Here is a 72,089-nt window from a genome sequence, read left to right as displayed (position 1 = left end):
CAACACACAAATACAAATTACATTAACTAATTCAATCATAATCCCAACCAAAATATACATTCATACGTCACGCATGGGAATTTTAAGAAAATAGTCAACATAACAATGTTTATTACAACAACAACACACAACCCTACTAATAACATCTTAATCCACTTTCTTGACATCTTCATACGTTTTTCCAAGCTATAAATCTTGTTTCTTTGTCTAGCAATAATTCTATCCTTGTCATCCCCTCTGTCTTCAATGCACCATCTGAAGAAATTGCATCTCATGCTTACGCCACTCTTATTCTGTATTAAACAAAACGATAACCAAAAAATCAATACCAATGCCTTTTTTTCATAAACCAGAGTTTAATACATCTCACATTGTACTTTGCACACCCCCAAAATTGCCTCCCACCATTTTTGACAGTTGTTGTTGTTCTCAAAACTGCAAAGTCCTTGCAATTGCAAATGGGAGCAACAAAAGTTGTCTTACTCCCACCACCATGGCTAGAATTACATCGGTGTTGCTGGACTTCCATTTGATTACAGTTGCATGATGATACAGATGCAGACCTATAGGCACACATTCCCACCCCAAACGAAGCTACCAACTAACTCAAGCCATGAACGAATCACAAACGCTAATTACTCCTCCTCCACCAACAAATCTACAACACCGGACTCCACCACAAACGACCCTTCTTTTTGTCAACACTCTCGTTTCTGTGAAGCAACCACCATCCAATAACGATTACGCTCAAACTGAAACCCTAACCACCACTATTTAATAATCTCCGCCCATCCAACCTTATGCCCCCCAATCTGACGTGTCTTTTACTTCACAATCCACATAACCTCTTCTCTCTGTCACATAAGCAGAAGTTGACGCCGTTTGCTGTGACTTAACAGAAAGGACCATTTTGCATACATTTAAACAAACATAGAGACGAAATTGATTTTTTTAAAAACCACTATACTAAATTGAGTATTGCCCTAGAAAGTAGGGACAAATAAGGTAATTATACCTATTAAAATCAAGTCTTAATACACTCAACCACATATATAATTTAGCATATCATAATCCTAACTCAAAAACTAAATATTTATATTTATAAAAACATAATTATCATATGTTTTCAAAATATATTTTTTTCTTTAAAAAATAATAATTTTTTTTTCTCTAATTCTAACAATATTATAATAAAATTATGACAAAAAAAACACTCCCTTATATTCCATATCAATCTTAAAATACTCAATACACATGTTTTAAAAATGTTTTTTTTCCTACTCGGTTACTAATAGTCGAGGATTCGGTAATAAACGACTATACGAACAAAGGTAGAACTTGGTTGGTCAATTAGATTAGTTTGAAGTAATAAGCAGCTAATTGGAATTAGGGAATTATTGGACAAGAGTCAACATTATTAAAAAAGAAGACTCAATAGAAAGTTATAAATAGAGCAGTACTCTCATAAAAAAAAGATAATGACTTCTTTAGTTTTGAACTCATAAATATCCCAACACCCTGTTGACTTGAGCGTTTGAATGTTTTTACAATATCTCACCCTTCAAACACAATTATCGATTAAAAGGAAGAAGATTTAACATAATAACAATAATAAAAAATATTTGGTCTGAGATTGTAAGATTTTTCTCCTTTCATAAATTCATAATTCTTTCTCTATAAAAAAAACAATTTCCTTACCTTTATTTCCGGTATATGAACTATAAGTATACTACTGTTTATATTTATGTTGAACCTCTTCTTTCAATCTTTTAAAACATTCTGAAACTTCATTATTATTATTATTATTCCTCTTAATTATTATTATTATTATTATTATTATTATTATTATTATTATTATTATTATACTTCTTAATTGTCAATGACTAATTATGTTAATTTAATTTTTTTAATTGATATTAATATACTAAATTTATCCAGTGACCAACTTTATTCCTTATCTATAAGTATTATATTTTTAATTAAATAATTAATATTTAAATATATTTACTAAAACACAATTCACATATATCTCACAGTTAAAACTGAAATATCAAATTATATATACATATATATATATATATACAAAACTTATTTTAATATTTAACAATTATTTTGCATTAGGATAATAAGGATTGAAGAGTGGATAAGCTCTGTTTCTATAGACTGGTACTGACCATCTATTTAAGGCAATCAATTACCTATTTATGACCTTGTGTTTGATTGATGTAAGACAACATTGGATAGGAATGAAACAGTAAATATAAGAAAATAAAACAAAGATTGGATAAATAAAAAAATTGAGAAAGTGTAATTGTTTAATTGGTTAGGAAGAAATAGAAAAAAAATGTTTAATATCTTAATTTTTATACACAAAAAATGTGTACAAATGTTTTAAAATTGATATAGTTTAGTTGTAACTATTTTAAAAACCGTGAAAGTTGCTTGAGGATAACTGTTTCTGTTTTTTTGACTGTTAAAGAAAATGACATTTTATAGCATTTATCAAAATAACCAATTTTTTGCATTTTTCATGTGCTAACCCTCACGTCTCTATTAGATTGATTTTCTTTTTTGGTGTTTAGCCAACAAGAAGAAAATTATTTAAAATTAATTTAATTATTTACAAAGTAGTTTACTTTTTACTTTTTCTCTTTTTAAATAAATAACTCTTATTTTTACTTTATTTCTTTACGTACTTTTCCTTTTTTACATTTTCAATCTCATTGATCCGTTAACATTGTAATAATGTACAAATTAAAAATGCTTAATTGATTTTACACTAAAATATCATCAATTTTTTGTTGTTATCATCAAACTATTTTTTTTTTCAATCACCTAGAATAATAATAATAATAATAATAAATTACAATTATCATAATATAAATTAAAAAAAAATTGAATTTTTCTCGCAATATTTTTATCAAGTATTTAATTTTATGGTTTCGGTATCTCACAATAAATAGTAATCACTCGTTCTATTTTTTATGTCATTTAAGATTGTTTTTAAACTAAGAGATATAATGATATTTTTGAAAATAGTTATTAATTTTTGTTTTTGTTTTTATGGTAATAAAACTAAGTGAAAATAAAATAAAAAAGTAACCAATATCGAAAATTATAATGAAATAAAAAATAAAAGAATTTCCAAATGGAGTGATTTTTGAAAGAAATCTAAGGATAGTATTATTTGAAAATGGAGAGAGTAATCTAAACATTGAAAAGAGTAGCATGATTGTGCAGGTTTTTTTTGAACTTGTGTCTTCTTTTGCCACCCTCTATGAGACGTTTACTTGTGCTTCTGTGAAGTCTCTGTCACAATAACATGGTTAGAAAAAGACAGCACCCAAATGAATTTCCCTTCACATAAATAGATAATAGAGGAGATTGTGATGAAATGGTTAATAATTGGTTGCATTGTTTGAAGGTAACATAGAACAGTGATGGAATCTTGGGAAGCCATAATTGATGTTAGAAGAAACAAGTAAGAAGTCACAGTCAGAGATGGGAGCCCTGGTGGCACAAAAAGCTGCACTTGGCCGGTGGATTTATTTCTTAAAGATATGACATACAAATTTGTCCCTTTCTTTGATGTATATATGTCAACATACAAATTATTGTATGGGCCTCAAGTACCTAGCTAGTGCTTTTCTTAATATATTTATTTTATTATTTCAGATTTTAGAATATCATTTTATTAGTAATATCAATTTTATTATTTTTATATTTAACTTAAAATGACAATGTAATTAATAAGATGTTAAATAATATAATCAAATTACCATATTTTATAATAACATAATAATAAATAACTTACACATAAAAATGTTTTTTAACTAAATAACAATTTGTAAATTTTTAATTTAAACTTAATTTTGTATTTATTATGTTTATCTCCATGGAACCTCATACATCATTCCAATGTCCCATATTTTTCTAGCTCTTTCAAAAGGATGGACCTTTGAGTATTTTTTTCTTAGAGAGAGTTGCATGCTTGAGAGTTCATAGTAATTCAACAAGTCAATCTAAGTACACTTTGTATAACATTGGAGGCCTCATGACTAGATATGAGACTAAGAGAATGATGCAATTATTACAAGGTCTAATGGAGATAAAGCAACCTTAACGTGGTTTAAACTTCTAGTCGTGGGTTATTGTTTGGATCAAGTTTCTTTTATTTTCTTTACCTATTTTCAAAATGATTCATAAGTCGAATTTATATCAAGAGTCCAACATATATCCGCATTTTTTCTCACCAATTCATATCATTATGGCCAATACGGGCTCAATTGTCATTACCCACTACATCCTTCATGTTAATGAGGTATGTTTTGAAGAATGTGATAATTTATTATGTGGCCTCAATTCAAGTAGAACTTTGTGTCACAAAAGATAACGTTACTACAAGAGAAAAGAAATAATGAAAAAAATAAACTTACAAGAAATTAGAAGAAGATATTATAAACATTCTTGTAATTTCATGTAAATTAAAATAAAATAAAAATATTTTATTTCTTTAAGAATCAAAATTCAAGACACGATAACTTCGGGTTTTGTTTAGAAAATTAAGAGTATAAATAGAGTAGGGTCTAAACTCGTCCTATTCTTGTAAGGACCTTCTTTTGAAAAGGAATATGCATCAAGAAAATAAGACTTTCTATTTCCTAAAAGTTAGCTTATATATGTATCCACTCCTTTGTATCATAACTTGTAATTTGGGAATGAAGTGTAGTGGGATTTCCTGAGTTCATCAAGAAGTTAGTTTCCATTTTTGATGGAGAAGTGTCTTCATGATTTGTAGAATAGTTGGTGATTGGCGGAAGCTTCATGGAGTGAAAGCGAAACAAGGTCCTCCTAGGAGTTATGGTGACCTTGAAGGTGCATGAAAGGTAGGGATTGAGAGTGGTGAGGCCAACTTTCTTTGGTAAGGAGGAGATTTGAAGATCAATAGCCTAACCTAAGAGGTTTTTGGGCAACAAGTGAAATTGGCACAATTTGGCAGCAATTCACTGAGTATATTAATCTTGTAAAACCAAGAGCCAAGGCACTCCTTAAATAGTATTGGAGGCTGGTTTAAATACCAATTTGCATTTTTAACAAAATTACAAAAGAAATATTCAATGCTACTTTTGACAAGAATTTAAAAGTTATTCTACACTAGGAGCTATGGCGTCTTTGAGCATGTATAGGTAGGTCTCTTTGCCATCAGTGGCAGTGTTCCAATCCTCTTCAAGCTTCCTAGCCATGGCCCTAGTGATTGGCCGAATATGACATGGTGGTGGGCTCTCAATTGTAGTGGTGCTTGGGCCTCTTCCATCAATTTCTAAGAATTTTATCTTGAGTTTTCTTAAATCCAAGTAGTGATTTTTCTTTTGCACATATCTTTTTTGTGAGAGTGGTGTCTTTTTCATCTTCTATCACTTCCATATTTTGATTTAATGTTTGTTTTTATAATCAAACCTTCAAACTTGAACAATCTTTTGATTAATCTCGTGTTCAGTGGAGAGATTCTAAGAATTTGATGCTTTCTTGTTTTTCAGTTCTTCTTTCAAATTTTCAAGACATGTTCATGAACTTTCCATGATTTTCATTCATTTTCTTCTATTAGTATGGATTTTTCTTGATTTATTTTTAATGTTCTCCATAGAAAGCACCTTCTAATCAATTCAGTTTCATAAAAACATTATTTGTTTCTGTTTGTACCAATTTGAAAATTGATTATAAATAAGAACATCATGAATTACAACTATTTTAGTCATATTTGATAGATAAAACTCTTAATTCTCAAAGTTGAACCTTATCATTTGATATCTGCAGTGTATGGTTTCAAACATAATGTATTTGAATAAAAAAAACATGATAAACACAATGTGTGTGCGTGTGTGTTTCAGTCTTAAAGGTACAAGAACATTTAACAAGCTTTTAGGTGAAACTTGAAACAAGTGATAATGTGTATGAAAGTTGAAATCGGTCTTTAAAAATCTAACGCCAAAATTGTTAGTACTTTGGTATCTAAAGGATGTTCGTGAGAAATTTTGTTGTTGATTTTGGTCTCTAAATTTGTTGCAAAAATTTATGTTGATAATTCAATCACTAATCTGAGAATCAACCTTGCTTTATGTATTCAACTTTTCTTGGTTAATCTTGTGTTTGTTAAGTTTTTTCTACATAATTTCTATTATTACTTGATTTGGTTTTGGTTTTGGTTTCATTTTCGTTTGTAGATTAATCTTGAAATAAATTTATCAATAGACTCCAAACATAGGAATTAAGTGTTTGAACTTTGTTTAGATCAACTCTTATTTCTGTGTTTAATTTTTGGATCACAAAGGCACATAAAAAGTGAAAAAGGATCATAGATGAAACTAAATAGCATCGATCGAAAACCAAATGAATCAAAATCCTTTCTTAGACTTAATATTGATTGATATGATCATTCATTTGGAAAACCAATTCTAACATTGGTTGTTTTAATCTTATTTTCTTAGGCGATTTTGATTAGAAAGTTTTGTTAAGATGTTAGACGGTCTAGTACTTGCTAGAAAATGTAACTCCCATTAGACGGTTTCATGTTAAGAGAGTTTATCTGTTTTGATTATAACAAACACTATAAGATGTGTTAAGATTTCTAACAAAGCTCACTTATGTACATAATCCAGCGAAAACACATTAGACAGTCTACTAAGATTAAACATGTTAGACGGTCATGTAGTATTGAAACTGATAGACAATTTCTCAGTGTTAAGTTCATTAAACGGTCTTTGTGTTAAGAAAGGTAAAGTCAAAATATACAGCATTCTCTCATTAGACAGTCTAATTGCATAGACATGTTAAACAGTCTCAAAATACAAGGATCTGTTGGACGGTCTCGTTAGACATTTTCTGAGAACATAACACGCTAGATGACTCCAAGGCACAAGACAAGTCAAACAAAATAATGTTAATGAACATGTTACAGGGTCACTAGAACTTATACATGCTAGACGGTCATTTCGTCTTCTACACGTTAGATTGTCTAACATATTAAAATGTGTCTAAACTTGATTTTTGTGTTCTTAGAATACTTTTGACATTGCTTGAATATTTTCAAACCTCATTAGACAATATTAATTCATACAAATCAAAGTTTTCCATCAAAATAACTGGTTGATTAATTTTGGGAAGTTTATGTATGTCTTAACGAAAAATAAAGCACCCCGGAAACTATGAATCTTACTTGTTTTAATGATTTTTTAATGCAACATATTATATATATATATATATATATATTACAAAATGTTTCGAGTACTGATATGTGATTCAATCCTAGCTTGCATCTTTATTTGTGGATCTTCTTCTTCGTTTTTTTTATTTGAATATCTTCTATGGATGATGAACACTAGTGCGGAAGCATGAATAACTATAGAAATTTGGAAGAGATGAAAATTATGATGGTGAATCTAAGTAAGGTTAGGCCAACACTTAGTTTCTAAAGTGAGATTACGCCAACATTACTAGTTTCTAGAGTGAGGTTAGGCCAACACTACTAGGAGGAGTCTAGAAAATTTTATAGTAAGAAGACAACTTTGGAGAGAACTTTGAACAAGTACAAGTATCTCAATTGGACAGTATTTCATTACTCAAATCAAAGTTAAAAATCATGTACAAGAGACTCCTATTTATAAGAGAAAGTCCTTCAAAAGACAAGTATCACCACCTTATAGGTGCAAATTCTCTCCATTGAGAAAAAGACATGTGGAGCCTCATGCCTTCCTTGCCTACATTTCTATTTGCATCCCTCTTTACTAATTTACATTCTACTTTCTTTTCTATTTACATCATTCTTTGCTTTGGCCCAAAAGACAAGACCCAAAACTTCCTAACTACTCTATACAATTTTTACAAGGCTAAGAAGAAGAAAAATACTTTACAATCTCTTCAGTAAGTCTCGATCTTCATCTATCTTCTTAGTCAAAAGTTTCAATGTCGGATGGTTTTCATCAATATGTCTTAAAGATTAAAATGGACATAGTATTAGAAAGTTTTCATTTGAAGGTTGTCTATCTGGAAAGTTTTTGAAAAATAGAGACAGATTCAATCATTGTCTTAGAGCATCTTTCGAAAAATATATTGAGAAAATAAGTTTAGGTTAAAGTTTTTCTATTTCTCAACATTTAAATCTTGTACAAACTTTAAAATTATTTGAAAATATTTTTACAGTAGAAATTCTGAATTAGAAGTTTAAATTATTCTGAAAATTAACAGATTATGTTTCTATGATACTCATGCATTTATACGTTGATTATTATTGATTATGATATTTAAAATAATTCTAGAAAATATTTTCAGCACTTAATGACACATAGAAAGATCAGATCAAAAGTTTCCTCTTGAAGCGCCTAATGGTAAAAAGATGAAGTGTAGGACAAGATTCATGCAAATTTAAAGAAATACTTCAACGTTAAAATATCCACAAGTAAGGAAGGATTTCAAAGTGCAACAATGTGATATTAATTAATAAAGACACAAAGAAAACATTAAAGCTAAAGTTTCCTTATTAAGCATCTAATGGGAAAACAGTGATGCTTCATTACAAGAATTGCGTGAATGATTATTAAAGCAATATCTAGCTTCTATCAATGAAGATATACAAATAGAGAAAGGATTCAAATTATAACAAGTGATCAAGATGCATTAAAATAGGGGTGGCAAAGCGGGCCAGCCCACCCCGCATTGGCCCGCAAAAATGCGGGTTGGGTTGGCCCGCCCCGCAAAGTTATTGCGGGCTAGAATTCTCAACCCGCCCCGCATAAGAGCTGGCCCGCGGGTTTGTGGGCCAGCCCGCGTTTTTTTTTTAAATTAAATATTTTTTTTTTTTTTACATTTTGTTCTTAAAAACTTGTCAAATTTAAACCTATATATTTGTTACTATCAAACCTAAATCCTTTTTCTTCCTTTTCAAACATAATCAAACATCAAAACATTAAACATTAAGATAAATATCAAATATCACTATTCTTCCACTTCCAAAACATTAAAAATACCTAATTCCAAAACATTAAACTTAAACATAAACATTAATTAAAAAAACATTAAACATAAACATTATTGACGCGATTGTGTTGTGTTTCTTTCTTTAAAATTTTGTGAAAACCTAATTGCGTTGCCTTGCTGCTGCTAAGTGCCAATTTTTCTTTTTCTTGCGAGTTAGCGGGTCAGCCCGCCCCGCCCCGCCCCGCTGCTGGCCCGCGCGGGTTGCGGGCTAATGCGGGTTAGCGGGTTGAAAAGGTCAGTCCGCCCCGTGGTTTTTAGCAGCGGGCCGGCCCGCACAGTCCGCCCCGCTTTGCCATCCCTACATTAAAACTTCAATACCAAATTAGAGCGTCTAATATGAGAAAAATGATGAACAATACAACATTCTGGAAATTCAAGTACAGATTATTCAAAGGTTCAATGTTCAAGCTTATACCAATAAGGAAACATTTTAAAAGTTCAAATATGATTAAGACGCACAAATTGCATCAAAGCCAAAGTTTTCTTATAGAGACTCTACTGCATGAAGAAGAACAACCGTGTAGATTTGAACATATACTCAAGTTAAATGGGTTTAAAACATCAACGTTCACATTTCAAATTATCTCACACATTCAATACACATAAAGAATGATTCATATTAGAAGTTTCCATATAGAGCGTTTAACGACTATATGGTACAATGTAGAGTAAGAAATTTGAATGTACATCTTCAAAGTGCTATATAAAGACCTAGAGAACAAAGAATAGCAATACAAGAATGTTGAAAAGATTTCAAAGAGAAATAAAAGTTTGTTTGAAAGTTTTACTTTGTACTCTAGTGAATTAGTTTGTGAGTTAAACCTTTGTAAATCCTTCACACAATGAAGTATACAATGTGAGCTTGCATTGTTCTCTCTTTCGAGAGTGTTTTTCTCAATTCTTTGAGAGGTCTTGATATCAGGAGGAGACTAAGACTCGTGTCCTTCGAGAGCTGTATAATACTTGTCCTAGAGAGATGTTAAAATTCGGTGTACCTGGAGAGGTGTAAAATACTTGTCCTTGAGAGGTGTTAAAACTCGATTAGTGAAAAGTTCTTAAGTGGTTTTGCTTAAGGGGACTAGACGTACATAGTCCAAGTGGTAGGGTGAGCCAGTATAAATTTGTGCCTACTTCAATCTATCATTTACCTATTAGACGTTGTGTTTGTTTTGGTTTTTAGGTACTCGAATTGAGTTAAGGCTCCATTGAATCCCCTCCCCACTTTGGAGCCAGTTGTCCCCATATATTTTACCATAATTTAGTTGAGTAATTTTTTTTATATTTTATATCTTTTTTTCTTTGTCTATATTTTGTTACTCTTTTGTTATATATTCTTGCTTTACCTTTTTCAATTTGTCTTTCTTAAGCTCTCATACTTTTGCCTAAAAGTTGTCAAAATTTTCTTAGACTTCTTAGTGCATTTGGAAAATCAATTCATATTTCACTTGAATTGATTACCTGCATTAATGATTATTTTAATTGTTGAACTAACTTTCAGAATTTGAGTAAAAAAAGAGTGCATCTTATATTTTCTTTTGCCTCGTTAAGAGCTTGAGAGAATTTTGTGACAATTTGATATTTTAAAACACCGAAATCAAGAACAATATGAATTATATTTCTTTAACTTATTTTATTTTTCTAATCAAATTTCTTTTTTATTTTTGCTAATTTTTTCTATGAAGAAAACAATGTTTAGCCAAGATAATTCTCTAAGACATGCTGAACTCTATGCTAAAGTGGAATAGCTTATGAGAAAAATTTTCCAAACACAAACCATCTTGCATAGATACGAAGAAAGACAAAATAGAAGAAGGATAACTTCTTATGAAGATAGTGAAAATTCTCAAGAAGAACAAATTTAAATGTTTAGACCAAGAAGAGAAGGATATGACTTGTATTAGGAAAAATTATCGAGAAGTCACGTAAAATTTTTAGGAAAGTGACTCAAAATGTACTTTGAATGACAATCTAAAATAAAGAAAATTTTAAGTGTGTATGCTTACAAAAACATACAAAAGTGAAACTCATTACTTTTGAATTTAAAAAAAAAAATTACTTTAATATGGTGAAACCAAGTTAAAAAGTGGTTAATGGTAGCAGGATAGTCAATACTCCATGGCATGACCTTCAAATGTGTGTGACAGATATATTCATTCATTCTTTTAAAAAAATAATTGTACTTAAAATTTTAAAGACTTGTCCAAGACAAGGAGTGTAGAAAAATACGACAAGGGATTAAGAAAGAGAGAAAATAAAGCATTGAGAAGAAAAAAAAAAGATAAGAAAAGAACTTAGAGAAAAAGAAGAGAAAAAATCCAAAGAAGAGAAGAAAATGAAAAAGAAGAACTGCATTCCAAATCACATATTGAGAGTATAAGAGAGGAATCCTTAAAGAAAAATTCCCAAACTTTCATTTCTTCTCTTTTACAAATTTTGAATCTACTTCTCCTAAAAGTATTACTCATGTAAATTATATTGTTTTATTGCCTAATAAAGATTAACATACTAAATAACAATGACAAAAATAATGGGAAAAGAAAAAGAAGATGATAGAGAATAAAAGCACAAACATTGATGAAGATCCTAACAGAAATATTTTTATAATTTTTTTATATGACTATAGGAACTTACAAGAGCATTTTGCATGCTTTGATTTTTTGTAAACATAATTTGTATAAAAATTTTGTCCGCTATAATTCAAATGAAAATTAAAAAAAAAATTAAAAAAATTAAAAAAATTAAAAAGATTTTGGAAATTATTTCATAACTTTGAGAATCTCTTTATTTGTATTTAATTCATGTTAATATATTTAATTTTCTATTTTAAATTATTGGGCTTTGTTTGTTTGACCCAACTTTCCTTTTCTGTTTCAGCTAGGTCTTAATCTTTTTCTTATATATACACCATGTATTTTACTCTCTAATATACAAGTGAATAAAAGTTTCTTTTATATTTATTTTTCTCTACAATTAGGGTTCATCAAAACCTCTCTTTCTTCATTACGATTACGTGTGATTACGTACGCTACATTAAAGCATCACATCAGACAAGGAATATCCATCTTCATTTACTGTAATATGGTATCAGAGCACTTCGAATGAAGAGTTCTGCTGCGCTTCTCTCTGATTTTTATTTCTCTCTTTGCTGTTCTTGGTTATTTTTTTATTTTTTTTCTGTTCTCTTTCAAAATCTTGATTGGTTTTAAAAATCTTTTAGGCAATGTTTAATGAAAACCCTAGTCTTCATAGTCTTAATAGTAGTCACACTATTACATGCAATTTTTGTGGTAAATATGGTCATACTGAGGCGGTTTGTTTTCGCAAAGTGGGTTTTCCTTCTGGTAATGTTAAAACCTCAAAGTTTTCTTTTACTAGAAAAGTCTGCACTTTTTGTAATCGTCTTGGCCACACTGTTGACACCTGTTATAAAAAGCATGGGTTCCCTCCTGGCTACAAATTCACCAATTGGACATCCCAAGCTAATAATATGATTACTACTGACACTTTTTCTGAGTTTTTTCCTAAAGAACAGGATGTAAAGGGGATTCAGCTTACATCACAACAGTGCCAATTCCTTACCAACATTTTGCGTCAGCAAAACCTTGAGGATCCTGCCCCTCACACTCAAATTAATCAAGTCGACACCATCTCTACGGATGAAATCTCCAATACTGAGCATTCTTCAACAGGTAAGTTTCTCTCTTCACTATCTTCTATAAAAGAATCTTGGATTATTGATTCTGGTGCCACTGATCATGTTTGTCACAATTTGAACGTTTTTACTACTTATACTAAAATTAAACCTATCTTAATTAGTCTTCCAAATGGCCAAACTGTTTATGCCACATATTCTGGTTTAGTACGTTTTTCTGATCAGTTTTATTTGTCTGATGTGTTATACGTGCCTCATTTTCAATTAAACTTAATATATGTTTCTAAACTCACACACCAACTTAAATGCACTTTAACTTTCACTTCAACCCACTGCATTATACAAGACAATCTCACTCAAGAGAGGATTGGTACAGTTAAAGCCACTGCTGGCTTGTACCTTGTCACTACCTTGCCTGCTTCTAGTCATTCTAAACCGCATTGTTTTGCTCCTTTTATTAATTGTAATATCACAGACAAAACACTATGGCATTATAGACTAGGACACCCTTCACATGAAAGATTACATGTCTTAAGCAAACAATACTCTTTTATTACTATTGATACTCATCATGTATGTGACACTTGTAGTCGTGCAAAACAGAGAAAACTTCCTTTCACTTTAAGTAATACTGTTACCTCTGCTATTTTTGATCTTGTACACTTTGATCTTTGGGGACCATGTTCCATAATTTCTATGCAAGGTTTTCGTTATTTCTTGACTATTGTTGATGATTACTCGCGTTATACTTGGGTTATTCTGCTGCATAACAAATCTGAAGTGCGTCAACACATCATTAACTTCACTGTTTTCGTTCAAAATCATTTCAAAACTAATATCAAAACGATTCGTACTGACAATGGTGTTGAGTTTGCTATGTCAAATTTTTATGCTTCAAAGGGAATTATACATCAAAAATCTTGTGTTGAAACACCACAACAAAATGGCATTGTAGAACGTAAACATCAACACATACTAAATGTAACTCGGGCTTTACTTTTTCAAGCAAATCTTCCTCCTATTTTTTGGGAATTTGCTGTAAATCATGTTGTTTTCTTAATAAATGTTATTCCTACTCCATTACTTGATAACATCACTCCTCATGAAAAGTTGTTTGGAAAACCATATGACATTTCCTTTCTAAAAGTGTTTGGTTGTCTCTGTTATGCTAGTACCATTACTGCACATATGAAAAAATTAGATGATAGATATATCAAAGGTATTTTTCTTGGCTTCCCGCAAAATACAAAAGGTTATATTATCTTAAATTTAAAGTTTCATAGCATAGATATATCAAGACATGTAATCTTTCATGAAAACCACTTTCCATATAAATTGGACAGTGGCTTGCCTAAGGACCCTAACACTTTATCTCTCCCTATTTCTAATGCATATAATTCTGCTTTTGATTTTTTTTTCTGATACTGCACCTCCTGTCGAGCCATGTGCCTCTACTCCTTCACCCAATATTGTTCCTCCACCAGCCTCATTATCCTATGATCTTCCAACAAATAGTGTCTCTGCTCCTGCATCCAACATTGTACCTCCATCAGAATTATCACCGCCTGCATCTCCAGGAAGCATCTCACCCCAATTTCCAAGAAGATCAGCTCGTCCTCACCGACAACCTGCCTATCTTGCAGATTTCCACACTGCAACCAACACTGTAAGTAGTAGATATCCTATTCATAATTACTTGTCTTACAATTCCTTATCTTCCAATTTTAGAAATGTTATTTCCTCTATCAATTCTCATCCTGAACCTCGGACATATAACGAAGCCTCCAAACATGCTTTTTGGCAATCTGCCATGCAAGATGAGCTTCAAGCTCTTGCTGCTAACAATACTTGGCAATTTACCCCTCTCCCTCCAGGAAAGAAAACTATTGGTTGTAAATGGGTATATAAAATCAAATACCATTCTGATGGCACTGTTGAGCGCCACAAAGCTAGAGTTGTTGCCAAAGGGTTTGCCCAACTTGAAGGACTTGATTTCTTATACACTTTTGCACCTGTTGCTAAACTCACTACCCTCTGCCTTCTGCTTGCTATTGCCACTACCAAAAATTGGATTTTAAAACAACTTGATGTCAATAATACATTTCTTCATGGTGATCTCCATGAAGAGATATACATGACCCCCCCACCTGGCCTCTCTCTTCCTTCTCCCCAACATGTTTGCAAGCTTCAACGATCTGTGTATGGCCTTCGTCAAGCTGGTCGCCAATGGTACGCCAAACTTTCTACTTTTCTTTTATCAAATAATTACTCTATTTCTGTTGCTGATCACTCTCTTTTTGTTAAATATAATAATGATAAACTCACTGTTATTCTTGTTTATGTTGATGACTTGCTCTTAACTGGTGATGACACGGAGGAAATCAATACAATTACTGCATCCCTTCACCATCACTTCAAGATAAAAAAATTAGGTAATTTCACTTACTTTTTGGGACAGGAAATTGCTCACAACAGTACTGGTCTTCATTTAAGTCAACGCAAGTATACTCTTGATCTCCTTCCAGAAACTGGTGGCATGCTTAACTCTGCACATGTGGCCACTCCTATGACTCACACCTCCCGTCTCTCTCCCGACCAAGGCTCACCTCTCGATGCTGATGTCACTTCTCAATACAGAAGACTCCTTGGACGTCTAATTTACTTAACCAACACGCGACCAGACATCGCCTTCGCTGTCCACAATTTAAGCCAATTCATATCTGCACCCACAACTCATCATCAGCAAGCTGTCTCACGTCTTTTGCATTACCTCAAGGGCATCCCTGGTGAAGGACTATATTTTTCTCACACTAGTTCACTTCACCTTTGTGGTTTTAGTGACTCTGACTGGGCAACATGTCCTACCACACGCAAATCTGTCACTGGATATTCCATCTACTTAGGAGACTCCCTAATATCATGGAAATCAAAGAAGCAGTCAATTATCTCCCGCAGCTCCTCTGAAGCCGAGTATAGAGCCCTTGCCACCATCACATGTGAGTTACAATGGTTGTCTTACCTCCTTCAGGATTTACATCTTCCTCTCTCCCAGCCTGCAACCCTGTACTGTGACAACAAATCTGCCCTTCAAATAGCTTCCAATCAAGTTTTTCATGAACGAACCAAGCATATCGAAATTGATTGCCACCTAGTTCGTGAAAAACTTAACTCTGGTCTCCTCAAACTACTACCCATTACTTCTGCAATGCAAGTTGCTGACATATTCACCAAGCCCCTTGCTTCCGCACAATTCTCTACTCTCAAATCCAAGTTGGACCTGACAAATATCTATTCCCCAGCTTGAGGGGTGTTAATATATTTAATTTTCTATTTTAAATTATTGGGCTTTGTTTGTTTGACCCAACTTTCCTTTTCTGTTTCAGCTAGGTCTTAATCTTTTTCTTATATATACACCATGTATTTTACTCTCTAATATACAAGTGAATAAAAGTTTCTTTTATATTTATTTTTCTCTACAATTAGGGTTCATCAAAACCTCTCTTTCATCATTACGATTACGTGCGATTACGTACGTTACATTAAAGCATCACATCAGATAAGGAATATTCATCTTCATTTACTGTAATAATTCAAGAATACAAATGTAAATATTATTATTATTTTTTTATAATACATGTAATACTTTCTTTTATAAGTATGATAAATAAACGTTATAGTTTTAAACGTTAATAATGTGTATTTTATAATGTATGTCATTCAAATTTGATGATGAATTCTTTTTTAAGAAAATGAGAATGATGTAGCAACAAATCAAAAATAAATTTAGTTTAATTTTTTTATTTAAAAACATCTAAATATTATATGAATACGTGTTGATAAGTAACTAATAATTTATGAGTGAGCGTGAGATGCACTCATGTCTCATCCTTTGGATTGGTTCCCACCACTCCTTCAATGGGAGACGTCTAACATAACATGTGCCAAACATAATGAGTGAATAGGAATTTCTTTTGAAGTGTTACAAATTCAAGAGAATAATGATTATTGTTTCGATGTATTCGTAAATTTTTTACGAAATAATGTTGGTTCAAACATGAGAAATATTATGAAAAATATAGCATAGAAACTCATAAGTTTCTTTTCGAGTGAATACAATTTAATTTCATAGATACCGTCACAATAGTTTTTCAGAAGTAACAAAAGTGTAAAATAAGTTTGTAAAATATCAAAATAAATTCTTACACTTAATTTATTATGATTATGGTCCCTAAATATATAAATGTTATCACTTTTGTGATATGATTTTTTATTTTCTTTATTAATGTGATCGTTGATTGACTTATATAATAGTTTCAGTTTTTTTTTTAAATTTAATAACTAATTTAACAGTGTTCTACAAATTCACTGATAAAAATACCCCATATTTGTTTCTTTTTTCAAGGATGCTCTAAATAATCACTTGTTTTTCCCACCGAAATAGAGAGAGACAACAAAGAACCGTACAACTTTTTGAATTAAGTGCTTCTTCGTGACGGGTCTTGAACAAATATGTGTAAATGTTTTAAACTAGACAATCTTATTAAATGTATATTTCACACAAATCATTTTTTCTTAAGGGTTTTAATATTTTTTTTAATTTATAATGATTCAAATGCCATGCGTGTAAATTAATGATGTGTAAATGATTTGATTCTTTTCACTCTTGAATAAGATATTAGCAAAATATATTACATTAAATAATATAATTTTAAAATATATATAATTTTATAAAAATGATATTAAAAACATTAAAATAATATAATTTAATATATATATATATACAACAATTTTCTAAAAATAATATTCAAATTTTTATGTGGTGGTTATTTTTAAGTAGAAAATGTATTTAATCATTTTGAAGTGGAGAAATTTTCAACTACTTATTTTATTGAATAAATATTTTTTATTTCTTAAAGAATAAAATTGTTTAATTAAAAAGTGACACTAAAAAATTATAAAAAAATATATTTCCCTTGTATAATGATGTAGATAAATACTTTTAATTAAAAAAATAAAATTGTTTAATTAAAATATAATACTAAAATAAGGTATAAAAAAGTGTATTCTTTTATAAAACCATGGAAGAAATAAATATAACTAGTATTAGTAACAACACTATGTTAAAATATATTCTGATATTTCCTTTTTATTAAAAATATTTAAAAAAATTTACTACCCACCGTAAATTTCGTCTACCCTACGGTATTTCAATTTGGTATCCAAAATTGAGTGAGGGAATTTGAAGACCGGCTTTAAAAGGCCCCGCCAAATGGTTTATATATATATATATATATATATATATATATATATATATATATATATATTATTCATGTGCTTTTTAAAGATAATATTTTGAATTTTAAGTCTCAAAGAGATAATATTTCAAATGTGATTATTAATCAAAAGTTATTTTAACGAATTTAAGTTTGAAATATAGTAACGTGTCCACTTTAGGTATTAATATGGACTATTTTTATCCTCTTATTTAACGATTATAATTATGAGTATAAATATTCTTTATATATATATATATATTATATACTGCTTTTTAAAGATAATATTCTGAATTTTAAGTTTATGAATAATATCTGAAATGTAGTTATTAATATTATCTTAATGAAGTTCAGGTTAAAATAATTTTTAACGAGTCTACTTTAAGGATGAAAAATACCAGAATAACCATTCTTAATCTTGAAATGAGAAAATGAAAAAGTAGTTTAAAAATAAACCTTTATTTTCTTTAAACCTCAATTAGAAATTTGTTCTAATATGTCTAATAGCTTACATTATTTAAAAGTAGAAATTAAGAATAATATATGCATCTTCTTCCAAAATTATGATAAAGTTGTATTTAAAATGGATAATATTTCATATAAAATTATTAATCTTATAAATATTATCTTAAAGGAGTTGAAATCAATAAAAATAGACTCTAATAATAAAATTTTAATTCCATTAGTTTTATTTGAATTTTATTAGCGATGCAAGTTATGTTTGAATAATTTTCCTCAAACCCACTTCCTCCCTCTTTTCTTACATTCTTTTCCTCTTTGCTGATAAATGGTGGCAGTAGCATGGGCTTTGAATAGTGAATAGTGAATAGTAGAATAAAGGAAGTTTCCTTGTTTGGTTAATTTTGCAATAATGATGAAAATAATGCGTGCAAACAATGAATGTATGCTTGGAGTTATCATTATTTATTAGATGAATTTGGGTAGACAAGGCTTGGGAATATGTATGTATATATGCTCACTAAAAAATAAGACACAGCTTTCAAGTGTATATATAACACTGCCAACCTCTTACCATTTTCTTGCATGGAATATTGTCAAGTTGGAGTTACAATTTTTATTACTCAACATTACTATAACATCATTAAGTTTAGTAATAACATCCAATTCAAAACTTAGAATTTTATCACAGTTTTATTTTTAATAGGTATCTGAAAAGGTTAAGAAAAAAAAATATTTAAATTATTATTGATATTAACGTCGTTTACATAAAGATAAACTATCATTCTCTTAGCCATCAATTAAGAAAATGAAAAAGTAGTTTAAAAAATGAATTTTATTTTCTCCTTAGACCTCAACTAGAAAGCTTATTCCAATACGTTCAATAGTCTTATATCATTCAGAACCGAGATCAATGACAATTTAAATACATATTTTTATAATTTTATTCTAAAGCAGAAAATAATTCATGATAATTGATCTTGATCTTAACAATGTTATATTAATAAACTTCGTATCTAAGTATATTTATGTTTCCGAATAGATTAGACAAAGTATATTTAGTGAGAAAGGATGAATGTTGAAAAGGTAGGCTTTTTTCTTAAAGTGAGTTTAGGGTTTAGAGTTGTGCAATTTTTTTTTTTCTCAAAATGGGCAAAAAGTTTTTTTTTTCTCAAAATGGGTAAATCACTAACACAAAATACACATTTAACAAAGAGAACTCGTCAATCGTGTTTACGTTTTAAACAAATAAAAAAAGTTATATGCGAATAAATTGTATTTCGTGTATACGTTTTTAATATTAAAAGATATTTTAATATATAAATTTTTTAAAAAAAAACATATATGTGAAACACAAATACGTTTTTAATACAATATATAATAATATATGAAATTAAAAAATATATACAATTCCCTAGTTCGTATATGTGATATGTTTATAATATTTTAATATATAATAATTTTAATATACGTTGTTTTAGTATTTAAAATTAAAAAATAATAAGAAGAAATTAGAAAGTTTAATTCACTATTCCAAATTTTTTTATATATAATTAAAGAAAATTAGGTTTTTATAAAATATTTTTTAACTAAATAAGTTTTCATATATTTTTTTATTCTACATTAAAATTATTTAGAATTCTTAATAAAACTAATGATGTATTACTTTAATAATGTTCCTGCTAGGGAGATAGGACTTAGAGAACTATTGAAGTCTTCTTCTCCTTCCTTCAGTCGGTCAGGTTACCGGGTGATAAGCTGAGATTCTTCTCGTCCTCCTGCTTCTCCTTCGGTACTCGGTCTCGGGTGAACACCGGATGGTGGGGTACCTGCGAAGGCACTCCGACGCTCAAGTCAGTAAAGCGGACGGTCAGCTCTCAGGTACGTGAACAGTAATAAATGACATACCTTACTCCTTGGGATGTGTGCTATTTATATTATTCTAATGTGCCTACCTTTTTGGGCCCGTTTATCGAGGTGGATACCGCTTAGGGTTGCATTACCTAATTCCTAATGATGGATTAACTTCGCTGACCTTGGTTTGAGCGTTAACGGTGATAGGGGTCGGCCGTCGGCCAAGTTCCCCTGGTATGGGTCGTCCATCGGGCAGGTTCCCATGGTCTCGGTCGTCTCGGCCAGGTCTTTTGGGGTTTCGACCGAGTCTTCTAAGGTCTCGGCCGAGTGGGTTGTCGGCCTCGTTGTTCGGCTAAGTTGACTAGGTCTCTCTTGGTCTCGGTCAGGTTGACCAGGCCTTGGTCGGGTTGACTAGGTCTCGGCCTCGCCCATACCGGTACACTTGCCCCCCAAGCTCGAGGGCGGATATGTTAGATGTGTCCAATGAATTTTTAATGATGGGTGTCGGTCAGTCTCCCTCGATCGTGCGGTCGTTTCATTTGTCGAGGTATGACGTGACCTTAGGCGGCGTGATGTGACCCTAGGTGGCGTGACGTGACCCTCATTAATGAGGCGTTTTTCGGGCGGGAGATGTTGTGGACCGTTGGATTTGGGAGATCTAACGGTTGAGATCGTTTTGACGTTTCGTATTCCGAGGCCCATGGGCCTTATAAATAGTGGTCCCACCAGCGTCGAGACCTTGCATTTGTATCTTTGTGAGTTTGTCCAACAGCCGAGTGATCCCTCGCCCCTTGCTCTGATAGCCGAGTGATTCTTCGCACTTGCTCTGAGAAACGATCGTCTCCTCGCCCACAACCTTTCCCTTTTTTATAAGGTTAGTCATGTCGAGCTTGTCTCGGCCTACGTCTTCGTCGCCCGATCACCCCTCCTCTCCAGTCGATCGCCCTCTTTCTCTTCTTCTTGTGGCCATCCCTCTTGTGGCCCTTAGCTGGGTGGACTCCAAAGTGGTTGAGAGGTCATCCTGCTAAGGATGATGTGACCGAGTTTTTCCTTAAGTATCCGGCCTTAAAGCCAGGCGGTCATTCCCACTACTTCGACGTTGTGCCTTGTGGGCGATCTGAGAGGGTATGTATGGGGCGACCAGGTACCGGTCCCCCCCTTTTTTTATATGTATACTTGTTTTTTTTTCTGAGCTTCACGTGTCTTTTCCCTTCGACACGTTCACGATGGGTGTCCTTCGGGCGCTCAACGTAGCTCCCACCCAGGTTCATCCGAAAACCTGGGCGTCCCTTCAGGCCTTTCGCTAGTTGTGTGACGTGATGCGTCTCCATCCTACCCCCTCCTCTTTTCTTTCTTATTACACCTCTTACCCTCCCAAAAAGGCTTCCTGGCTTTCGTTGGTCGGTCGGTCGGGTAATGTGTTGTTCGACCTTTTTGTCGCTTCCTATAAGAGGTTTAAGGAGCGGTTTGTCAAGGTCATCATTTGGCCGGAGGCGACGACCATCTTTTATTACGAGTCCGGTCGGTCGAGGTTTCCCCTCTACTGGACTCGCAAGCCCTATGGCTTTAAAGAGTGGCCGAGGCCAACGAAGGGTGCCGATAAGCTGGAAGTTCTCTCGCTTTTTGATACCCCCCTCCTGAGGAGGCTTCCCTGCCGGAGGCTGATCGGGGCTAATGCTAAACCTGGGCGTTGGGCGGCTGTTCGAGGTATGGGTTTTTACTTTGTACTTTGTCGGTTAGCTTTATTTCGTTTCTAACTTGTCTTTTTGTTTTGCAGAAATCATGGTGCAAGATCGACCAGTCGGTGTGAGTGCCCTAGATGAGCATCGTCAGCGGGCGACTGAACGCAAGAGCCACCGGAGTATTGAGGTGATGCCCGTTCAGACGGGGTCGTCACCTCGACCCGAGAAGGCATCGGCCGGTCCTTCCCAAAAGTCCAAGAAGCGTCCAAGGGAGAGCGGGAACATCGCCACTACTACCCGCTCCCTATGCCGACGCCCCCTCCTCGCCGAGAGGTGGTCGTGGCGGGTAGCTCTTCCCCTAGGCACGCGGGGGGCGCATTTGGGTCTATTGAGGCAGGGGGTAGGCCGTCGGCCCTCGATCTCTTGGGGGGTAGCTTACAATTCACGCGAAGGGTTCGCATAGCACTCCCTGATGAGACTCGGGAGTCCATCCGGGCGGTCTCCCCCACGGATTTGATGAGGAGCGGCCTGGACCTACTATGTCGCTCGGTCGTTCTTTTCGAGCAAGGCATGCATGACCAGGACCGTCGCGTCGAGAAGGTGTCCCTACTGGAGCATCGGCTGACCGAGGCCTCCGACAACCTGAAGTAGTCGTTGGTTGCTAATAATGAGCTTTCGGCCAAGATTGCTTGGGAGGGGGGCGAGAGGGAGATCGCCCAGAGGGAAGCTGCTGAGGGAAAGTGGCTCTTGGAGGAGGAGAGGGCTGAAAAGCTGAGGGTGGCGGCTGAGAGCGCCTCTTTGAAGAAATTGGTCGAGGAGAGTAATCTGAAACTCTCGTCCTTGGCCAAGGAGTTGGCCGCCCTCCAAGCTGCCAAGGATGAGGTCGAGGCAGAGCTCGACAAAAACTATGAAGATTCAGAGGAGCTCCTGAAGCAGTGCTTCGACCGAGACGTGCGCCAGGGCCACGTTCTTTATGGGGGGTCACCGGCCTCTGGTGACTTCGATATAGATTACGAGGTTTACCAGGGCTGGTTGGTCCCGAGCACCGAGGTGGGGGCATTGGTGGCACAAGAGGCTCAAGCGGCCGGGACCCAGTAGGGGGAGGCCAGGGCTCGAGAGGGGGGGTGGGGGGGCTCAGGTCGTGGAAGGGGAGTGCGTAGAGATCCAAGATTAGGTTTGCCCTTGGTCGGGGTGTGGCCTTTTTTTTTTTTTTTTTATTTCCTTCGAGGCCGTGGTGTGACCTCCTTATTTTGCTTTCTTTTGATGTATCGCCCACCCTTTGATTATTAATATATCGTCCAACTTCTTCTTTCCAATGGTTTTGTTTGGCGTAAAATTTTGCAAGTTAACGAGTCGGTCTTTATATGAATCAGGCGGTCGGCCATACTAATTGTGATGTAAATTGAGCAAGCATTACTGCGCGTTCGACCATTGATTGCGATGTTTAATCGAGCAAGTATAATTGGGCATTCGGCCATTTAATTGCGATGTTTAATCGAGCAAGTATAAGTGGGCGTTTGGCCATTTAATTGCGATGTTTAATCGAACAAGTGTAAGTGCGTGTTCAGCCATTTAATTGCGATGTTTATTCGAACAAGTGTAAGTGGGCGTTCGGCCATTTAGTAGCGATATTAATCGAACAAGTGTAAGTGGGCGTTTGGCCATTTAATTGCGATGTTTAATCGAACAAGTGTAAGTGGGCGTTCGGCCGTTTAATTGCGATGTTGATCGAGCAAGTTAAACAATCGATCTCGGCAGGGTATGTCGGTTAAGGCTTCGTCCAGACCAAACCTGGGGTCGGTCTCGGCAGGGTATGCCGGTTAAGGCTTCATCCAGACCGAGACGAGAGAGGTGTTGGCAGGGTATGCCGGTTGAGGCTTCGTCCAGACAAAACCTGAGGGTCGGTCTCGGCAGGGTAAGCCGGTTAAGGCTTCATCCAGACCGAGCCGAGAGAGGCGTTGGCAGAGTATGCCGGTTAAGGCTTTGTCCAGACCGAGCCGAGTGGCTGTAGAAGAACTTTGCCAATATTTTGATGAAAACGCCTCGTTAAAACCTCCTTGGTTGGGTGAGGAAAGATTGCGTGACTTTATTGATTTTAGCTGTAGTAGAACTTGAGGTGCGTGGCATTCCACGTCCTCGGTACAATTTTGCCCGAAAGCCATTCTAAGTGATAAGCTCCCCCTTGTGCGACCTCCCAGACTCGGAAAGGCCCCTCCCAGTTGGATGGGAATTTCTCTTAATTTTTTCTCGCATCGCTACGCATTCTCCAGACGAGATCGCCCTTCTGGAAACTCCTCGGCCGGACCTTTGTGTTATACCGTCTGGAAGCCCGGATTTTGCAGGCGGCCTCCCGAATCCTGCTTTTGTCACGAAACTCACTAGGTCGAGGTTGACCGCTAGGCTTTCCTCGTTTAGGGTGAGGTCGAACATCTATCGTCGTATGGTGGGCTCGGCCACCTCAACCAGGATCATGGCCTCGGCCCCGTATGTCAGGCTGTAAGGTGTCTCCTGCGTGGTAGTCTGGGGGGTGCACCTGTACGCCCAGAGTACCTCGATCAGCTCCTCGGTCCATCGGCCTTTTGCCTTGCCCAACCGCTTTTTCAGCTCGTTGAGTATGACTTTGTTAGCGGTCTCGGCCTGCCCATTGGTTTGTGGGTGTTCTACCGAGGTCGTGATGGACTAGATGCCCAGGTCGTCATAAAAGGACTGTAGGCCTCGATCTATGAACTGTCGGCCATTATCAGTTATTATTGTGTGCAGGACGCCGAACCAGCAGACAATGCTCCTCCATACGAAGTTTTGTACATTTTTCGCCGAGATGGAGGCAAGGGGTTCGGCCTCGATCCATTTGGTGAAGTAGTCGACTCCCACTAAAAAGAACTTGGTCTGCCCCTTTTCCGGGGAGAAGGGACTGATAATGTCCATTCCCCAAATGGCGAACGGCCATGGGGAGATGATACTGTGCAGTTCTTCCGGTCATGTGTGGTGGAGAGGGTCGAACTCCTGACACTTGGCGCATTTTTTCACGTATTCGGCATAGTCGCCCTGTATGGTCGACCAATAGTAGCCGGCCCTCAGCACCTTGGCGGCCTTCGACCTCGCCCTAGTGTGATTTCCGCAGATCCCCTCGTGGATCTCGGTCAGAATGTACTCGGCCCGTTTGTTGGTGATGCATTTTAGCAGGGGGGTCGAGTAACCTCTCTGGTACAAATCTTCGTTGATCATGGTGTACCGGGCGCACTGTTGCTTCATCGCCTTTTCTTGGTCGGCCTTGCATGTACCGTCCGTTAGGTACTGGATGACGGGTGTCATCCAGGTGTCGGCCTCGGCCTCTTCTATAGCTAGGCATTCGGCCTCGGCCTCCGTCACACTAGGGTGTCTCAACCATATTTGTATGACTGATCTTTGGTGGCTCTTCTTCTTGGTGACCGACAGCTTGGGCAGGATGTTGATACTTTTATTGTCCTCCCTCGATATATGTTCCAAGGGTGCTTTGCTAAAGCGGGTGATGTTGTTTTTGGCCGCGTGGTAGTACCGCTGCAGCAAAGGCTCTTTAACTTCAAACTCTCCATTGACCTGTCCGACCATTACCCGGGAGTCGCTTCTGCATGTAACTTCGCGTGCTCCCATGTCGTAGGCTAGGTTCAGCCCAGCGAGCAGGGCCTCGTATTCGGCCTGGTTGTTGGTCGCCCAGAATCCGAATTGGAGAGCTTGCTCCGGGAAGAGGTCGCCCGGCCCCTCTAGGACGACTCCCGCTCCACAGGCTGTTTTATTTGAGGAGCCGTCCACATAGAGCGTCCACCCGCCCGAGAGGGTGGGCAGTGGTGTCAGTTCGACCGAGAAGTTGGTCAGGCACTGAGACTTGATGGCGCCCCTCGGTTCGTAACGTATGTCGAACTCGGAGAGTTCGACTGACCAACCTATCATCCTCCCTGCAAGGTCTGGTTTAGACAGAATTTTAAAAATAGGGTAGTCGGTTCTTACAATTATGGAGTGATTTTGGAAGTAGGGGCACATCCGTCTTGTTGTGAGGACTAGTGTGAGGGCCACCTTCTCTATCATTTGGTACCTGGTCTCGGCCGAGTGGAGGGTTCTGCTGACGAAGTACACCGGTCGCTCTTCGCCCTCGGTCTCCTGTACCAGGGCGGCGCTGACTGCTTCCTCCGAGACTGCCAAGTATACCAGGATCGGGTGGTCGGGTCTCGGCTTCTGGATGACGGTCGGGGATGTCAGGAATTCCTTGAATTGTTTAAAGATTTCCTCACATCGATCGTCCCAGGCGAATCTTTTGCCCTTTAAGAAGCAGCTGGACCATCGGCCTCGTCCTCTCGGCCAGGCGGGGGACGAACCGGGAGAGGGCGGTCAGCTGCCCTAGGAGCTGTTGTACTTCCTTCACGCTGTTCATAATTCTCATGTTGAGTATGACTTGGCATTTGTCGGGGTTGGCCTCTATCCCCCGGTGGGTGAGCATGAAGCCTAGGAACTTTCCTCCCTCAACCCCGAAAGTACATTTTTCGGGGTTGAGCTTCATGTTGACTCCCCTTAGGGCCCTGAAGACCTCGTCCAGGTCCTTCAAGTGTTGCTCGAATGAGTCGGACTTCACGATTATGTCGTCCACGTACAATTCTACTGCCCGGCCGATTAGGCCTTTGAAGATTTTGTCTATGAGACGCGGGTATGTCGCCCCTGCGTTCTTGAGGCCGAACGGCATGACCTCGTAATAGTAGTTGGCGTCGGCCGTCATGAAGACCGTGAGAATGTCCCTTCTCCTTGAAGGGAATTTCATTGCGAGGTGAGGGGTTGATATTATAGCCATCAGCCGGTTGATGGATGGTCGGCCAAGGAGGATGTTGTAGGAGGTGTTGGCGTCGATGACCAGGTATCGGATTTTGATGGTCCTGGTGTTTTTTCCCTCTCCGAAGGTGGTGTACAACTCGATGTAACCCTTGGTACCCACCCTCTCGCCCGAGAATCCTACCACGTGGTCGTCGTATGGCATCATCTAGGCCTCAGCTATCCTCGTGGCCTTGAATGTTTTCCAGTAGAGGATATCTACCGAGCTTCCATGGTTCACAAGGGTCTTCCGTATGGTGAATCGGTATATATCGACCGTTATCACCATCGGGTCGTCCTGCTAGTGGTAGTCTACGCCCTTAAAGTCCTCGTCCGTGAACGTGATGGGTGGCATCCTCGGTCGAAATGCCACCGCGTTTACCTGATGTACCGCCCGAAGATGCTTCTTCCGGGCGTTGTTTGTGCTTCCTCCCCTAGCGAAGCCGCTAGCTATAGTGTTGATAAACTCTCGGTTACCTCTCCTATCAGCCTCCCTTGGGGGTCGTCCCTCGCGGGTTGTCGATCGGCTCTGTTATCTTGGTCATTTCTGCCGCGTTGAGGTGACCTCGTCCGCCTGGGTGGATCCGCCCGGCGGGGTGGGTCTTGGCCATTCCTGACGAATCGGCGGAGATGCCCAGCCTGGATAAGTTCCTCGATCTTATCCTTAAGGGCCTGACACTCCTCGGTCGAGTGTCCAGTGTTTTGGTGATACCGACACTGCTTTCTTCGGTCGGCATTATTCGAGCTAGCCACCTTCCTTGGAGGAGGGATCAACTCGGCGTTGAGGGCCTCGTCTAGAATCCTCCCCCTCTCGGTCGTCAGGTGTGTGTATCTTGAGAACCGGATTGGCCGGTCTCGGTTGTCCCGGCGTCGGTCATTTCTTTGACTCGACCGCCCCTGACGGTCCTTTTCTTCCTTGTTTTTCTCCCCGCCGGCCTCGGCATGGGCCTGGTTGTGGAACTCTCGGAGTTCTTCCAGCTGCATGTATTTAGTAGCTCTCTTTCTCAGTTCGTCCAGGCTGTCGGTCGGCTGCATGCACAGGTTGTAGGCAAAGGGCCTCGGACGAAGGGTCGTCAGCATGTGGTGCATGGCAACGTCCGAGCTCAGATTCCGGATGTTCATCGCCACCTTACTGAACCTATCCACAAAGGTTCTCAATGATTCTCCCTTCTCCTAGCGGATGCCTACCAGGGCGATGGAGGTTAGGTGGTGCGGCCGGCTGGTCGCAAACTGGGTTTCAAACTCTGCTACGAGTGTGGCAAAGCTATCGATGGAGTTGGGTGAGAGTTTGGTGAACCAACTAAGAGCTGCTCCCTTCAAGGATGTGGGAAACACTCGGCACAACACGATGTCGTCCGAGGTGTAGAGACTCATATGGGTGGTGTAGGCGTCCATATGCTCGTCCGGGTCGATCGACCCGTCATATTGGTCTCGATTGAAACCCTTCAACTTCTGAGGCAGTGGGACTTCGATGATGGTGTTGGTAAAGGGATGTCGGTGGTTCGGGTCGGCCGTCAGGGTCGTCCGGGTGGACCTGATTAGGCACGACTCGTCGCCCATTTTGGTCTCTCGGGGAAGGGGTCGGCCTCTCGTCCCCTCGGCCACATCTGGGTTGGGGGAGAGGTGTAGGACTTGCCGACTACATTCGTCGGTATGACAGAGGGTCCTCCCTCCTCCAGCTTCTTCTTCATCTCTTCGTTCTCCCTATGGAGAACTTGCAGCTCTTGTTCGTTTTTCTGAGCAACCTCCTCGACTTTCCTTCTCATCTCGGCCATCTCTCTTTGGAGAGACAACAGCAGCATCGTCTAGTCGGCTTCAGTCATTCTCTCCATGCTTCTGGTTGAGACCATCTACTTTTTTCCTTCAGCTAGTTTCCTTCGGCCCCACGGTGGGCGCTAATTGTTCCTGCTAGGGAGATGGGACCTAGAGAACTATTGAAGTCTTTTTCTCCTTCCTTCAGTCGGTCAGGTTACCAGGTAATAAGTTGGGATTCTTCTCGTCCTCCTGCTTCTCCTTCGACACTCGGTCTCGGGTGAACACCGGATGGTGGGGGTACCTACGAAGGCACTCCGACGCTCAAGTCAGTAAAGCAGGCGGTCAACTTTCAGGTAGGTGAAAAATAATAAATGACATACCTTACTCCTTGGGATGTGTGCTATTTATATTATTCTAATGGGCCTACCTTGTTGGGCCCGTTTATCGAGGTGGATACCGCTTAGGGTTGCATTACCTAATTCCTAATGATGGATTAACTTCGCTGACCTTGGTTTAAGCGTTAACGGTGATAGGGGTCGGCCGTCGGCCAAGTTCCCCTGGTATGGGTCGTCCATCGGGCAGGTTCCCATGGTCTCGGTCGTCTCGGCCAGGTCTTTTGGGGTTTCGGCCGAGTCTTCTAAGGTCTCAGCCTAGTGGGTTGTCGGCCTCGTCGTTCGGCCAAGTTGACTAGGTCTCTCCTGGTCTCGGTCAGGTTGACCAGGCCTCGGTCGGGTTGACTAGGTCTCGGCCTCGCCCATATCGGTACAAATAATATAAAATAATATAAATTAATTATTTTAAAAATTTGATTAAAGTAAATTTAATCCACAATAACAAATTAAGTTGGTAAAATCCTAAATTCAAAAAGCTAAAAATTAATCAGAAACTTTAAACGAAAAGCTAGAATGGAGAATGTTAACCGAAAACTTTAATTGTCATAGAAAACAAAAACATAGTACAAGAGTCTACATTCTACCATTGTCAATATCAACAATTTATTCCATTGTAGCCTTCATTCCTACCGTAAGAGCATTTATTTGGCTTTGTTTAGAAGTGGTTCATCCATTTCATTATGTATACGATTAGTTGTTGGTCTGCCTGATTCCTTACAGCGCATGAGGGGTTTAGGATGAAATTCAGTCTCATATAAACAGACAAATAATCTTGATTTTAAACTGAATGAAACTCAACTTAATAAACCTTAAGAAAATAATTTATGAAAACCTATTTAGTTAAAAAAAATATTTAAAAAAACCTAATTTTTATTTAATTATATAAAAAAATTATAATAGTAAATTAAACTTATATAGTTTTCTATTTTTTTAAATATTAATAAAACGTATATTAAAATTATTTTATATTAAAATATTATAAACATATCACATATACCAATTCAAGTTATTATATGTTTGAAATTCCTCCTTAATTTAATTAAAACCATGACCAATGAATCTTGATAATTGATCAATTTATTATATTTAATGATGGTCATTTCAAAGTATTGGAATTATATCTCTCTTGAAGACTATGAAATTCAACCTAGAAAGTGGAAGATAGTATGTTCAAGGTATCTTGAAAATGTGAGAACCATTAATTATCCATTATCAAGATTATCATGAAGAAGCCTTCCTCTCCTTCTTTATATAAAGAGAACTGGTGATGAAGAGAAAGACAAGTAAGAGAGAAGAGTAACATAAAGAGAAATGAGAGAATAAATATCCACCATAGTGAGTTTAGAAATCCTAGTGAGATGCTATAGAAACATTGTATTCCATTCTTGTTGGGTGAGATTGAGTGTTATCCTCATAAAGCGAGAGAAACAAATATTGTAATCCTACTTTCATAGTGAAGACATTTTTCGCCGTGGGTTTTTATTTCTAAAGTTGAGAAGGTTTTCCCACATTAAAAATTCTCGGTTTCATTATTCTATTTTGCTCTATTTTCTATTATTTGCTTATTGCTTCTGCAAATGCCCAATTTGTATCTACACCAAAGAGGGAGAATTAGTTCTGGTTTTCCCACAATGGTATCAGAGTTTGGTTCTGATACAAGATGGAAGGAGCCATTTATGATGGAGACATGTTCAAGTTGATAGCAGACAACTATTCCTATTGGAAGCCCATGATGGAGGATCATTTATACTATAAGGATATGCATGAGCCCATTTCTTGCAGAGACAAGCCAGAAGGTAAGAGTGATAAAGATTGGGAACTTCAATATTGAAAATTTGTTGCAATGATTTGAAAGTATATTGATAGAAGTTTGTTTGAGTATGTGTCCACATACACAAATGCTTATGAGTTGTGGTCAAAGCTTGAATCTATGATTCAAAATAAAACTCCAAAAAATAAAGCATCTCTTGTTAGAAGACTAGTGAAACTTGACTACACGGATGGTCAAAGCATGATAGAGAGCACTTGAATTCATTAAAGGGTCTTGTCAATCAATTGACAAAGATAGATATGAAGATTGATGATGAGTTGCAGACACTTTTACTACTCAGTTCGTTGCCTAAAAGTTGGGATACATTAGTAGTCACGCTCAAGAACTCAATTCGAGATGGGAAGATCTCAATGGACATTGTTTCAGACAGTCTGTTGAATGAAGAATCCATAACAAAAGAAAGAGGTACAAATTTCAATATGAAGCAAATATTATTGAGAAGCGAGGAAAAGGTGAAATCCATGGGACTAATGAATCTTGTGGAAGAAACAAAAGCAAAGCCAAAGGCCATTCTCAATCTCGCACAAGAACAACAATATGTTATTATTGTAGCAAAGAAGGTCATAAGAGATTTGAATGCAGAGTTTTGAAGAGAGACCAAAAAGTCGGAATTGTCCATCCAGACTTAGTTGATCCAAAGAAGAAGGATTGTACTCCAACCACAGTCGTCGTTGTAGACGATGATATTTTTCTCATTGGAGAAGACAATTACCTAAATGTTGCATATGGTGTTTGCTCTTGGATAGTTGACTCTGGTGCCTCTTTCCATGTAAGTCCACATGAAGATTTATTTTCAAATTATAAGAAAGGTGACTATGGTACTGTGAAAATGAGAAACCATGTTACAAGCAAGATTGTAGGTATAGGTGATATTGTGTTACTAACAAACACAAGAAATAAGCTTGTACTGAAGGAAGTGAGGCATGTTCCAGAAATGCATCTCAACGAGTAAGTTGGATGATGCTGGTTTTCTAAGCCACTTTGTTAATGGAAAGTGGAAACTAGCAAAAGGGAACCTAGTCATTGCTAGAGGTTCAAAGGTAGGATCCTTGTACATTCTGTAAGGAAGAACTTGTTTTGGTGAAGCAAATGTTGCTACATACTCCAAAGATCCTTGACACAGATGATTGGGGCATATGAGTGAGAAAACACTCCAGATGCTCGCCAAAAGCCACTTGCCAGGTATAAAGGGTCAAATATTGGAATCTTGTACTTATTGCATTTGTGATAAACAATGCAGAGTTAGTTTTCAGAGATCGGACAATCCCTCAAGGAGACAGGAGGCACTTGAACTTGAAGGGGAGCTAGATTATTGATACCCCTTAATTAAGTTGGGAATCCTTCATTAATTTAATGGAAACCATGACCAATGAATCTTGATAATTGATCCATTGATTATATTCAATGATGGTCATTCCAAAGTATTGGAATTATATCTCTCTTGAAGACTATGAAGTTCAACCTAGAAAGTTGAAGATAGTATTTTCAAGGTATCTTGAAAATGTGAGAAGCATTAATTATCCATTATCTTTTTATGAAGAAGCTTTCCTCTCCTTCTCCATATAAAGGAAACTTGTGAGGAAGAGAAAGGTAAAGCAAGGGAGAAGGGAAACATAGAGAGAAATGAGAGAATAGATATCCACCATAGTGTGAGATTAGAAATCCTACTGAGATGCTAGAGAGACATTGTATTTCATTCTTGTTTGGTGAGATTGAGTGTTATCCTCATAAATAGAGAGAAACAATATTGTAATCGTACTTTCATAGTGAAGATATTTTTCGAACTAGGTTCGATGAGTTTTTATTTCTCAAGTTGAGAAGGTTTCCCACCTTAAAAATTCTCAGTGTCATCATTCTATTTTACTCTATTTTTTATTATTTTCTTATTGTTTCCACAAGTGCCCATTTTGTATCTATAAAAAAAATTAATTCTAATTTTTCCAACATATTATATATATATATATATATTTAATTTTATATATTATAATATTACAAAACATATAAAAATAGTATTTTATATATACGATTTTTAAAAAATTTATACATTAAAATATATTAAAATATTAAAAATGTATATGCGAAATACGATTTCTAATGATTTCTAATTGAAATGGTATTTCGCATATACAATTTTTTTATTTTTTTTTAAAAATGTACTTACGGTTGACGAGTTTTCTTTATTAAATGTGTATACCGTGTTGACAATTTATCATTTTGAATTTTTTTTTTTGACAATTTTGAAAAAATTGAAAATAATTCCATCACTTTAAAGAAAACACGAAAAAGTAAGATGTGTGCAAGGTGATGATTTTACCGATTTGCCTTTAGCTAACCAATACTATTGGAGAGAGGAAAGAGATTGAATAAAAAAGAATGAGAGATTTTTTATTTAATAATTTTCTTAAACTATTTATTTTATTTTTAAATACTTTATATTTTTTTAAACAAGACTTTTAAACATATTAAAAAAAAGAAACAATAATATTTTAGTTTTTGGTCATATTAAATAGTGAAAATATTTTTTTATTATAGAAATATTTTTTTCTAAAACTTTGTTTGCTCCTTTCTTTCATTTATATGTTAGTACTTTAAGATTTTTTTTCAAATTATTTCTACCTTTTTATCAATATTTTTTTAAAAACTATCCACACGAAGTTGGATATTGAGAATAAGTATACACATTAACAAATAGAAGTACTAGTAATTCTATTCTTTATTTAGGAATTCAACGATAAATAATTATTTTAATTTAATGGTAGAGTAACATTGATTAAATTCGATCTCTTTCAATGCCAAAAAAGAGAGGTTATATCAAAAACATAAAAAAAGAGTGTGGTTAAAAAAACGAAGAGAATGAAGTGTAATGAAGTATAATTTTATCTATTTCTTTTAATTTTTAAAGAAAATATATAAATTATTACTTAAAATTGTGGATAACTTATGATGATCATATTGGAAGGTGTTACTACGAAGAGCTAATACTCACGAGGACATTACGTTCTACACATGATTTCAAGTTGTACTCACGAGGTTGGTTAAATGTCAAAAATATTTCGGTTCAACTTTATAAATTAACTTTACTTTTTTCTCTCTCACTTCATTTCACTCATTCATTTTACCTCTACTTTGAACATTATGCACTTCCATTTCCTACGTCGTTTGATTATGAAGGACCTAGTGGAAAATGTTGTTCTTAGAAGAATCACCTCAGATGTTGCCATATCACACCGTTTGAAGTAGGTTTTCGTGAATCATTCTACATTATCACTAGTTGTGGTTTATTTTGAATTGGTGATCCAGTCAAGTTTTTGCATTGCAAAATTTGAAACCTCTATTTTAAAGTTTTGTGTATGCACATTTTAGAATACATATCTAGATCTAAAAATATATTCCAAAATATGCATTCTATAATGTATTAAAACATTTCGGATTACACTTTTAGAATACATTTCTAAATCCAGAAATACATTTTAGAATGTGGGATTCAAAATGTCTTTTTTTAAAAAAAAATAGTTTCTTAATAAAAAAAAATCATTTGACAATTATGGCTAGAACTAAAGGAGGTGAATCTCAAGATGATGCTAGATAGAGATCGTTGGCATCGATATGTAGAAGAGCTCAGGAAGAAGTTGTCATTGACGTTGGTGGTGATGTCTTGAATGAAGCTATAAGATGACATGATGAGCAACAAGGATTCCTTGGTAAACCTTTTGACACCTCCATACTTAAGAGTTATGTTGATCATGATGCATTAAGACTATGAGAGGGTGGTGTAAGAAATAAAAACTTTAGTTAATGACATTATGTTTGCTCATTTTTTATTATTTATAATTAGGAACATCGATGTATTTATGTTAGGATCGAGGGAAACTAAAGTAGGTATTCCATGGGTGCAAGTTAAGTAAACTTGGGATCCCTTGCCCCTAGATCGAGTCTGTCATGTTGAACTTTGGATCGTTGTTGCTATGCAACATCAGTTATGAGATCGCTGATAAAAGTCTTATATCAACCTTTGTGAAAAGGTGGCACCAAGACATCAACACTTTCCACCTTTTTGTTGGTGAGATGACCATCATGTTGAATGATGTGTTCACGTAGCTACATATCCCCATCGTGGGACAATATTGTGGATATGTGTCGTTGGATTTTACATTAGCATATACATATTTTGTTGAATTCCTTAAGGTGGACACCAGTGATGCAATGACAAAGTTGATGAATTGTTGTAGCCCACATGTTAGACTCAACTGGATGCGATAGGTCTATAAGGAGTGTTACATCCACCATAGATAAAAGTATGAAACTTGAGCTTATTTGTTGTATCTTATGGAATGCACAATCTTTGCAAATAAAAGTGTTACAATTATTAGCATGTCATACTTGTAGTTGTTCAACAATTTGCACATGTGTGGTGGTACTCATAGGGTGATGTCGCACTCACCCACATGTATGACCAACTAGGGAATGCGTGCTTTGAGTAGACAAAACAATTGGGTGGTTATGTCATACTTTTGTAGGTAAATATTATACATTATTTGAACAACTTAGATTCATACTCAGTTAAATATATGAATAATGTATTCTTCAAATTGTAACAAGCATATATGAGCACTTTTCAAGAATGGGAAGGAGGAATATAAATCCCACGTGTCAGAAGGTTCATCCTCGGTATGCACAATACATGATCAAGCTCCATATATGCATAGTTGGAATTGTGTGCATCCAATTAAATAGTCTCACCCATTTGGAGTCGTTACGAAGATCATTGTCGCAATAACTTGTTCGAGTTCATATTGATTTTCTTTGGATACATTCGTTTGGGTACATGCACACATCGTCGTTTGCCTGAGCGTGTTTTGTGGTAATACATGCATGAGTAGAATATTCCTCGATCTCCCATTGCATATGAAGACAGTGTTGTGACTGTAATGAATGATAGGTGGTTGCACTTTCCGGACTACCTAGTCACAGGTGTGACATTGACTACACATTCATCTATGTGCGCAACCGGATATATGCAGTGATTCAAATCTATGTCACACCCCTACATACTTTGTGGGGTGGAGGAAGATCGATCGTCTGTATTATTACGTTTTCAACCGCATAGTTCGGATGATGGAGAGATTGCGTCACAATAGGAACATGCTTGTTCAGTGAGTAATTTAGTTTGTTATATATCTATTATTTATTTACTAAGGCTATTTATTTTAATATATTTAGTAACTCATATCATTTCACTGAATACATGGTATATTCAGAAGGATAACCAACATCTTACAATGCATGATTAACTGTGGACATATTTCTAAAGGTACTCCAGCACGGGAGGATGCATTGTAGTTAGTCTGTGGTATCACATATAAGGGGATCATCCATACTAGACATACAAGTATTGTACACAGATGCGACTATAACAAAATACTTATATATTTTTCTTATGTACTTAGATTTTCTGTTCTTAAGTTCAAAATTATATTATACATTAACTTTAATTTATGAGAATATTATCCTTAATTTATGGAATATTGTCCTTAATTTATGGAAATTATTATTATTATTATTTTATGGATACTTTTATTATTAATAAAAATCACTTTTGTATTAAAAAAATAAATTTTGTATTAAAAAATATATTTTGTTTTAAAAAATTAATTTTATCTTAATAAGAAACAATTTTGTATTATACATTATGAAGCTTGGTTCTTCATTTTCGCATTGGATGCGTATCGAACACGAACATCCGACAGACACGAGGCCGACACGGTGTTAGATGCATTGAGTTGAGTCGGACACGACTCAGTTTGTGGACTTGCGGAGGACACTTTCAAGTCAGTGTTGTAGTGGAAGGAAGAAGGAGGATGGAGAAGATGAAGGGTGGAAAGGCAGACGGAAGATGAAGATTTGCAGAGAAAATTTTTGAAAAAGAAAAGTGAGATCGTAAGTACATGTTTTGAATTGGAAAATTGGGAAATGCATTCATTTATTATTACTTTCACTTTGACATTAAATCAAAATATTTTATATTTAATTATAATATTTTAAATAATTTTAAATAAATATAACTAGTTATTAACTACTTATTAATAAATATTGATATGATTATATAAATATAATCAATTACTGATAATTATTTTTATGAGGTACTTTATGATGCACATATAAGTTGACAGGTAAATATTGAGTTTGCAAACTTCTTAGATGGAAGAAAATATTTTGTTGATGTTGACTCTTTAAGGGATAAAAGTAAAATGGATGCAAAATCATGGTGGATTGTTTATGGAACTCATGCACCAACACTTCAGAAAATAGATCTTAAGCTACTTGGACAATCATGTTCTTCTTCTTATTGTGAAAGAAATTGGAGTACCTACTCTTTCATACATCCTCAGAAAAGAAATAAGATGACACCTAAAAGGTCAAAAGATCTAATATTTATCCATAGTAATCTTTCTCTTCTCTCGAGAAATTCCTCAAAATACAAAGAAGAGAAAACTAAATTGTGGGATATTTCAAGATAGGAATTTTTTATTATATGAAAATGGAATTCTTGAGATTTTTAATTTATCTCTTGATGAACTAGAATTATAAATTGTATTTTTCAATGAGGATCAAGAAATGTAAAATTCAAACATTATAATTTAAATATGCTTATCTTTTATTAGATTTTTTTATAAATATATTTTTTAATTTTTTCAAATTAGGAAGTATTTTAGTATATTTTAACAAATATATATATATATGTGTGTCGTATCCCGTGTCCTATATTTTTCAATTTAATCATATCCGTGTCTATATCCATGTCATATATGTGCCCATGTCTATGCCTCATAGATTATACAACTTAAAAAAATAAATAAATAATTCAGAAAAAATTATATTTCAAAATGCATCATGCATATTTCATATTCTAGTTTATGCATTAAAGAATAGAAAATATGTATTCTAGATTATAAATCCTAGGGGTGTAACTTGGATATATGGGGTGCATAATACAATGATCCTAAGTAAAAATGGAATCATCCATTTTATTGGATTTGATCATATCCAATTTTAAAAGTCCAATCAGACCAATATACATTATTGACTTTTGCTTCCTGCACCTCCTAATTACTACATGTATCCTTATAAGTTTTAAAGTTCATGATGTATCATTTATGCTTTATTTCAATGGTGCCTCCTATTTCTTTACTTTTCTTGCTTTGGAGGTGTGTTTTCTTGTTCCATTGGAAGTTTGAGTTCGCTTCTTTAGAAGACATGCTCGGGATGGGTTCCTTGAAGTTATCTCTAAGTTTCTTGAGACTGTTTCCCTGGACAAAAGACTTTGTTCCAGCTACCATAAAGAGTACTCAAACTCAGGCCTAGGTTAGAATCTACAATTTGCCTTTGGAGGTCTTGGTACTCCTTTGTCTTTGGATGAGAATACCATGAGAAAGACCATAAGTATGTTTGTTAGAGTGTCGGTGGATATTGATATGTTGTCCCTTCTTCCCTACCACCTCTGGGTTGAACGTTCAGACTATACTTTTGTAGCTGGTGTGGAATATGAATGACTCCCTCCTTTTTGCTCCCACTGTAAGATGATAGGGCATGAGATTGCTCAGTGTTGGATGATTCATGATCAGGGTAGTGTTCCTGAGCCACAATATAAACCTTCTCAGAAGATAATTTCTGATGAAAGGGATCAGGGGAGGATCGCAGCTCCTAAACAACGTAAAGAGTATCGGAAGAAAGATCCGCAACCGAAGCTTGTGGAAGGCCCCACAGATAAATTGAACATTGATGTTCCTGGCGGGGCTAATGAAAGGCCACCTTGCTTATGATAAACTAGGCGGAGTGGAGGATGTATTTGTTGATATGCCTTCCCTTGAGGATGCCTCAAATCATGAATCTAGGTAGGGGTTGTCCACTCACACTTCGGATTTCCCAGAACAGGGGATAATACCTGTTGTTATGCTAGCCAAGGGCTTAGAGTCTCATGCGCCTATTGAGGATCATCATGTGGAGGTTTGGGCTCCTGTTGCGGTACCATCTCCATTGCATCCCACCCCTGCTCGGAGGGCTAAATCATCGACAAATTCTACAACACCAATCAATACTCCAATGGATGGTCATCACGTGGACTCTGCAATTGTGCTTGTACCATCCCCATTGTTGGTCCTGCAAAATCATTTTTCCCCTCTTGAGGGTTTGGAAACTACAGATGTGGGAGGTGATCCTTATATTGTTATGACTCATATTCATGATCATCATGTGGAGGTCTATGCTCATGTGGTTGTATGTCCTACCTCTCCTTGAAGGGGTAAATCTCCTGCAGGTTCTAACGTACCAACTAAGAATCTAATTGATGGTCATCATGTTGAGGTCTCTGCTATTTTGACTATACCTTCTTCGTCGCCTCATACCTCCCCTCGGAAGGCTAAACCTCTTGGGGATGTTAAAGCACTATCGTTGGTATTGCAAAATCACTTTTGCTCTCTTGATGGTTTGGAAACTACAGATGTTGTTTCAAAATTTTGGGCTGATCCTAATGAGATGGAGGAGGATGCCAATGATAATGGGAAGGAAATAGTTTGTACTAAAAGAAAACCAAAGAGACCACCTAAGGGGACTGGTAAATCCAAAAAACTGCTAAGGAAATTCTCTATACAACTTCGCAATGAAGGTCTCTTCATTTTTCTGGAATGTTAGAGGACTGGAAAACAACAAAAGTGTGGAGATGTTGATTAGTTTACTTAAACTACATAAACCCCTCCTGGTTTTTCTTGCTGAACCTATGATGTCGTACATTGATGCTTTCGACGTCCTTTTCAAATATGTTAATATGCATTTGGTGGCTACGTCTCTTGTTGTTAATAAAGTTGCTAAGCTTTGGTGTTTCTAAGTTCCTAATCTTGTAAAAAATTTCTTGGTCAATGATCAGTTTATTTCTGTAACTTGTCTTCTGCATGATAAATGTTTTAGTTTTGCAGGAGTTTATGGTGCTAACACATACTTGGCTAGACAGTTTTTTGTGGAGGGATCTTAGTTTCTTGACAGGGCCTTGGTGTATTCTAGTAGATTTTAATGTTGTGCTCTCGGCGGATGATTGTACAGGGGGGTGACTCCTAATCAGGTTTCTTGCAATGAATTCCTTGATTGGATTAATACTAATGATCTTTCTTGTATGTCATTTACTGGATCTTGTTATACTTGGTGTAATGGAAGGAGATGGTTGCATAAAATTCATAAAAGACTGGATAGGGCTTTATGTAATGGAGTGTGTCTGGATGAATGAAATTCTTGTACTTATCAGGTTCTTGTTAAAAATTATTCTAATCATTCCCCTATTCTCGCTAATGTTGCTAGTAATTCTTTGAGAAAGGTTAACAATTTTCGTTTCTTTTCTATGTGGCTTTAGGACACTTCATGTTGAAGCTTATTCATGATTCTTGGGCTAATAAGGTTGTTGGTTGTCCTATGTTTATTTTGCAACATAAGTTAAAAAGGTTGAAAATTGAGCTCCGAGACTGGAATAAAAAATCTTTTGGTAATGTTAACAATGCAGTTCTTCTTAAGCAGGGTCTCCTCCTTGGTATAAAACAAAAATTAGAGACTGCTAGTTTGTTTGATATTAATGGGCTTCTTTGTCAAGAAAAGATTGTTAAGGAAGAGCTTGATCATGCTCTTTACTGTCAATATTTGTTTTGGAAAGAAAGGACTACGATGTAATGGTTCAAAGATGGAGATCGAAATATTATTTTTTTCCATGTTGTGGTCAAAAGGAAAAATAATTCTAGTGGGATTCATTGTCTACAAATTGATAATGAGGTTATTGAGGATCATATTTTGGACTTCTATAAAAATCTTTATGCTGAGTCTATTTCTAATGTTCCGAATACGAGTAATATGGAGGATTTTATTGGTTCTTATATTCCTGAGCTAGTTTCATCTGAGGAGAATATGATGTTGATTAAATGTCCTGATTTTTCGAAAATCAAAACTGCTGTTTTTAATCTTAATGGTAATAATGCTCCTGGTCCTGATTGTGTTGGTGGTGTTTTCTATCATTCTTGTTGGGACATTATTGGGACAAATGTTTGCAATGTTGTTCAACAGTTTTTTTTAAAATACATTGGGTTCTCCCTGGAATGAATAGTAATGTGGTATCTCTTATTCCTAAGATTCAGGGTACTGACTCCATTAAAGATTACAAGCCAATTGTTGTTGCTAATTTCAAATTTAAGATTATTTCCAAGATACTGGCAGATAGGCTTGCGCTTGTAGCTGCTAGAATCATTTCTCCTAATCAATATGGGTTTGTGCAGGGTAGAAAGATTCAGGAATGCATTGGTATTGTTTATGAAGCTATTAACATGCTTTCTAAAAAGGCTATAGGTGGTAATGTGGCTTACAAAGTTGATATTCATAAAGAAGTCTTTGACACTTTGAGTTGGAAGTTCTTATTATTAGTTTTGACACGCTTTGGTTTTCACCCCTCGTTTGTCGATTGGATTAGTACATTTCTCGGTTCAGCTATGCTTTCTATCAAAATACATGGCAGTTTGGTGGGTTTTTTTCCTTGCAATAGAAGTGTTAGACAAGGTGATCCTTTGTCTCCTTTACTTTTATGTCTTGTAGAGGAAGTTCTTAGTAGAGGTATCTCTAAGCTTGTGAATGATAGGAAAATTTTACATATGGTTAGTCCGCAAGGTTATCTCACTACCTCTCATATTTTATATGCTGATGACATATTTGTTTTCTGTAGAGTGGATATTAAGTCTCTTAGAAATTTGAGTATTTTTCTTAAAACATATGGTGATTTTTCTGGTCAATATGTTAATAACTCTAAAAGTAATTTTTTCACCATGGATAATTCTGCAAGGTTTATCACCAAAATTCAACATATTCTTTCTTGTCGCCATGGTTGTTTGTCTTTCAATTATTTAAGAGTGCCTATCTTTGTTGGTACTCCAAAGTGTCGATTTCTTTAACCTTTCGCTGATAAAGTCAATTTGAAGCTAGTATCTTGGAAAGGCAAATCCCTTAACATGATGGGTCGATTTCAGTTGGTCAATACGGTGATTATTGAATTTTTAGCTTATAGCTTTAATATGCATAAATGACCTATTTCACTTCTTAACCAAGTTGAACAATGGTGTCAAAATTTTATATGGACTGGTGATATTCTGAAAAAAGGCATAGTCATTATGAATTGGGATACGATTTTTTCTCCTCTTGAGAATGAAGGTTTGAAGATTATTAATCTTCCTCGTGAAAATAATGCATATCTTCTTAAACTTGCTTGGACTTTTGCTTATAGCAATAATCCTTGGTCTTTGCTCTTGAAAGTCAGGGTTCTTAAATCAAAATACGAGTTTAGAATGGTTTATAGATCCTCATCTCTTTGGTCTGGAATTAAGGAGTTTTATTCTATACTTCTTGGACTGTTGGTACAGGTTATTTTATTATTTTCTGGAATGATAAATGGTTTTCTACTACTTCTTTAGCAAATATTGCAGGGTTATCTGATGGGGCTAGCTTTCGGATACAATATCTTAGTTTTGGATAGGTTGTGATTGGAATATTCCCTTATCTTTACAACAGATGCCTCATTTTTTTAATTATATCATGGTTAGTGAGGAATAGGACATTCCTAATTGGATTCTAGATGAGTCTGATCGTTTCTCTCTTAAATCGGGTAGGACTTTTTTCTTGGAACCAGGAGTTCCCTGTGGTTGGGGTAAATTCATTTGGTGTTCATCTATTCCGCCTTCCAAAACTCTAGTACTTTGGAAAGTTTTTCATGGACAACTTTCTACATATCAACATATTTAGAATAAAGGTTTACATATATGTCTATGTGTATGCTTTGTGAAAATCATGAGGAATCTATTCAACATTTATTTTTTGAATGTTCTAATGCTTTACATATTTGGAGTTGGGTTCGAGAGATCTTTCTTACTTCTCATTTCTCTAATAAGGATGATCTTCTTTCTTTTATTAAGAGTGATGGTAGTCCTTTGGTTAAATTGATTAAGCTTGTTGTGGTAACTGTACCGCCCTGGTAGTCGGAAGTGATGACGTGGCATCGAGCTATTATATAGGCGTGTTGGACGGGACACCTGGCTGGCAGAAGGGAAGGAAGTCGGGGGGCTCGTGTAGTCGCCGGTTATTAAGATTGGCATGCTCCGATCTCCAGCATACCTAAACCGGCGGTCACCGGGTTGAAGATGAAGTCGCCAGATATGAACCCAGGCGACCAAGTGATTAGAGATCGCCGAAACAAGGACATCGTCGAAGATGAAGGCAGATAGTCATTTCCCAGCTGGCCAGAAGATGAGCTCGGGAGACCGCTTACCTGAACATACACGGTGAAGCAAGTAAAGTAGATCATGAAGGCGGCCGGTGAGACCACAGGGAAGGTGTGTACGAAGGCACCCGAACTCGCCACCCAGAAGAGATCACGCTCCAAGGCAGCTATGCACTGAGTTGTGTCATGCGTAAGTAACTTAGCCAAAAAACCTGAAGAGTAAGAAGTGGCGCCCAAGTCAAGGATGCTCCAGATGGTGACACGTGTACAACTGGATGCGAGCCACGTGTCTAGAAGTGTAACTGTCTGGAGAGAGAAAGTGCGCAGGTATATAAGAGATTCCAACGAACTTCTGAGGTACGCACGTTCAGATTACTTCTTTACGCTTGCGAGTTTTGAGTACGCTGAGAGAGAACTTTGCACGATTCCTTAGAGTTCTTGAGTTTTCTCTTAGTAATTGGTGGTTCAGTCGTTGACTTGGGCGTCGGAGCGTGATCGGCCGCAGCGGCGCCGTTCTGTCTTTTGCAGGTTCTTGAGGTGGATCGCGGTGAAGGACGGAGGCTAACACGGCGCAGAAGTCGATCCAGGTTTGACGAGGCAAGGCTCCAGCGTTTTGGTCAACAGGCAGGATCAGTAACTTTTTCTATTTGGATGATATGGCGTATGAGGAATTATGCTAGAGATTTCAGGATAAGATTGAGGTGTCTAGGGCTATTTCGGTAATTAAAGATTTAACTTTTTATCGACCAGTCCTGGGGCGTTGTTGACCACTGGTAATGTTGGTGCCACGTAAGCGGGGTCCCGCGAGCAGCGTGAACCAGTATCTCACAGGGCACGTGCGCCAAGGAGCCAAAGAGTGGTCAGATATCGATCATCAGGATGTACCGACGTGCCACTAGACAGTGTGGAGAGGTCGGACATCGGGAACCCGAACAGTAGAGCTGGGCCACGAGAGGGGGATCCCAAACCACACACCAATTATCAGTAAGGGAGAAGCCTAGATCACGAGGGTCTGTGCGTGTAGAGTGGATGACGCGTTCAGGTGTAACACAAGTATAAAGCCACCGGAAACATATGACCTGTGAGGGTCACGTTCCAGGGGTGAGCAGCACGCATGGCACGTGAACAACTAGGGCACTCCCAGAGGCGGGTGACCCCAGAGATTAGGTGCACGAGGAGGCACCCAGGTGGTCACCCCGTCAGAGTTGCACTCTAGTTAGGGACCCACGCGCTAGGTTATCCTAATAGTAGGGTAACAACAGTCCTAGGCCCGCCCCATCAGAAAGGCCCATTTCAGGTAAAGAGGAAACCCTAGTTTCTGTCTATAAATAGTAAGGTAACAAACTTGGCAAGGTACGTTATTCCCTTCCACCGCTTAACACACACAACGACAGTTATACAATTTGGTGTTTCCTAGCCCTAGTACTGACTTGAGCATCAGAGTGCAAACGGCCTCTAGGGCACCCTTTGTCTTTGTGTTTTCAAGCATTCATCACAGGAAAGGCACGTGCAAACGCAAGGATTCTGGACGTAAGAGTGACGTAGGCGTACAAAGGCGTTTCGGGTCAATCGGTAGGAACATTTGGCGCCCACCGTGGGGCACGATACAAAACATTGTCCCACCAGCAAGAACCAGAGAGATCCAGGAGATGAGAAGTACGAGGCAGGGACCTGTTGCACCAAACGGGGGTGAGGGCCCTTCAGAAAGAGATGGTCGCGCCGAGAGCAAACTAAGAACGCATCCAGGCTGACTTGGTGGCGTCGTAACGAGCGACGAACTGCGCCGTTCGAATGAGGAACTGCGCAGGGATCTACAAACCCGCGCAGGCGAGTGTGAGGGTGCAGATGAAGAGCCTATGACACCGCCCACGGAGTTCCCGACGCCGTTCTCGCAAGAAATCGTGGATACTGCAATACCAACCACACTTGTAGGACCCAAGATGACCTTCACTGGTACAGGAGACCCGAAGGCTCATCTTACGACTTTCCACACGCATATGATGCTGGTGGGGGGCTCTGATGCGGTGAGATGCAAGCTGTTCATGAGCACCCTGACGGGAACAACGACGGAATGGTTCATCAGCCTCCCTGAGTTGGTGAAGAACGATCTCCTGAGGGATTACTTGCAAGAAAAGCAGGGGATCGAGGACGTGGCAGCGGCAGGGGGTGGCCCGGGGCACGAAGTCCCTGTACATGGGGAGGTCCACACCATCGCAGGAGGGTTCTCGGGAGGAGGTTGCACCGCTTCTCAGCGGAAGAAATACGCTAGGGCAGTGATGTCGGTAGAAGCACAAAGGACCGACGACGCCTTCGACGTCGACCTGGTCTTCACCAAGGCCGAGCTTGAGGACGTTGTCCCCCACGACAACGATCCAGTGGTGATCTCAGTGGTAACCGCGGGAAGGAAGGTGCACCGTGTGCTAGTGGATCAGGGAAGCTCGGCAGACGTAATGTTCTGGACGACTTTCAACAAATTGCAACTATCCTCAGACATGTTAAGGCCCTATGGTGGCTGTCTGTACGGTTTCGCAGGAGACCAGGTAGAGGTGCGCAGATACTTAGAGTTGAGGACCACCTTCACGGATGGTACCGCGTCTCGTACGGAGAATATCAAGTACCTTGTCGTCAATGCCTTCTCTGCTTATAACATGCTGTTGGGTAGACCAACACTGAATAGGTTGGGGGCGGTGCCGTCGACAAGGCACATGAAGATGAAGCTACCGGACTTGACAGGAAAGGTGATTACCATCAAGTCAGATCAGAAGGAGGCCAAGAGGTGTTACGAGAACAACCTCAAAACAAGGAGAGGGGTATCTATGGTCACTACTAGACCACCGTACACAGAGGAGGTCCCCCTGCCTGAGGTCTGTCGCGCCGAAACCGCCAGGATCGTAGCAGAAATTGCCCGTGGAAAGATAGCCCGGGAGATCAGATTCGATCCGTTTGGTGACCTTGGGGAAAAAGAGACTGAAGGGAAGGTCTCCAAGTTGAGCAACACCCTCGGTCAAACGGCGCAAAGTCTGGTAAAAAAGATAGTCGAGTACAGGCTGAAACCGTACCCCGAGAAGTATGTGTTCAGGATAGAATCATGGAAGTTTCTGGGTTCCTTTCTCATTGAGTGTGGTATGGAGACAAACCCAGAAAGGCGCATGTCTGTCTTGTCTGGATTTGCACCATGTTGAGGAGGGGGTGGCCTCCCTTACCAAGAGTGTAAAGAGGCGTTCATCAGGTTGAAGGAGTACTTAGTCAGCCCTCCAATCATGTGTAAACCACAGCCAAGCACATCGTTTAGTTGGTACCCAATGATGATCGATCAGACGATCAGTTCAGTCCTTGTGCAAAAACATGACCAGTCTCAAAAACTCATACATATGGGGAGCAGAGTATGCCAAGGACCTGAAGAAAGACATCAGATGCCAGAGAAGGCAGCCCCGCTGGTTTCACGTCAGGTCTCTCCCGCGTGGACTGTTTCTTTCAGAGTAACAGAAGTCCTCAAGGACGAAGCATGCAGACTTGAGATGCTGAAGAAAGGCCCGACCCCTCGTACGTGGAATGCGGCCGACTTCAAGTTTTATTTCAGTTAAGCAGGAACATTGTACATGGTATTAGGGGACACTCTTTTTCCCTCATAAGGGTTTTTTAACGAGGTCACCAAATAAGTTTCGATTGAAATATTTTCTCGAGATATGTACAATTCAGTTAGGAACTTGTTTCCTTGCGTTAGAAGTCTTGAGAGTGGAGAGGTAGGTTCGTGAGAGAACACCTCCCCTCTCAAGTGAAAACGCCAAGGTTAAAACGAAATAGTTCACTAGATAAATCCTCATCGTCCTTGAACGAAGCCGAGGTCAGTTAAAGATTTGTTTCCTTGCGTTAGAAGTCTTATGAGCGGAGAGGTAGGTTTGCGAGAGAACACCTCCCCTCTTAAGTGAAAACGCCAAGGTTGAACAAACAATTCACCAGATAAATCCTCCGCGCCCTTGAGCGAAGCCGAGGTCAGTTGAGGGTTTGTTCCCATTGCGATTCGAGGCCTTGAAAGTAGAGAAGTAGGTTCGTAAAGAACACCTCTCCTTTTGAGCAATGATTTAGTTCACAGTTAAAACCCTCTCCTCACGATGAGGGGAGCATATCACAGAACGTTAGAAGAAGCGTCTTGGTGCCGTGCACCATGAGTTAGCAGTTAAGCAAGATAAAGAGCAGTTTTCAATTTAAGGAAATGAAAGCAGCTATGTGTTCGAGAAAGTAAAATTTTGAGCAGATAATAAATTGTTTGTCTAACAACCAAATACAAGTTAAGGAAGGACCCAGGGAACAATTTGTCCGTTTGCGACACGATTTGGTATTGTGAAAGGCGTAGTATCCATCCCAGGATGTGCGCAAGCAACTTGAGCGAGGGCATCCCCGAATCCCGCGTCATAGGCACCAAGAACATCTCCGGTAAGCTCAGCCTCAGCTTCTTCAAACCTCTTAGCTTGTTGAAGAAGTTCGGCCTCCACTTGTCCTAGCTGCATTTCTCGATCAATGAACCTTCTTTCGAGCCCCGCAATTTTGGATTTAGACACCTCAGCAGCCTCTTCTAGTTCGAAGACTCGGATTCGCAAGGGTAGGATTCTTGCCTCCAGCCTGGAAACCTCTCGGCATTTGGCGCGAAGTTGTTTGGAAAGATCCTTCTCAGAACGGCGGAGGCAAGCCAACTCCTGTTCCAGTGCAGCCTCGCGGACAGCAAATGAAGCTAGCGGGGACGTTTCTTCTCTAGTCTTGGCCTCTATTACCCTCGGTTCAAACCTGGTTAGGAGAGCGTTGGACTGAGCAAGAAGAGCCCCAAAATTGAAGCCCAGTCTTTCCCTCGCAGCGGCCTCATCCGAGTCCACAGTCACCCCTAGCTGGAAGCCCTTAAGAGCATGCTGAAGGACGAGGGGCAGCTCAAGGGCAGGAGGAATCGCAGAAGCACTCGTCCCACTAAGGTCAGGGAACAGAGGAACGCTGGTCGCGTGATCTAGGGGCGAAACCGAGCGACCGGTAGAAGAGGAATGGGAGGCCATCGTCGGCATAGGCCTGAGCCTTTTAGAGATTGGCCCCTCGGCGGAGTTCTCGTTTGATTCGTTCTCTACCACCTTACCCTTGTAAGGAAATGGAGCGGGAGACGATTGGGCGGCAGCGAGAGGGACCGCGACTCCAGGTGTGGAAGGAGTAGGCGAGGGCGCAGCAGCGGCGGAAGCAAGGGCGTGGTGGCTAGAAGTGCCCACACCCTTAGACATCCCTCGGAGGCGAGCGAGGATATCAGTCAGTTTGGCCCGTTTCTTTTCACTCATAACCTTACTTGCGTGTAAATTTCAGAATATGAAAGAATAGAAAACACAGCGATAAAACATGTGGATGCACGGGGGCAGAATGCCCAAACACGACATTACGATAACAAGAATCAGCTCCCCCAGAGTTTCGGGTTTCTTAAACCCTAACTCGAAGGAAACCCAGGAACAGAGGGCGATTGATGCAAAGATTAAACAACATAGGCAATTATCCAACATCAGAATCAATAAACGAGTGCGAACAATAGTCAAAGTTCGTACCTTCGATCAGATAGCAAGAAGATGTTGGAATGTGTAGAGGAAATACGAGAATGCTTGAGGAAGAAGATGAAACAATCAAGATTTTCAGAGAATGATGGAACAGTGATTGGACGCGCACGTTTTCGAAAGTTTAAAGCAAACAAAGAAGCGTAAGCGACGTTAAGCCCTAGCCGTTGATCAAAACATGTGTGCACAGATAAGACAGGCCCAGAAAGACGTCACTTTGGCGCAGTATTCACGTCCTGTCCCACAGAGCCATGTAGGTCACCCAAGGCAAGGACTTAGCCTCTTTGTTGAACAAGTTACAGCTCGAGACTGAGGGGCTTGTGTACCGACCAGTCCTTGGGCGTTGTTGACCACTGGTAATGTTGGTGCCACGTAAGCGGGGTCCCGCGAGTAGCGTGAGCCAGTATCTCGCGGGGCACGTGCGTCAAGGAGCCAAAGAGTGGTCAGACATTGGTCATCAGGATGTACCAACGTGCCACTAGACAGTGTGGAGTTGTCGGACATCGGGAACCCGAACAGTAGAGCTGGGCCACGAGAGGTGGATCCCAAACCACACACCAATTACCAGTAAAGGAGAAACCTAGATCACGAGGGTCTATGCGTGTAGAGTGGATGACGCGTTCAGGCGTAACACAAGTATAGAGCCACCAGAAAGATATGACTTGTTAGGGTCGCGTTCCAGGGGTGAACTGCACGCATGGCACGTGAACAACTAGGGCCCCATATTAACATATGGATTTTGACATAGTCCCCCATATTTTTGTATTTTCTTTCTTTTTTCTATTTTTTAATAATACTTTTTTTCATGTGATGACAAATGATTGTTGTTACTTTGAAGTGTCAACCTTGCTGAGATGTCAAGTTGCATAATGATGCATAACATGAAAATTTTTATAAAAAAAAAGTTATATACAAGGAGGAAAAACCCTACATTACATCTATTAATAAAATACATTTTTAGCTTAAACATGATCCAAACTAATCCAGAATACCTCTAATGAGAACTATGAAATACAATGACCAAATAGAAAAAGAAGTTACAAATATGACAAAAAAAAAAGTAAGTCTCAATAAATCTTTTCTAGTATGCTCGAACTAATTTTACACATTTTTGTCATGTTTGGACCTTTTGGTTCAACATTATTTGAGTTTCATAATCTTCTTTCGACAAAATTTAATGGAATAAGTTTTATGTATTGAACCAATTTAAAAAAAAAAAAATTGTATCCCAAAACATAAAACAACTATTGTTTCAAAAAGAAGATATTATCTCATATTTAAGAGTTAAAAAAAAAAATCTTTTAAAAGATAAATAACTAAAATAAATTTTAATAGTTAAAAAAAGAAAGTATATTTTAACCTTCAAACTTATTACTATTGATCTATTTCTCTAAACATGATTGCCATCTTCATTTCTCATCCCAATGAATGGATATAAACACTTTTTATCATAACTTTTTCTTAATGTGTGTTTCCTTTGAACTTCTTTTTTATTTTAACTTGTAAAACTCTACATTTACATTTGTTTAATAATCTTTCTGTTTTGTTTGGTTGAACTCCAATGGGATTTTAAGGGTCATACCAATTGAGAGAAATTTGAGGAACATATCATTTTTTTTTGTAGAGTTGAAAATTTTATACTTAATATTATTACAAAATCTTTTTTTGAGATAAAAAATTCTGAAATAAATTATCAATTTCAAGCTCAATTTTAATCTAAATATCTATTGTAAAGTGAAGGGTATTTATCGTTTGATCTCATCTTCGTAGTCTCTTGTTTTGTTTTTCAAATAAAGGTTTCATCTCCAATATCATTCCAGTGACCATCCTAAATGCAAGAGCTTCCAAAGCCATTTCCGTTATTCTCCGAACAAACCCTACCCCTTATGAGTCTCTGATCTTCTCTTCTTCGGAGCTGAACTCCTGGGTGAGCACGCTTTTCATTCATAAGTTTTAAAATTTTCATTCTTTAAAATATTTTTGACTCTGAATTTTATGCTTTGGAATGTAGTTATTTTAGGTATCTTATGATTCCTTGAGGGTTTGTGTTCCTTTTCTTGGTTGTGGATTGTGATTTAATTATGGTTCTCTTCTTATCTCTCTACACCAGACGACACCCCTAGGGATGGAGGTACAGTGATACCTTCGACCTTAATTACTCACACAAAACTTTATATTGATTTTTATGTTCATATGAAATTTTCTTGTATGTTCTAAGATATTGTATTTCCTCCCACCCACACAACATGAGATTCCAATGATTTTGTACATGATGCTAACACTTATTTTCCATTTATTGTTCAGTCCTTAATTTTGGAACAAATTTTGAAGTATACCTAATGCTGGATGAGAAAGTTTGGTTAAGATTAACAAACTTGACAAAGATTGTGCAATCCTTTCCGAAAATGAACTCTTAACATTTTAAACCACATCCTATAATTCGTATAATCGTGTTGCATATTGAACTAAAGTTTCACATGTTAGGATGATTAGTTGTTCCCATCTTTCTATTACCCATGGGTATGATAGCACAACCTTGAACCATAATTGATAGTCATTGACTTGTGTTTAGAAGTTGAAAGTTGACTGTGCATTCAGTTATTTATTATTAGTATACTACTATAAATAAATTTTAATATCCAAGTACTAGGAATCTTCTAGAATGTTTGGCTTTCTTTATCTGTCATCCAATTTGGAAGCATCTAGAAAAATGGTGTACTTTTATTGATTCAAATGGTTATTGTTAAATGTGTCGGTATTGGATTTTTTAGGCTTCTTTAGCTGATTGATTTTACTCTTTGATAGATTCTTCAGGTGAGGGTATTTTAGTTACACCTGGTCTCTGAGTCTTTTATGTGTATAGAAACATGTTGTTTACATTTGTCCTGGTTCAACACTTACAAGTTCACATTCACGCCAAGGGTTTGCCAAACCTCACCCAAATTTGGAAGTCTGGTATGGAAGGATGGTTTCCAGACTGTGAGAAGCCCCATTGTGCTAACATGGCTGGCACAACTAATGTGAATTTCAATGGGACTACTTACAAGTTCAGTAGTATTTCTTTTTTGCAATAAGAAAATCTTCTGTACTAGGAACTAGAAGTTCACCCTTTTGTATTATAAGAGAAGTCATTGTTTTAGTATTCTATCCTATGTTCCTCTTCTCTACCTTAGATTAAACCAACACTATAAATTCAAAGTTTCAAAATACTTAAAATTGCCAACAATATGGAACTTACTTCTGATTCTGAAATCTCAATTACTGTGACTATGTTAACTACTTCTTGTTTCCCACTGTTTTAGATTATATGCTCATGCTTTCCGAATATTCTCATTAATTCTTTCTCCCAGTTTTTCTACAATGATTTTTTATATTTTAAATTCTGTTTTTATATTCCTCTTACTTGGGTTCGACTTGGTTTGGCTTGCAACATGGAGTGGTAGTCAAACTTTGATGGCTGTTGTTGAGTTTGTGGTAAAGGATCTCAAAACGCTTATGAATTAATCTAGTTAGATAATGATCACAAACACTCCACAGATTCCTGTGTGTGAACAATATGGCTTAATTATGTTCATGAAGGTACTTGTGAGGGTAAACTACTGTTTTTTGGAGGCAAATATATTTGATTGGAGGTAAACTACTTTTTCTTAATAAAATAAAACATGTTTATTTCTTTTAAATTTGGTGAATAGTAAAACCAACTGAAAATGTACTAAAAAAAGATTCTTTATTTCCTGTTGGAATCACTTAATCAATTGTGCCTTTGGTTTTCCGATAAACAAACTAATGTCCTGCATGATCCGCATTATTGATTTTGGACTTTATATGGTGTGTTTATGAACAATATTTAGAACATCGGATACGAGATATACATGACTAGAATGGTGACAAGGTCTTTGTTGGAACACATCTTGGGTGCCTTGAACTTTACATTCCACAGTTGAAGTCTCATGTCTCAACTCCCTTGATTATCATTGATCTTCAGCATTTTGTTGGTCGTTTACCTGCTTTTATTCTTTAGTATCTGATTTTTTTGCCCAAGGAACTGAACAATAGGAAGTCAAGACAATATATAATAGTATACACATGCAATCTTTTTGTTTTTGCTGAAAAAATGTAATTGTTCTTTTGGAAGATCATATAGTGCATGAAATGTAACAGAACTTGGATGCCAAGAGTAAGGATTGCACTGTCACAAATGAGTATATGACAATATTCATTAGTTAATTTTTCTTATGATGTAAGCATCACCCGTCATTTATGATAGTTGAGTCTAGACAGACCCTTTTGACCATTTGGAACAAACAATTTAATGGATATCAGAAGGATGAACCAAAGCATTTACTAATCAAGCTGCACTGCTTTTTTCCAGCTATTTCAATGTTTCTTCACCTGGCTTGTTTTCTCTGCCTGTGAACTTAATTTTAAGTTGAACAAAAAATGCTCGTTGCATGTCTATCTCAACTGCCAAATGGCCGGCCTCATATTTGTGGTCCTATCCTAAGTACTTGTACAGATTCATACACACTATTCTTTTTAGCGTGTAGAGTTCAGTTTTTTTCTCTCTGTATAATGCGTTAAAATGCACGACTCCAATAAATCTACTTCCCAATGTTTTTCATAATTCAAAACTAGGAGCATAGTTTGTGGATGGTATGTGACAAGACAATTTAGATGAGTGTAATTGAATTGAAACTTATTGGAGCACAAGTATGCATTTGATGTCTTACACTATATAAAAATAAACAAGCAAGTAAGCTAACTATAACGCAAATATTTAGAACATATTGGTGAATAAATTCTATAAAGCCTTTCTGTTTCTTGTGCTCTTTTGGTGGGTATAGTATCACTTCTTTCTAGTGTTGGTGTCTTGTGTAGTTGTTTTGGCTGATTGGTGTCTTTTGGATGGAGTGGCATGGTCTTGGTTATGTGGTTGTCTTGTGTGATGTTTCTGCTTGGATTGCTTTGGGGGACCTATTAGTTTTGTTGTTTGTTCAGGTTAGCTTTTTCTGAGCTTGATTGGAGTTGTTTCTGAGTTGGCAGTGGTGTGCTGCTCTTAACAGAGGCAGTAGGTACCTTGTCGCACAACCACTTGCTGACCTGCTCTGCTTGTGTTATGTGTATCTTTGTTTTGTCTTGGGCTGCGCTGTGTTTGCTGTTGATGAACTTGGGGTGAGCGGTCTGGCCCTTTGGAAATGTGGGGGATGGTTGTGCTCTTCAGTGTGGCTGGTTGTTTTGCAGGCTTGTGTGTGAGTCTTTGGTCCGGTGCCAATTATACTATAGACATGATCAAAATGTTGTTATATGCTCACGAATGTTATACTTAGTAGAAGACATGTACTGTGGTGAGTTTTGTTTTTTTTAACCAAATAGCAGAGGAGAAAAGAGGAGAAGAGGTTTTGAAATTAGGGTTTTTAAATCCCAATTTATTACACGGTACAAAACGAAGCAATATTCTGTACCTCCTTATTAGGCACAGAATAGGGGTGAACTGTATATTTAGTAGTTGGCTGAGGGTTTTATACAACATGAAGGGTTCTGCATTTGTTTTATAAAAGATAGTTATTAGAGGCATGTGGTCTGGTGTGCTTTTTAGGTGCAGTGGATGAGAGTCGAGCTGGTTTTCTATCGGGGATTGTGGACTATGTTGTGTACTGTGGTCTTGTAGAAGGGAGAGGGATACACATGTGGATATGGTAGTACATAAAATAAAATATGTGATCCATTGTGAGGCATTTCACAATTAGTGAATTTGTATGCCACATTGCTATAACTGTGTATCTTGGCTTTTTCGAGAAGTTCTATAGAAGATTGTTGTTCTCCTTACTCGTGTTTCCTGATTTATTTGTTGAGTTATAATATTAAGTTTATGATCTATCCTTTACTTGTGATGCAGAAACAGTTGTCATAGTCTTCTCACACAACAGAAGGTTCTATGGTTCTCAACTTCAAAGTATGTTTTCCTTCACTATTCCATTTATTATGCTTAATAAATAGAACTGCTGTAGATATTCTATTATTGATGAAATTCATGTATTTACTTGTTATACTGTTGTGGAAAAAATTGTAGATTTGGGGCTACGGGTAGTCTTTTTAATTTACTCTTGAATCTTTTAAATTGGTTTTATAAAATTTTAAATTGGTTTTATAAAATGGAGATACACTCAAGTTCTAAGGTCCACATAATTAAGGTACATGTAATATATTATTCTATATTGTAGATGGTAATACGAATCAAGGTTAAAGCCTTTAATTAATTTGTTCCAGAGCCAACGGTATCATAAAAAAATTTCGCATATTGATGAAGACATATACGATAGGTAACTTATAAATGAAGAAATAAGTGTTAAAAAACTTGAATCAAACTTTTAAGGGTTTGAAAAAGTGAGGTCAATCTGCTGATAAACTTTAAGAAAACTGTTTGGTAGCAATTAATTATTTGTACGCAAATTTTTGGAGTCCAACTCATTTACCTAATCATACAACATATGAACACTGGCATAATTCAGAGGCTGTTGACCATATAAATGCTACACTATTAATAAAAACCTCTTCCCTTCCAATAGACACATTAAGAAATTACCACATATATTATAGAACCATGCTATTGTGAACAATGTATATGTGACCTCACTGTTGCTATTTAATTAACAACACATTTGGGAAATTGTACCTCTTTCTCGCTGCATATGAAGGCATCATGAATTTGGGTCCTTATTCAATTTTTTTGAACATCACGACACGACTGCCTAATAGTTCATAGTGGGGATATTATTCTGTTCTTGTACAAAATATAACATTTATAAGAATTTGATATTATACATTTTGTATTGTAAGTTTTAGGTTTTTATTTTAGTAACGAGACACATCTATATAACTAATGCAGGGACAAGTGCTATTGTTTTCCTTATATATATACCTTGCTTAAATTTTGTTTCAAGGTGAATTTGGCTATAAGATGAGTAATGTGATAGAGTGATAAAAGTAAATTAAAGTTGTAAAAAACATTATAAAATTATAAGAATAATAACTCTTATGATAATATGATCATATATTTTAAACAAAATGGACAATATAATTTCTCATTTTGTGCAACTCAACAGAAAGATGGGGAGAGCGAACAAACCTAACTTGTTTTTTAGTATCTTCTAATGGGTCTCCTCCTCAATAAGAGATGGCCATGCAGAGCTTCCTAACTGAACCTGATGACACTTAGAACCAACATATGCAAACAAGCCAAATTATGACAAACCATGAAACATGACAATGACTTCTAAGTTCTACCTTCTCGTAACCTCATAAACACATAAACATGGACATAATAAATAAATAAATAAACAATGGGAAAGAATGGTGGTATTGTACATGTTCACATGCAAGGGAGGCAAGCATGTTGACAAAACAGGTGGCCAAAACAGGGACCCTCTGATTTTCTTTGAAAGCCTACCAAAGTATATTATACCTATTTCTGTAATGCTCAAGCTAGAAGCATAGTTGGCTTATGGCCTCACGTTTCTCTTTAACACCTCTTATAGATCTTAAGCCTTTGCGTCTCAATCTCTTCCTCTAGTATCTTACCTCATGATGTTAGTTCTTCCACTCGTTTTTCTTTTCTATTTACCAGCATTCGAACATGGTGTGGTAGGACAAATGAAGTAGGATATTGTCTGAGCCGAGTAATATAAATTGTTCTACTTTAGGTAGAAATAAATTTCGCAGTCGGGAGTTGAAACCGGATTTCAACATGTAATTAAAGTTCTTCCACTCGTTTATGAGCCTCTTCAATCTCATTATCTCTTGAATTATCATTTTCTTAAATGAACCAACTTCTGCATTGAGGTTATCTCTTGAATTATCACTTTCTTAAGTGAACCAACTTCTGCATTGAGGTTATCTCTCTAATTTCAAAGTCTCAGGACTTTCATTGACATTTTTTCTATACTTCCTTTTGTTCTCAATGTTTGTCTTTGACAACTCATTTTCTCCTTTGAGGTTCTCTCCCATCTCTATTTCTTGAGAGTAGATTTTTTTGAACTTTGCTTTCAAAGATTGGCATTGACCATTCCCATTCTTTGATCTTCACCTCTAAAGAGTTTGTTCCCCAACAACTTGGCTATTTCATATTTCAAATTTGATGTCTCAAAGAACGTTTTCTATTCTACATCAAATAGAAGAGCTTTTAAATCCCTGACCTCATGATCCCAGTCTACTACATTAGTTCTCATCCCTGCATGCCTTTGTTGGAATTTTGATTTTTTCTCTTGAACACATCCCATTTGAACACATGCCCATAATAGTGCTATTTTGCTACATTTGTTTAAACAATGTATATCTAATCTCACTAATGCACATGTTTAGGTCCCCCTTTCCTTTGCTTGTTTTCCCTAAAGTCTTGAAAGATACCTAATATGAAAAAATCAAGAGAACATTTATAAAAATAGTCTAAAAAAAGACAAACTTAAAAAAACCATAATGTTTGACTTTTACATTTGTTCATTCTCATTAAAAAATACAACTTCTAGTTCTGGTGTTGGGTATGAAGCCAATACCAATTGGGTTGGGTTAACTAGACACCATGTTTAGTTCGTGGGTTTAATCATTGTGCCCCTTTTATAATCTCTATTTAAAGAGATCATTGTACTTGTAATTGGTGTGCAACAAAACATAATGAAAACCTAATAGTTGCCTGTGTGGATGTAGGTTGCAGTTGGCGACCGAACTGCGTTAAATCTTGTGTTATTTATTTTCTACAGTTGATTCGTGATTATGTGTGTTGCTTTCACGTGCGTTTTTTCCCATTAAGTGGCATCAAAGCTTGTAAGTTTACACACTAGAGATCCGATCAACATAAATTAATCGATGAGACGTGAAAATTGCGGCTGTAGCGGCATCCCAAAACTAGGGTATTGCAGGGGCGACAACAACGTTCCAAAGTTAGGGTTTCGCAGGAGCTGCAGTAGCGTCCCAAAGCTAGGGATTCGAGGAGGTTGTAGCAGTGTTCCAAAGCTAGGGCTTCACGGGGGCCTAGGATTCGCGACAACCCAGACCTGCGACTCGCGGCAGGTGTGCACAGTAGACGGTGCGACGTGCAGTGGTGTGGGTCGCGAATGGAGTGGTGACAGCTTGCGACGTTGTGCAAGTGGCTTGCTCGTAGTAGGGTAGTGTCTAGGTAGTGCGGCGGAGTGCGCCAGTGCGATGACAGATCGCGTTTCGCGGGGAACAGGTGCAGGTGCTTGCGGTGAGCAAGACGACACAGAGGTGCAATGCGATGACAATGACGGAAGACACAGGGTGGTGCGTGCATTTTTCTGCTGGTGCAACAGTGACGACGCAGTGCTAGGCACAGGGTGTGGCTGTTTTTCGCTGCGACACAGAGTTATGACACTTCAGCTACTTAGCCAGACTTACGTCAGTGAGCATTAAGTTCGATGATGAAGTTAAAGCTTTACTACTGCTATTGTCTTTGCCTGACAGTTGGTCTGAAACAGTTACAACAGTTACTAGTTCAGCGGGATCCGATGGATTCACTTTTGAGAAGATTCTTCATCTCATTCTTGGCGAGGATGTTCGAAGAAGGAGTTTTGGGGAATTATCTAGTGAATCGTTATATGTCATTAGAGGTAAGAAAAATATCAAAGATAGTTGGAGTAAGAACAAAAGAAGGTCAGTCAAAGACTTGACATTGCTCAAGTGTAACATGTTGGAACTGCAAGGAGGTAGGGCATTTCAGGAATCAATGTCCAAATGATAAATAAGTCAACATTGTAGAAGACTTTGCGGATGATGACCTTTTAGTCTGTTGTGCGGATATCAGTGTGGATTCCTGGGTCATGGATTCTGAAGTATTGCAAAATCTAGTTATTGGAGACTTTGGAAAGGTAAGACTAGCGAATAACAAAACTCTTGATATTACGGGCATGAGTGACATAGTGTTGAAGACACCAGTTGGTTTCTAGACTTTGAAGGATTTTAAAGTTGTTCCAAGTTTGACAAAAAGTTTGATTTCTGTTAGGTAGTTGGACGAACATGGACATGAAGGGAAGTTCAGAAATCAGTAGTGGAAGGTCGTCAAGGAAAATCTTGTCATGACCCGCGGAAGAAAGAGAGATTCGTTGTATATGGTCGGATTACCGTATGAGGGAGTGACCATCCCAGTTTAGAAGATAAACAAAGTCTAGTTCACAGAATCTCGTGGACAAAAGAGGGTTGTCTTTACAAAAGAGAAACCTAGAGTCATAGGTCAAATTCAGGATGAACGAGCATGGAAAGGTTCAGGTAGACCAGTCAGAGGTACTTATGGCAGTGGGAGCATGGGTCGTGCTTCAGCAGAGGTTCCTAAACGACAGTGGGTTAGGAGAACCAGTATTCTAGTTGTTGAAACATCTCTAGAAAATTTCTTGTTGAGTATGGAGTATGTTTGTTCTTAGGCTATTTCAGGATCCGACAGTTTCTGTAAGTGGGAGCCGGTAGGAACAGAGAACGGGTCAGTGACTGACGTGTTGAAACTCAGGGGAGTTTTAACGAAGTCTTCAAAATGATTAAGAATGTTGGTGACAACTAGAGGTGGAACATTGAGTTCCGTCGACAGATTACAGAAGTACATGTACACAGTTGAAACGCATGTGAACATTGTTTCGTGACTTCAAGTGGGAGATTGTTGAGTATGAAATCAAGACCAATTGAGTTGGGCTGACTAGACACAATGTTTAGTGAATGGGCTTAATCATTGTACACAGTTGAAGCGCAGGTGAACATTGTTCCATGGCTTCAAGTGGAAGATTGTTGGGTATGAAGCCAAGACCAATTGGGTTGGGCTGACTAGACACAATGTTTAGTGATTGAGCTTAATTATTGTGTCCCTTTTATAATATCTATTTAAAGAGATAATTGTACTTGTAATTAGTGTGCAACATGACAGAATGAAAACTTAATAGTTGCTCGTGTGGATGTAGGCTGCAGTTGGCGATCGAACCACGTTAAATCTTGTGTTGTTTATTTTCTGTAGTTGATTCGTGATTATGTGCGTTGCTTCCGCGTGCGTTTTTTTCCATTATCTGGTTCATCAAGAGATAAGCTAGCAATCTCAAGAATTCCATTGTCATCTAATGAAAAGTTATCTCCTGCAATATGCTACAATTTAATTTTCTCTTTGTATTTTGAGGAGTTTTTTTGAGAGAAGACGAAGATTACTATGGACAAATACTAGATCATCTGTCCTTTTAGGTGTCATCTTATTTCTTTCAAAGAATGTATAAAAGAGTAGGATATTCCAATTCCTTTCACAATAAAAAGAAGAACATGGTTGTCCAAGTAGCTTAAGAGCTATGTTATGAAGTGTTGGTGCACGAGTTTCATGAATAATTCAACATGATTTGGCTTCCATTATACTTCCATCCCCTAAAGAGCCAACATCGACAAAATCTTCTATTCCATTGAAAAGTTTGTGAACTCTATATTTACATATCCTTTTACATCCGCATAACCAAATACCTCTTAAAACACTTATTCCTTCCTTTCATGAGTAAATTTTACATAAGTTTTTTGTGAATCTTCATTTAATCATTTATAATTATAATATAAACATAAAAAATATATAAAAATAAATTAACATAATAAAGGATAATATATTATATATTTTAAAATATTATTCAATTATTAGTTATCTAAGAATATTCTTATATTTTTAATTTTATATAATTATTATAAAATATATTATCATCTTGTTTGGAGTGTGATTAGGTATATTTATATTAGTTTCATATAGTAAAAATAAATTAATATGAAAATTTACTTAAATTATAAAAATCAAATAAAATGATTTAATAAAAATTAATCTATAAATATAGAAAATAAAACAATATAACAAATTAAAATTAATTATAATATATTATATATTTTTAGAATAATATTCAATTGTTATGTTATTTATTTAAGGTTATTTTATTTTCTTCGTTTTAATATAATTATTATAAAAATATTATCTTTAATATTTAATTTTTTATGGAAAATTTTAATTAACCTTTTAAAAACAGTTTTTAAAATAATATTAATTTATTATGTTATTTAAGATTATTCTTATATTTTTAATTGTATATAATTATTATAAAATATATTAACATCTTGTTTGGAGTTTGATTAGGTATATTTATTTTAATTTCAGACAATAAAAATAAAGTAAATATAAAATTTACTTAATTTATAAAAATCAAATAAAATTATTTAATAAAAATTAATCTATAAATATAGAAAATAAAACAATATAACAAATTAAAATTAATTATAATATATTATATATTTTTAGAATAATATTCAATTGTTATGTTATTTATTTAAGGTTATTTTATTTTCTTCGTTTTAATATAATTATTATAAAAATATTATCTTTAATATTTAATTTTTTATGGAAAATTTTAATTAACCTTTTAAAAACAGTTTTTAAAATAATATTAATTTATTATGTTATTTAAGATTATTCTTATATTTTTAATTGTATATAATTATTATAAAATATATTAACATCTTGTTTGGAGTTTGATTAGGTATATTTATTTTAATTTCAGACAATAAAAATAAAGTAAATATAAAATTTACTTAATTTATAAAAATCAAATAAAATTATTTAATAAAAATTAATCTATAAATATAAAATAACATATAACATATAACAAATTAAAAATTAAAAATTAATTATAATATATTATATATTTTTAAAATAATATTCAATTTATGTTATTCATTTAAGGTTATTTTATATTTTTCGTTTTAATATATTTATAATAAAAATATTATCTTTATATTTAAATTTTCTTAAGGAAAAGTTTAGTTTACCTTTTACAAACATTATTTTTTAATAAAAAAATAATTTGTTATTTAAAAATAGATTTAAATTATTTTTTAAAAGTATTATTTTATTATGTTAGTAATTTAAAATAAAATAAAATATTTAAATTATATAAGAATACAAAATATTATATAATATATAATAAATTATATATAAATTAATTGAAAAAAATATTAAATTTAAAATCAATCCTTTAATGTTGTCTGTAAATGGCATTTCTGTTGGGAATGGTAGTGTGTTTAGGGTAAGGTTATTAAATTCGAAACTCAAATTCGTAAGAGTTTATTTTACTTAAAAAAAGTTAATAATATAATTACTTTCAAAGTAGTTAAAAGAGATAAGTAAACTATAAATATATGATTTTAAAATATTTTAAATAAAGAAGTTGATACAAATACTAAAAAAAAAAATTAAATTGCTCAAGTCACAAATATTAAATAATTAAAAATCATAAATATTATATTTCTATGTTCAATCCTCTAATTATGTCCATTAATATTTATCCCATATTTTTATTTAATATTTGATCTACATTTTGAAATATTTTTACTTTTATTAAAAATAGAAGATATAAAAAGATGCAATTAGATCTACCTGAGTTGAATCTCATCTACTCCCCAATTCCTAAAATACACTACAAATTCAATTTCTGAGCAAACAAAATAAAAATTTGCACTAAATTTTCTCAATTAAAAAAAAAGAAAAGAGAGTATTCCCAAAAAAAAAAATGCAACTCAATTAAGTAAAAAAATCCAATTTGGAGCACATCTTCTATTCTGTAGTCCAATAAAAAAAAAAACAGAACTTTAATAACCTAAATCACAATGCAACCCTAATTCCACACCACCCAACGGCACCACCGGACCATCGTCGACCTGCAACCCGCGACCACCGTACAAACGCACGAACCGTAACCTGCAACGAACGCACGAACCGCCACCACCGCCCGACGTCGTCTGCCCAATCGCCATCACCGCGCGACCTGCTCCGCTCGATCGCCACCACCGCCGCACTCATTCAGAGAAGACGCACCACCTCCGCACCAGAGAAGACGCAACGAATGTGACTGAAACCAAAACGCAACGCGAAACCCTAAAGTGAGTTTATTCCATTTAATTTTCTCCATTCAGAACGACACCGTTTTGGATTATAATGAAAACCCTACTGAACTCGCCAACTCGGAGCAGACTCGCAAGTTTGAACGAGTTCACTCCGAGTCTGCCGAGTTAACTAAAAAACCGAGTTTACTACCGATTTAACTCGGTGTGTATGTGGAAATGTAAACTCGGACGAGTCAACGTTGACTTAGTTGACTCGCGAGTTTGACAACCATAATTACAATTGAATGCAGTGTGGTGTGATGAATTCCAATTGATTAAAAGAAAGGCATAAACTAATGAATGGTACAGACATCATCATTCAGTGACTGTTGAAGCACGCAAAGGAATCCATTAGTCAGTGTGATAAGCTTACCTATTTTCTTGTTCCAGCAAAATTGTTTACTTGTTTTTCTTCTTTCTTCTGCTGCCAAGCTGCAATTCAGTTACCACATTGCTACTCAACTCCCTTTTTGCTCTCTCCGTTGCAACTCAACTCAACATTTCGGATAAATTTTTTTAAGGAATAAATATATTATTTGTTATTTTTTCTTTCTTTCTAAATTATAATGGATTCACGTCATATTTTTGTGTAATTTTGTTTAGAATGAAAGAAACTAAAGATAGGTAAGCTTCCTTATTAAAATATCAGTGACTTTAATGGATTCGTTTGCGCGCTTCAATAATTGTACCATTCATTAGTTTATGTTTTTTTTTTCAATTCAATTGGAATTCAGTAGAGACACATGCTGACAACATTCAACATTCTGAGCAAAGTTGCAATTTCCTGGCAACATTAAATGAGGGATTTTGGATTTAATATTTTTTTATTTAATTTATATTTTTTCAATTAACTTAAATATAATCAATTATATTCTTATATAATTTAAATATTATATTTTAATTTTAAATTACTAACATATAAAATAATATGTTTTTATAATTTAAATCTATTTTTAAATAGTAAATTAAATTTTTATTAAAAAATAATATTTTAAAATGGTAAATTAAACTTTTTTCTTGAGGGATAGAAGTAAAATGGACGCAATATCATGATGGATTGTTCATGGAGCTCATGCACTAACACTAACACTTCCAAGATGGCTCTTAAACTAGTACCCACTTCTTTATACTTTCTTTGGAAAGAAATAAGATGTCACCTAAAAGGGCAGGATCTAGTATTTGTCCATTGTAATCTTCGTTTTTCTCTCAAGAAACTCCTCAAGATACAAAGAGAAAACTAAATTGTGGGATATTGCAGGAAATGACTTTTCATTGGATGATGACAATGGAATTCTTGGGATTGCTAGCTTATCTCTTATGAACTAGAACTAGAAGTTGTATTTTCAATGAGAATGAACAAATGTAAAAGTCAAACAATATGGTTTACATAAATTTATCTTTTGTTAGACTATTTTTATAAATGTTTTTCATATTACAAAATATATTATTACATTTTAATATATATATATATATATATATATATATATAATTGTGTTCTATAATTTTCAATTTAACCATGTCTCTGTGTCTATGCTTCATAGACGTTATCAGCAAAGAAAAATATTATAAAATTGGTACATAGGTCTCAGTACAAACAGTTGGTGTCTAAATCATTGATTGAGCCAAGCAATACAACATCACATAACAATAAAAACCATATAAAGAGTAAAAAAACCAGCAACTCAATTCTACTCTACATATCCAGCAGCAACTTTCCTCTGCTCCCAAGCATATTGGTCATCTTATGATTTGCTTTAGAATTTGACAGTATAAATCATATCAAAGCTTCATTTCAACGAAAACACTCCATCATCCCATGCAGCTATTGCCAAGGCCAATGTATATAACAGAGATCTTGGATATTTTGATTGTTCTCCCTCTGTTGACTACACCCAGCTGATGTAACTTTGCTCGCCCCTGCACCTTTAATTCTTCAGTTAGCATCTGAACTCTGTAACTGATGTACGTTTACCCACCCCCACATCTAAATTTCTTCAGTTAGCATTCTGGCATGTTTGAACAATTAGCAGTCTGCAACCAGCCATACAGTGGACACAATTGGATTAATGCACCAATAAGAGAATAAGTTTGGCATTGCATTCATGCAGTGGTTGGAAAGAGATAAAAAAAATAGACATGTTATAACTTATAAGCATATAACGTTTGAAGAATATAAGTGTTGCATGTTCTTTTGCTCTGATATAGGGCACACCACTGTGAATTCTGCCAGTGTTAGTGATTGTAGCTGCAATACTTACTTCAGATCATGTTGTAGTTTATAAACACATTTGTCCTTTAATCCACCATCATGTTTAGAGAAATATATTAAAAGTGAAATGTGTTTATAAACTATTTTTAGTTTCAATTCCTAAACAAAATGGAACATCTTTTGTGTACTGGAAGACTAGCTCTGATTGAGGCCAGTGTGTACTCGTTTGGCAAACCTCCATGACAAGTGGGAGCTGAGTGTTGAGTTTGCCGACCCTTTTCCCTCTATTTCTCAAATCCTTTCTCTCTAATCCTCTATTGTCTTCACTTCTCTTTCCACAACCTTTTGGATAACCAATATCCATTAACTTTCTTCCTTTTTTGGGATATAAGACTTTAAATCTATCCACTTATTTGCATCGCTTTCCACTTTTTGCATTTTCGGGTTGTTTCCTATGTAGGATTCCAATTTTCTGTTGTATTCCTTTTTCTGATGTAGGTTGCCTCTTAATTCTTTATCCAATATGCGTTTTCTTGTAAAATTGTTTTCTGGGTTTTCTGTGTTGAAGTTGTTAATCTGAGAAAAATTAAAATATTCCTTTTTCTTTTTGGATTTTTGGGTGTTGAGATCATGGAAAACTATGAAGGTGTTGCTTTTATTTTATTATGTTGTCCTCTTTGGTGTATAACCTTAAATTTGACCAAATCAAACATGCCCCCAAACAGTTTGATGAAATGTTTGAAAGGGATACGGTTCACTGGAGAGTCGAGTCCAAATTTGTGGTTGCATACGGGCTACTGAAATATATAATGGTGTCTTCTTCTATTACTGTACACAAATATTGTATAAGTCATGTACAATGTTGAATCACTATATACTAAATTAGTTGAAATTTCTTGAGAGAAAGTTGTATTAAGATTTTACTTAATTTTTTCTGCAAATCAGATTTGCAATTTAAAATGAAATAACTTGGGTGGGAGTACTTCATGCTTAGGATATTACCATAATCTTAATGCTATGTTATTACTGGTTCACATGCCATATTGTAAAGAAAATATGTTATGGGGATGGTGTCAAATGATTTTTCCAGTACATCACATAGCTCAAATTAACAAGTGATTTCTTGGTATCTCATTTCTTGAAGTTGATTTATGTAGTTAGTTATGGAGGTTAGCTTCTGAAACTTCTTTGGTACCTTGTTCATTGAAAATGAATGCGAATAGTCTTATGCTTCTTTGGCATCTGGGGCCACACCTCCCTCAAGTACCTCTCTCTAGGATTAGCGTGCTCTGTTACTGATTGTGTTTGTTTTGACCAACAAGCCTTTGTTTCACTGTCATATATAGTATTTTCACATAAGTTCATTTAAACAAAAGTAATCAGCTAATTAAAAAATTTTATTTAACCGGTTGTTACCTTCTATTACAGGTCATAAGGAGTAGTCTACAGGTGTACCATTTTATTTAAACTTCACCCTTGCCAAACCCCTAAAGTTAAACATACCCATGCACATCCATAGGTAAGGTAAATTCATTTCTTCAAATACTATGTTTACTTGGTTCTTTTTTATTATTATTATTATTACAACTCGTAAGTGATATTTTTAACATTTGCAGCTGAGGTGAAAAAAGCTATGGCCTCAACGTTGGTTTTGCAGAGAAGGCTGTTCAGGCTTTTGCAACTGTTACCGCCTTCTTCATCTTCTTCCATTCATGCGGTCCCATTCCTTTCTGTACAAGCTTCAGAATGCACGTCTCTCTGCAGGAAAAATAGCCTTCTTCCTCCTTTCCCATCTTATTCCAGAAACTTGTGCTCTGGCAGTTTTAATCTTGATGAATCTCAAGCCCCCCTGACTATTGATTACCGGTATGTAATTGTTTTTCATCTAATATGTTCTTATTTGATAATTCTTTTAGTCAATAGGGCATTGTTCTGGCATATCACCATCTCCAGAAAGTGTCTGCACCATCTCTTGTGGGTGTCTGTGCTGTTGATGGTCAGCTCTGCCACCTTTTATCTCAGTTTCACGTTCAGAAAGAGGTGGTGGCTAGTAGGTATAGAAGGGAGCTGATTGATTAGGGTTTTGTCAGAAATGCGTCGTGGGCCAAATGTTTCTGCTTTAGTGGTTTTGGAGTCAACGACGCCCCAACAATCTTGGATTGAATACTAAGATTTGATTCTTGGAAGCCATAGAAAGTTGAGCTTTCCAATTTCAATCATGGTTTCCGTTTTTAAAAAAAAATTTAAAATTCAATTAATTTTGGAGCTAGTTGGGGTTTGACAATGGTGTGGATTTGTGAGTTCTTAAAAAAGCATATTTCTAAGAATTCATGTCAGTCATGTGCTAATTCCCCATTGGATGTACGGTATTGCAATTGTTTTGTTTTTTCGATGGGAAGAAATGACTTTGCTAACTATTGGTGTGAATGCAGTTCTCTACTGGATGAGGGTGAATTCCACAGACTGGCTGATTCCACAATACATAGCGTACAAGAGAAATTAGAGGTATCTCTAGCATTGCTTTGTGGTTTGCACCAACTTAAATTTGTAATATGGCAATCACAAGTCTCACATTCATCACAAATTTAGGTTAAGTTATCAACTCCTGCATCTTTGACAAATGTAATCAGAACAAAATAAATTATGCTCTAAATAAAAAGAGTTTCATTGGAAGATTGTCTAAGGTGGTGGTTGAAGCTGACAGCCCCAACCCATTAAATTCATATTGTTTTAATTTTAAGCTATGTTTGGTATTCATTTTGTTTGTTTGTTGCCTGACAGGACTATGGAGACTTAGTTGAAGTTGATGGATTTGACATAGACTATGGGGTAAGAATTTGTTTTTGTGAGAATAAGTTATAAATAAAGGATAAAAATAAAAATTACTTATCAATAAAAAACTATCGTAGAACATTACGTGTATTAGAAGTAAAACATGAAGTTGTATTGTTTATCAGGTGGTTATTTTGAACAATCAAATTTATAACATGATAAGATTTGCTTAAATAAAATTCCGTGTGACTATCTTGTCCGTAGAAAATAAATAGCTTTTTTAGTTTTCTTTTCTTCTTATTTTATTTATTTTCTTTCTATTACTTGCAAGATTTTAATTATTTTCTTCCTACGACTTTTAAGCGGCTTCTCTGCATGGTGGTGTATTATTAGTTTTTATATGGCTTTCCATTTCAGAATGATGTTTTGACTGTAAAACTTGGCGATCTTGGGACCTATGTATTGAACAAACAAACACCAAATCGACAACTTTGGCTGTCTTCTCCACTGAGGTATTGTGTGTGTTACCTGTCTATTTATAGTTAATTTTTTAGCTAGAATTTTTTTTAAGGTTTTAGTCTTTATACATGTGGCTTCATGTATTAAATTGCATATGAATAAATTATACTGGAGCCGTATACATAGACTTCTTCAGTATCCTTACGTGTTGGTGTGAGTGTGAGAATGAACTTGGGGAAAAGAGAATATTGGTGCTAGCCAACCAAATGGTGTTAAAAACTTTATCTTTAAAAATAAGTATTGTAACACGCTATTTTTTTTTTTTTTATCAGCAATGAATAAATTAAATAAAACGGAATACTTCAGGGGTATCCCAACCCTTTTACAAAAACACTATTAGGCCCTCCTATGCTTGAGACCCAAACATTATGGCTTTAAGCCATAAGAGCAAAAGTTCAACCTGCAGAAGCAATTTAAAAAACCAAAGCATAAATTAATACTGAGAGAAATCTTCTGGCTGGTGTGTAACCAACACCAGAGAGCATATTATAATACTAGCTTATGCACCAACCACCCCATACTAGCAGCAAGACGTCGCCTTGCTCTCTTTGGTTCAATCCAAAACGTACACTAGGCCAGTTTTTACTTCCCTGTATATTGTACTCTGCCTCCACACAGCTGCTCCAATCTGTTACGGTAACCCCTATTATAAGCCTAACTTCATTTGTTGCCTCACCTAAAGTGCGTAAGTCTGCTCCAGCAACCTTGAACCCCAGCTGCCATCAAGTCTTATCTATAACAGCATCAACCACTGAGTTAACTGGGAGCTCTAAATCTTCAACGTGTAGCACCCTACGTCCCTGCAGTTTGATCACAGCTACATTCCTCACAACCAGCTGTAGCAGGTCTGCAGAAAAACTCCCCCTAGCTGTAACACGCTATTATTTGGTTCAAATTTATTGAAAATAATAAAATTGAGTTAGACTCATTAAATAAAAAATGGGACTATCGATATTGTGATTTTCAATCAACTTGAGTTAATAATAGTCTGTTGGAGAGTATATTGAGACAGTTCTTTGATCTCTTGGACTTGTCTTGTGCAGTGGTCCGTCAAGGTTTGATTGGGATGGGGATGCTGAAGCTTGGATTTATAGACGGAAGAAAGCAAACTTGTATAAACTTTTGGAAGGCGAGTTGGAGCAGTTATGTGGCAAAACTTTAGTTCTTTCCTGAGATGTGGAAAAGGTGCTGCCAAATCTCGATTTTTATGTAGAAGAGAAGTTACTAGTGATGGTATCTTCCAAATAATCAGCAAAAATTGATAGTGATTAACAATTCTTGTAAGGATTATAGTCGCACTGTGGTAAATTATCCTAGCATTTTGGCTTCCAATTTTTGAGGTTTAGGTGTGCATGATAAATGCTCGTAAAAGGGAAATGGAGAATACAAAAGCTTTTAGACCTCTTGTTCGCAGGGCATGTTTCACGTGTAATTTCTGATTAGTTATGAGAAGATAACTATTATTTTAATTATAATTATTCTGCTTTGTAATATTCTTTTTCTCGAATAAACTGGTTCGGACAATGATATTTACTCTAATGTTTGATTTTGGTTTAAATGATCTAACCTTAGCATTACACACTTCAAAGCTCAAAGTGTAACCAAACTACTAATTATCACCGGAGCTACATTTTGATGCATATAGACTCTACTTTCATCCACTTAGCCATTTTGGTATAAATTTGAGAAAAAAAACATTTGAATTCATGTTATATACAAAATGTTTCAACATGATTACTCCGTACAAAACATTATGTCACATTTATTAGAGTTTGTATGTGCAAGACTTTGCGTGAGACTATTACATCGCTTAGTTTGCGTTTGCATGAGACGTCTGTCTAACTTGTCACCATTGTTTGGACCTCGTGCTAGAGTCTCATGTCAGAATCACTTGGTTTGTGTATCTAATAGAAGACAACAAGGTTGAGACACGTGTGTGACTCGTTACGGTGTGCTTCACTAAAAAGGTTTGCAATGAATCATGAGTTTGAAATAAAAAAAAATTACAAAAATTTGTAAGTGATGTGATGGATGTGATTAATAAAAAAATTATTTTTAATTAATAAAAAAAATAAAATTATAATTATGCTTTTATTATTGAAATTAATTAAAAATTAAATATAATTTACTATTTGTGCATGGAAATCATTAGGATTAAAACATTATTCTCACTAACTCAATCGAAAAACTAAATAAAATTTTAAATAAAGTTTGCATTTGACTATCACAAATGAAGCACACCATAATCACATAACCCATTTTCATCAAAAACAATAATGAACAATGATGTTTTCACTTATCTTTATCTTATGGGAGCTAATGGATTATGAAGAAGAACACACCATGAGCATCACACCAAATTGGTTAAAATGACCTATAGGAAATTGCAATGAGGAAAAAAAAAACTCATAATCGATTACCTCTTTCCATAATTGATTATGCATATCGATTATTTTGTCTTCTACCTCGTCACTACCTTTCGTCACTGTAAAAAGAAACACCCGCATCCAGTGAGACAAACCTTGAAGTCACCATCTGCAATCCAAAATTAATGGATCATAAAATCATTCAAATGAAGAAGTGCATGCACAAAAATAACACACATAATTGATTATACAATTAGATAATAGATTATCGTTGAATGAATACAACGTCTAATTGATTATCCTCTCACAATGAACACAATAATCGATTATTTTCAGAAAAAAATGGTGATGAGAATAAAAAAGATGTTGTTAATAGGAAGAATGGACAATGGCCAAATCATTTAAAGTTCTTCTTATTAGTCTTTTCAAAAGATGAGACCCAAGCCCAAAGCCCAAGCCCAAGAAGCCCAAGGCCACGCATTAAATAAAAGAGCATCATTTGAATTAATTTTGTATAGTTGTAGGAGGTGTGAATATTAAATAAAAAGTGTGAATAGTTAAGCGGGGTGTAGACGCATTTTAGGAGGTGCTGAAAATAGGAAGTGGGTCACACTTACTTCATGACTAGGTGGCACCAATTTGCATTTGAATTTGGAGGGAACTTTGAGTTTCATTTGTGTTTCATTTCAGCCCTCTTCTATTATAAATAGAGAGGTTGGGCTCTTGTAAATTAAGAATTGGATAATTGATATAGAGAAACTCTACTCATTTGGAGAGATTTGTGTGAGATTTGGATCTCCTTGCTTAGTCTCATCTTGTGAGCTTTTGGAGAGCTTCAAGTGGCGGCTTCCTTCACTCATCTTGGGACTCCATCACCAAGTGGCGTGAGCAACTCCAATTCCCCTTCTAGCCGATCTTCATTCACCTAAGTTTCATTCCTTCATCTCATTTTCTGTTTTCAATCGGTAGTTTAGAGTTCTTTAAGTGTTCTTCATCTTTCCGCCGTTTATTTTTGTGTTCATGTGTTGTTTCCAGTTTTCTGTTCGGTGTTTTGTGTTCTTAATTCAGTTTTGTTTCGAAAATCTTGTTCCATGGATGTTCACAAGGAGATAACACTCTTATTTGAGTTTGGAACATCATTTGGACGGCTATGTCTCCATTGATGACTCCTTAAGCTTCCTTGAGTCCAATTCTGTTTTCAGCATTCTGTTTTGTTCTTGCTTTCCTTTCAATTCCGCCAAGTGTTTGTGATAAGGACATGGCACTCATTGTTCAATGAGTTTGGCTTCTCTCTTGGATGGCTTTATCCTCCATTGAGATGACCTTAAGTCTCCTTAATGTTGTGTGTCTTGTTAAAGTGTCAATTCAACTCATATCATGTGGTATCTAGAGCTATGGTTGTGTGCAAATTTTTTTTTGAGTTGCTGGACACTTTGATTCTGTTTTTGTGATTAGTGTTTCTGTTTTTGTGTCTTTTGAGTATTTCTTGCTGTTTTAATTGTTGTTAATTTATTGTGCTTGAGATTTTAATTTTTGAGTCCCGACTTGTTTTGTCTAGTCATGTTTTTTCCTATAATGTCATCAATTCCTTGTAGTACTTTTCTTGCTATCTTTGGTTGATTGCTTCTATTTGAGTACAAATTTTGGTTTCTGTTTTTC

General features: G+C 36.3%; 1 protein-coding gene across 12 annotated transcripts; it reads left to right on the top strand.

The window, feature by feature from the left end:
* Positions 1–50,373: 50,373 nt before the first annotated feature.
* FH (frataxin-like protein) lies at positions 50,374–69,557 on the top strand. Of its 12 annotated transcripts, none has more exons than XM_068616210.1 (9): positions 50,374–50,550; positions 50,635–50,754; positions 54,520–54,576; positions 66,202–66,292; positions 66,390–66,639; positions 67,206–67,278; positions 67,555–67,602; positions 67,963–68,057; positions 69,108–69,557. In XM_068616210.1, the coding sequence occupies exons 5-9, from the start codon at positions 66,407–66,409 to the stop codon at positions 69,235–69,237; spliced, it is 579 nt and encodes a 192-aa protein (XP_068472311.1). In that variant the 5' UTR covers positions 50,374–50,550; positions 50,635–50,754; positions 54,520–54,576; positions 66,202–66,292; positions 66,390–66,406; the 3' UTR covers positions 69,238–69,557. The 12 variants fall into 12 exon arrangements, 9 of the variants coding, with proteins under 9 accessions (XP_068472311.1, XP_068472308.1, XP_068472309.1 ...); XM_068616208.1 differs by having other exon boundaries at positions 50,397–50,550; positions 66,202–66,297; XM_068616207.2 differs by lacking the exon at positions 50,635–50,754 and having other exon boundaries at positions 50,382–50,550.
* The last annotated feature ends 2,532 nt before the right edge of the window (positions 69,558–72,089 follow it).

The sequence above is a fragment of the Phaseolus vulgaris genome, chromosome 1 (assembly GCF_051622355.1).
Source record: "Phaseolus vulgaris cultivar YP4 chromosome 1, ASM5162235v1, whole genome shotgun sequence".
NCBI classification, from domain to species: Eukaryota; Viridiplantae; Streptophyta; class Magnoliopsida; order Fabales; family Fabaceae; genus Phaseolus; species Phaseolus vulgaris.
This window is presented reverse-complemented; position numbering and strand designations above follow the sequence as displayed.

Coding starts and splice junctions, on each gene's coding strand:
- FH (XM_068616210.1), top strand. CDS start 66,407: ATGGCCTCAACGTTGGTTTTGCAGAGAAGGCTGTTCAGGCTTTTGCAA. Junction 66,640..67,205: donor CCCCTGACTATTGATTACCG/GTATGTAATTGT, acceptor GTGTGAATGCAG/TTCTCTACTGGATGAGGGTG. Junction 67,279..67,554: donor GCGTACAAGAGAAATTAGAG/GTATCTCTAGCA, acceptor GTTGCCTGACAG/GACTATGGAGACTTAGTTGA.